Source organism: Perna viridis, chromosome 2 (genome assembly GCF_037379345.1).
Source record: "Perna viridis isolate PV_CMFRI_1.1 ecotype Kerala chromosome 2, ASM3737934v1, whole genome shotgun sequence".
NCBI classification, from domain to species: Eukaryota; Metazoa; Mollusca; class Bivalvia; order Mytilida; family Mytilidae; genus Perna; species Perna viridis.
The window spans coordinates 57,694,697-57,766,785 of NC_142446.1; the positions used below are offsets into that span (position 1 = coordinate 57,694,697).

General features: G+C 32.8%; 2 protein-coding genes across 4 annotated transcripts in view; both read left to right on the forward strand.

The window, feature by feature from the left end:
• The first annotated feature begins 5,096 nt into the window (after positions 1–5,096).
• On the forward strand, positions 5,097–36,168 carry LOC148626212 (uncharacterized). Of its 3 annotated transcripts, XM_088569985.1 has the most exons (21): positions 5,097–5,958; positions 11,029–11,230; positions 11,854–11,868; positions 17,813–17,916; positions 18,249–18,316; positions 18,755–20,217; positions 20,790–21,125; positions 21,606–21,962; positions 23,050–23,253; positions 23,618–23,668; positions 24,181–24,504; positions 25,296–25,649; positions 26,126–26,308; positions 26,903–26,953; positions 27,277–27,597; positions 28,888–29,241; positions 29,703–29,882; positions 32,125–32,178; positions 33,629–33,952; positions 34,467–34,820; positions 35,831–36,168. In XM_088569985.1, the coding sequence occupies exons 1-21, from the start codon at positions 5,209–5,211 to the stop codon at positions 35,995–35,997; spliced, it is 6,216 nt and encodes a 2,071-aa protein (XP_088426111.1). In that variant the 5' UTR covers positions 5,097–5,208; the 3' UTR covers positions 35,998–36,168. The 3 variants fall into 3 exon arrangements, with proteins under 3 accessions (XP_088426111.1, XP_088426112.1, XP_088426113.1); XM_088569986.1 differs by lacking the exons at positions 5,097–5,958; positions 11,029–11,230; positions 11,854–11,868 and adding an exon at positions 14,503–14,623; XM_088569987.1 differs by lacking the exons at positions 5,097–5,958; positions 11,029–11,230; positions 11,854–11,868; positions 17,813–17,916; positions 18,249–18,316 and adding an exon at positions 18,318–18,421.
• Positions 36,169–57,861: 21,693 nt separating this feature from the next.
• LOC148626213 (uncharacterized) overlaps positions 57,862–72,089 on the forward strand; it is a 15,579-nt gene continuing 1,351 nt past the window's right edge. The window contains exons 1-13 of the mRNA XM_088571089.1: positions 57,862–58,054; positions 59,819–60,022; positions 60,393–60,443; positions 61,481–61,804; positions 62,857–63,210; positions 63,688–63,870; positions 64,470–64,520; positions 64,843–65,163; positions 66,136–66,489; positions 66,951–67,130; positions 69,372–69,425; positions 70,873–71,196; positions 71,711–72,064. Of these exons, the coding sequence (XP_088427215.1) occupies positions 57,862–58,054; positions 59,819–60,022; positions 60,393–60,443; positions 61,481–61,804; positions 62,857–63,210; positions 63,688–63,870; positions 64,470–64,520; positions 64,843–65,163; positions 66,136–66,489; positions 66,951–67,130; positions 69,372–69,425; positions 70,873–71,196; positions 71,711–72,064 (2,947 nt within the window). The remainder of the gene's footprint in view (positions 58,055–59,818; positions 60,023–60,392; positions 60,444–61,480; positions 61,805–62,856; positions 63,211–63,687; positions 63,871–64,469; positions 64,521–64,842; positions 65,164–66,135; positions 66,490–66,950; positions 67,131–69,371; positions 69,426–70,872; positions 71,197–71,710; positions 72,065–72,089) is intronic.

Below are 72,089 nucleotides of genomic sequence, written 5' to 3' on the forward strand. Positions count from 1 at the left end.
TGATGGATCAATCGTCCTGTAAAAGAGAATACGTTTTATGAAGAATTACAATGTCAAGTGAAACCATAGGACTATGACCATTTTCCACGAGATTCTGACAAGAAGTGGGATCAATATAAACAAAAATAATAGTATAAAAATAATATAAAATATCCATAATTTTCATCAGAATTTGTTAAAAAAAACCTTTAATTTTCCCACAAATGTAAAATTGTGGAAAATCAAATAGAAAAAAATACAAAAAATATCAACAGAAATCGTTGAAATGCATTTTCGACATTTTTGCTATAAATTGAACGCTTTGAGTCGGGAACTTCATAAGAAGCACCGCCACATTGTATGCATTCTGTGATAGAAGGAAACGCATCTTTTAAAAGCGAAAGATGGTTGGTAATGATTTTTTTAAGTGAAAATGTAACTTTTTGTTTTAAAAATATATACAAATTACACGATTAACCTTTTCAAGACTATTTTGACTTGAAGTGTTTGTAGCCCGAATGATTTGACAGTCGCTTCCCGCATTCATTTTAAGTCAAATGTTTTTAGTTTGAATCTGGCCCTGGCATAGTTTTATCTTTTGTGCTAGGGTTAAAATGTTATTATTATAATGTCATTTTGTTGATTCAATATCTTTTCAAAGGACAGTCCGTAGTGTGTTAAATTTAAAGTTACAACACCGAGGATCCTGTTGTCTCCTATAATCAGCCAAATATAGTTTATTCGTGACGTATTTCGATTCCTACATGTACCTACAGCATTGACTCATGAGTATCTTCCAATGAAAACAAAATACAGGGAAAATTTTTTTTATTATATTATAGTGTTATTAAATGATATTTTTATATTAATCCTGTATAAAGTCCAAGTACACTTGTATAGGGTTGAGGTCGCCTGTATTGACCCGAGGCGCAGTCGAGGGCCAATACAAGTGATCGAAACCAAATACAAACTATGAACCTTTATTAACTAATAAGTTTATAAAATACTATATAGAGAAGCATCTTTCAACTGTTGTTTTTGCGAAAAAAAAGTACTGGTCGTTATACAGAATTTACTGGTCTTAATATGAATGGAAGTTGGTCTACCGGAAGTTGAAATCCTCTATAAAGACCAACTAAAATCCATATTAAGACCAGTAATTTCAGTGTAAAGATCACTCAAATTCATATTAAGACCAGTAAACTTTGTATAAAGATCTCTAAAATCCATATTAAGACCAGTAAATTCTGAATAAAGAACAGTATTTTTTTTCACATAACCCACAGTTGAAAGATGATTCTCTATATAAAAAACTTGTCAATTCTATTGTAATTTTCAAAACTCATTAGTTAATAAATTAATTTGAGAAAAACACTGTAATCTGATTGGTTAGAATAATTTTATTATATCTCAATGGATAGAAAAAATATTGACACGCCCCTTTTCAGTTAAATTCAGAGCTACTTTTTCATTGTTAAAGATAAAAATATGTTTTATTGAAACTACGCAGACTTTTTGTATCGCATTTGAACTCTAACAAATAGGTTTCTGGAACAGGGTTATGTTGCTACAAGATTGAAGTCATCACTACAGAAGTTTTATGGTCGTCATCATGAACTCGTGGATCGTTATTGTGTATCCATCTGCACCATGAAAACTGTTTATTCAACGGGTCATAGTATTCCTTTATTCGTTTGTCTACCCCGGACTTGACTTTTAATGAGCAACTCGGCTGGTGTTTCTAGAAAAGCAGAGAACGCTTACTCTACCGGTGCACCTGGTCCATGCTCCTAGATTTTAGTGGAGTCCGAGTTGCTCATTTGCTTTTGTTACTTTGTATGTATGATTTTAGTTACATTATGTTCTTTGTTGTGTATGTCTGTTTTCCATGTCTGGTCTTTGTCCCTGGATTACATTCTTTTGATTACCGCTATAACATTGGTTCCTTGATTACTCTTTAAAATTAATCTATAAGAATTGGCTATGATAAAAATGTTGTCTATTGATAAATAACATAAATTTTCCATGTGCATATTTCGTTTACTGCACTTCGCGCAATAAACAATATGCACATGGAAAATTTATGTTATTTTTCAATAGAATTTTTTTTTATTATAGCCAATTCTTAAATAAATTGATTATATTAAACTGAAATTAAAATGAAAAAAAAATGCTGAAATCATTTGAGCTCCTCATATATTACCCACAGAACATGTACATATGAAAATAGCATTTTTTGCATCTATCTGAAAAATTAGAACAAAGGAAAAAGAAAAAATCTCTGAAAGTCCGTTGCCTATAATTACCGACCGTTGGAAGCATTCGTCGGAAGTTGTAGCTTTCAAAGGCATAACTAATTTAATAAGGAAAGATGAATAAGAATTGAAAAAAAAATATAGTTTGAAAAAGTTGTATGAATTTCTACGGAGTACACGTGAATCTTTAATTATTCGAGCATAAAAGGAAAATCCCTACATAAAATATAAAATCGTAAATTTTCTCGAAATCAAGTTCTGTGACGTTCAATGTATTAATTTAAATAGTCATTTGAAATTTAACTTATGAGAAAAATTAGAAAAAAATATTGACAGAATATATTAAGTATGATCTATACCTTGGATTTTTTTATCTATACAGTTTGCGTACGAACAGGTAATTCATATCACTCTAGATATTAAATGGATCTGTTTGTAACATCTAGTTATTATGAATAGAAGTACATGTATGAAATTGAAGCCCCAAAAATGTAATTCATTTCCATTTATTACATAATTATTCTAGTTTTTTTTTAAATTGTGTTCATTCTGGAGCAAGAAAAAAGAAAAAAAAAAAACTCAACCACAAAGAAAAGAAAAATCTGATATCATAACAATATATGCACAGTACAAGTGTACCAAATACTGTGAATCGAAATTGGGTCGCATATACACGATTGTACATGCATTGCCAATTAATCCATATTTTTCGATTAACGCCTGTTGTATGAATACACCTTCATTCTGACAAAATATTTAGTATGTCGAAGCATATTTTCGGAACAAGAAGGTATATCCTTAAGCCTCTTAGCTTGATAAAAAAAAAATCCAAGATAATCCGGAGAAGCAATATTTGGTCACCTATATTGTAAAGTTCTATTGACATCGGAGTTAATGTACAAGTCTTTTTATTTGACTTGCCAAAAACTTCGCTAAAATTAGAGCTTTATTCGAACTGGGTTTCTATTAATTTAAACTCAGGGGTGGATCCAGAGATTTTGAATGGGAGGGAGGGGGATCATAGGGGTTCTGAAGAAATAGGGAGTTCCAGTGTATCATTTGATCATTTTTGACATACATGTGCATGCATACAAGTGTTGTACGTACAGACATGATATCACAAATAGGTATTGAAATCAAGTTTGGACCCTACATAAATTTACTGAAAGCTTTATCCGTGTTTCAATTATGTGTTAAAAAGACTCCGACGGGACTTCATTACACAGAATTTTTACTTTAAAATTATGCTAACTTATTTCAAGTGAGAGCAGTTTACCACCTCCTGGATTGTCTCGTTTTGTCTTCTTTCTAGTTGTCAGTTTTGCAAATCGCCAAATGACGAATTCGAAATGAAGATAATTTTATTGGATTAACTGAACCAAAATACATGCACTACCAAGAAGATGATGATTACTTCTTGTATCAGCAAAAAATCAGACATTTAAAAACACAAACAATTTCATGTATGTTTCGATCCACTGGCCTGCACATACCTTTTAAAAAAGATAATCAAATACTACATAATGAATTATGTAATTCAATGGCGTGCACGGAACTGAGGTCCCAAATTTGGCCGGGCATTATTTTGAAATAAAGCAACATCTTAACTGGTTAAACTTGCCATTTTTTAACTTTTGTCGAAATTTTACCATTTAACTACTCAATAATGATTGTTGTTCATTTTCGTATTTGTAATCCAATTTACTTTAATTACTTCAATAGAAACCCGTTGTGCTAGTTTACATTCGTACCACAGGCACTTGGAACCAGGATTTTTTTTTTAAATTTTCCTAAAAATATCATTAAATCATTTTGTTTCCATATTTGAGATATGATCCGTGTTCTCTGACATGTCCGCTTGCTATTTATTGCTGTTTATACCATGCCTAGTTTTCATCTATATGTTAGAGAAGTATATAGATATAATGATATTTTTTAGGAAAATAAAAAAAAAATCCTAGTCCCAAGTGCCTGTGATTCGTACACCCGCTACAGTAAGCGTACTGTTTATCCGTTTTTGGTCTGTGCGTCTGTTCGTTCACACTTTCGTCAGTTTTTAATTGTGTCTATAACTATTTGATAAATGTATAGTGACAAATATTGACATATGTATGCCATAACGTGGAGCGATTTTAGACCAGGGAATACACCAATACAAGTCCTTCACATAAGATACATGTATATGTTCCGTCAGAACTTTCCTGCAACTAAAAATATCAGCCGCTTAATATTTTCACCTTGTTACATTTGTACATTTAAAATATTTCATATATAATGTAGGTCATGTGGGATTCGATATAAAAACGTAGTCCCTGACTACAGCATTATTTGTCAGCAATGGCTATACAGAACAATTTGCTTGTATCGATATCTTAGTCGTATTTCACAACAAACAGAGAAGCAAGACCTATCGATAAAACAGTGTAGCCTCTATTAAGGTCAAATATTTAAACACTCCGTTTTTTAATTCTCAATCGAGGGCAAATATTTGATTATCAGAAGTCAATCAATGTTTGTAATCATCTCTGCAAATATTATTTCTTTGTTGATCATGTAGACATGAAACATAATCATTAACCTTGGAACATTTTCTGCGGTGTAAGGCTTGTAAGTATTGACAATGATTCCAAAGCCTTTATTTCTTTTTTTTTGTTAGAATAACTGCACCTTTGCAGTCTACGCCTATTTAAGCGAGATGATTGTGCCCATTCTATTACAAAACATAGGCATTTAAATTCTTAAGCATTAAAGTTATAATAGTAGAGTTGACTATAATTATACGAATTTTTAATGCTAATGAAAAAATGATTGAACTTTAAAATGAACCCGGTAGTACAAACCTGGTTATATATATATCAAATTATTTGGTATATACCCCATTGCACATTGAATGGTTTTAAGTGGAATTGATTAGTTTAATATTGTACATGTGTAATAGTCACGAATTTTCTAAAGTTTTTCATTTGAGGCGAAAATGTCGGAACGGCAGTCTTTCTTTGCTTCAGACCTTGGTGCTTCAGGTTTTTATGACGATACCGACGGGGTCGTCTTCAACCCAGTTCACGATGACAGCGTAAATAAAGATAGTGAAACAATACCCAAAGTAACGCCTACTGATCTAGCGGAAAGTGGGCATTACGCGAGTCAAATAGGGTCTTCTTACCAGGTGGACAATGATTTAAATGGATCACAACTATCGCCTAGAACCGAGCGTGAACCAGTTGAAGAAAACGGTAGAAATACACCGGAAAGTGGGATATATTCAAGAAATATAGAAAACGTAGAACCAGGTAAAAAACAACCGGACATTACAGTTCCAGGAGAAAATGTGTGTCTATTTAAAGGTTCCTGGTCACCTGAAAACCGAGGGAGTGGAATTTACAGTACAAGAGTAGGATCTTTCAAAGATTCTAGTGGTGAAGATATCGGTATTAGACAACCAGTAAACAGAGAAGAGAACTTCCGAATGAGCAGGAAGTCAAGGCCATCTGAGAAACTAGGGGCTACAACTCTGTCAACGATGACAGAAGAAGATGAACAACCACCAAGTGATAGAAACCAATCATATTTAGAATACTCTAGGACAGAAAATCACCATAGGATGAATGAACATGATAACGTTTCAAATTCTAGTAGGGATCAGAATGGACAACCTCCTCCATGGACAGATATGATATTCAATCGTGGATTTAATGAAGCATATCTTCAGAGAGCATGGCCTAGGGTAAGTATTTACATGTAGCAGACACCAAACAAAATTTGTTCAGGTCGACCATATACACAGGGGCGGATCCATACACCTTGAAAAGGAGGGTTGCCAGCCGGGGTTCCTCAGAGAAACCAAATGTGGTCATAGAACATTATTTGTCATTTTTCGTCAATTTTTCACATGAGAATGACAAATTTTCCAATAAAAGGAGGGATGCGAACTCCCTGCATCCCCTCAGGATACATGTATCACCTCTGATTAAAAAAAAAAGAAATAACATTTTTTAAAAATTAATTGCGGGTGTAATTTGTTTGGTCATTCAATGTATTTGCTTTATATGAACATGAGAGATTTGAATATAAAAGGATAAAGGACATTGTGTTATTTTTGAAACTTAAGCCATAGAAAACTTAGCACCAAAAGCTTCATATAGTGAGCTTGTCATACTCGTTAGCGATTCTCTTTTGTCTCAGATAACAAGCTGAGTTTTGGCGTTATCTTTATGCCAACAGGGAATCATATAGAAAAGATTTTGTTTTGATGTGATCTAAAGAACAATAATGTTTACTCTTGCCCCGAACTTGGGTATATTGTGATATGGCTGTCCATCAGTCCGTCCTTCCAATATGCTAAGTGGCGCCCATTACTCCTGCGGCACCACTAAAAGGAGTTTAATAACACTTTCATAGAATCTTTATTATTCCAATTGTGCATCTTCTGTTTTAAATTTTGATCCAAATCAATTTGAAGGTTTAAATTTCACATAGCAGAACATGGATTTTTTTATGAATATGGGGACGTGGGGGTTCCCATCTCTTATCCATTATGTCTTCTATACATGTACATCACTGAACGGAATTTAATGAAATTTTAACGGCATCTTTATTGTGCACCTTCTACTTTAAGATTTCAATCCAACTCAAACTGGAGGTCAAAAGGTAATATTGTCAAAATGAGGGGTTATACCAAGTCAATGAGCATTGCCTACAATTTTGTTGTATTTTATTCTGTCAAATAACTGCTCTGCTAAACAGACTTATTCTTTCGGATTTTTGCATCCTTACAATAATTTCTTGTCTTTGGTATATTTTTGTTTCAAAATCCACAGTGGATTATAAACTGCTTCTGTATGTAATGCACCTCTGTGATTACGACATGAGTAATATGATTACTTAATCAGTAAATATCGTTTTTCCACGTGATTGGATTGCAATGTAGTGTAACAGATGGAATTATCTGTCTCGATTTTGGCATTTGAACAGTCAACAATATAAATACTTAAAAAAAAAACAAAAAAAACTGAGATACATCAGAAAGCTTTTTTTCTACTACCCCTTTCTACACATTTAACTATTATCCATGTGTTTATATTCATAATTTATGAATATTTATTTATAATTAGAGATATGATTTATTCTAATAGAACCATTAAGTATAGAATGGTCATTACATGTATACAGAAAAACAGATAATTCGAACATGAAGATTTGTACAGAAGATTGGGATATTTTTGTAGTTATTCAAATGAATTGTTGAGATTTGATTATTTGGAAGCTCAAATGCGAGTATTAAATTCAAAGTTAATAGAGAAAATGTCGGGTATTTCCGAAATTTTTATAGCTATACAATTTTCAGATTACAGGTACATGTACACATTAAAACGACATATACAAAGTCGTGTATGTTTTAAAAGAATATCTTTTATAAGTTCTTTGAATTAAAACATACTATTTCTATTATACTTCTTATATTATGAAGATCGAATCATTGCCGTTTTGTAGCCCAATTCTGCTTTCAACGTTTAATGCCAACCACTTTGTAATTGTCATAAAAGGAGCGCTTGTTATTCAATTTCTATTTACAAATTTCGACAACTCTAAAAACACTTTAAAAGAAACTTCGTTCAATGGTCTTCCAAAAACTGTAAGAGACAGAATTAAATGAAAAAAAATAAATAAGCCTATTAATCGTTACTATTTATTACTAGAAGTTATTAATATATTTATTAGTGGTATAATTATTACATGTATATATTCTCAACTGTAAACGGATAATAAGAATGTGTATTGGTGCATAAACAGATGTGCACATTCGTAAATTTCAGTGGAAATTTACATGAGAAGAATATGTATGGACAAAAGGCTTGAAGAAGGACACATATTTCTTATAATATATTTCGAGCACTTTTCCGAGAAATGCTTTATTTGAAATACAAATATTATCCAACTAAAGATAATACATAATGTTTAAATTGTTAGTCAATTGTATGCTTAAGGTTACAGACCACCAATTCAACCAATGAGCATTTGGAACGTACGCAAAAACAGTCCTACGCAGAAATTACCCCTGTTCCTCATAGTGTTGTGAAAAAAGTTCTCATCTTATTTTAAAAATTTAAACAGTTTCTGAAAGGAAAAACATTTCTGTACATTTTATAGGTGCATTTTGCTTCTTGTGATGTGAAGCCTAATCTCCATAATGATTTTTAAATATACCCCTATCGTGTGAAAACACTGGGATTTCCCATGCTATTTATAGACCCTTCACTTCCGGTGACCAGTACTGCACTGCAAGTTTGCTAACCCCATATGCCATTCTGAGGATTGTGAGCTGACATATGTAGAATCATGCTGATATATAGTCATCTGCAGGTTAAAGTTAAGGTAAAGTCCAGAGAAGCCATTGAATATTGTGAAATTAGCATAGAAGCCTATGGGAAGTGGAATTAGTGGTTTTTAGCCTTAATACACGGAATTTCGTGAATGTCCGTTTGCTGTTTTGTATTTTGTATTTATGTTGTACTATTACCGCTATGGCATTTTCTCTCGAGAACAAAAAATATAAACAAAAAGACTCATCTGTTACATGTTAGTCGCGCTCATGTGGCACTCTTTTAGCACAGTTGGTACATATACATAGTGCAGCTTCAGGTGCTGGTGTTCAGGGTTCGATCTCCGGCTGCATGAGGAATGCATTGTGCATTAATGACAACTCACATTATAATAACATGTAACTCGTCATTAAAATACAGGAGTGTTCTATTTGACACCATACGTGTACATTGTATAGTAGACAGCCTAGTTGCAGTTTAAATTAAATTTCTGGTCTTCAACAATCCTTTTAATCTCGATCAATGTAGATTTTTAATATTTCTTCTTCCTAGCTATTGGTTCGATTGTTTTTGTTTTCCATTGAGATATATCAATCATGCGTGATTTGTGTTCAATAAACTCTTTAAATGTTTGTCAGTGTTCAATATTTGAATGGAATTTGTAGTTTTTAATTTTACTATACGGGTTTTTAAACATTTATGTATTATTGGTATTTTGTATTACAAGGTTCTCTTTTGTATCAATAATTTGGAAAGTTAATAGCATATTGCAGATTTAATGATTTTCTTAGGAGTGTTGGTTAAGTACATGTAAACATGTACGTGCACATATATATTGTATATGTGCGTAACCATTTTTTTTAAAGAAAGGGGTAGGGGTGTGTGTTTCTAATGACGATCTATGACTGTAACTTTTATTTGTTAATGTCACACAGTTAAGACACATCTTGTATATATTATATATCTTATGATTTCCTGAGCCATCCATTATTGTCGATATAAAAAAATCGCTGTTCTATTGGACACATATATATATTATGTTGTTAACATTACATTGAAAAGATGCCATGTTCCATCCATATCAAGGAACTCCCTGGTTTGTAAATTGTCAGTGTCTGAATTCTTTAGCCGAATCGATTTCACTGGCTTGTCACTAGGCGTTCTAGGGTTAAATCCTCGTTGGAGGAGGTATAATTTTGTGAGGCAACTCGTGCTCTCTCTATATAAATTAGACCTGCTATAAGCGTCCCTGTCTTTAAATTAAAGAATATATAAAGTAAGAACAAGTAATACATGTAAGAAAATGAAATTAAAACAATAGCCAAGATTTTCATAACTGTATCTCTTACACACATTACTGGTATGCATATTAACTCATATATTGGAACTTTATTTGATTATTGTGCATTTTACACGAATAGAAATGTAAATCTAATGACAGTAAACATGTTTTGGGGATTTGATACATCGCATCTAACCCAAAGAACTTGAGCTAAAGGATACTACAAACACTGTGAGGTCAGCCTCATATCTTGACCTACACTTAGAAATCGATGGTAAAGGAAAACTATTGACCAAACTTTACGACAAAGGTGATGACTTTTCATTTTCATTCAAAATTGTCAACTTTCCTTTCATCAGTGGCAACATCTCTTCAGCACCTGCGTATGGAGTGTTCATATCACAACTCATACGTTATGCAAGAGCTTGCCGAAACTATGCAGACCTTTTTGCATCGCGCTAGAACTCTCACAAATAGGCTTCTGGAACAGGGGTATGTTGCTACAAGATTGAAGTTATCACTACAGAAGTTCTATGGTCGTCATCATGAACTCGTGGATCGTTACAGTGTATCCATCTGCACCATGAAAACTGATTTATTCAACGAGTCATAGTTTTCCTTTCCTCGTTTGTCTACTCCGGACTTGACTTTTAATGAGTAACTCGGCAGGTGTTTCTAGAAAAGCAGAGGACGCTTACCCTGCCGGTACACCTGGTCCATGCTCCCAGTTTTTAGTGGAGTACGAGTTGCTCATTTGCTTTTGTTACTTTGTATGTACGATTTTAGTTACTATATGTTCTTTGTTGTGTATGTCTGTTTTCCATGTCAGGTCTTTGTCCCTGGATTAAATTCTTTTGATTACCGCTATAACCTTGGTTCCGTTGATTACTCTTGCTAACAAGTTGAGAATGTATGAGATAATATTTGCTTATTCCTAATTTAGGATTTGTTTTACATATTAAGTTCCTTAAAACAAGTTCATAAAAAGTTACTAAGAGATCACATATATAAATTTTAGTTTTTTAACATTTTTTTTTTATATTCCACAAACCTCAATCCCAAGATTTCAATGCAAAAAACAAAGAACTTTATACGTCAAATGAGCTCGTTACTGGATGTTACGATGGTCATGGCGATATTCTTCAGGTTTCGAAAATGATAAAGTTTGAATTTAGCTTTTTCTGTCTTTCAGATATCTCTACATCTACAAAGGGACTACCGTGCGCCAAGTGACCCTTTTGTTATAGTACCCGGTAAAAAGTTGGATACTAAACAACAACGGAATTACGGGCGTTATATTTTGTGCTCTCTGTGGTGGGGCTTTGTAGGGCTATCTATAATAGTCGCGTTATTGGTTGTGTTTCTTATTGGGAAAAAGGACGACGAACCTGCAGGTAAATACTGATACTATCTTCCACTCTTCATGGCAATTTGTCTAACAACGAATTCCCGAGTAGAGTATTAATTGCTGATGAACATATGAATATAACGGAGATATCTTTTGCTTTCTAGAGGGTTGGTCTAGAAAAAAGATCTGTGTAGCGTAATTTCTTACCTATCTTTTTTTAACTTTTATTTCAGTCTTTCCTGAATTTCTTCCATTTGTCTCCAATTGTTCATCCTGGACATTAAAAAAAACCAAAAAACAAAAAAAAAAACAAAAACAAAAATAAACAAAAAAAACAAAAAAAAAAACCATCATATTCCGGTCTTTTTTTATTTCGAGTATGATCCTAGACCATAAAAATCAAGTGGTTGCTCCGTAAGATTTATACGTTGGACTTAAAATTCAACATTTCTCATTCATTTTGTGAGTCACCGATCAAAGGTGTACATTGTATTACATGTACCCATTTATACAATACTTCACTTTAACTTCGGCAAACATTAGTTAAGTGGCACGCCCTACTTTTTCTGGGAAATTTCTTGCAATTTTGTTGTTCGGTACAAAGTCATGTACCTTAACTTTCATGCATATTTAGTTTTAAGTGTGTAATTGGAGTTCTTTTCTTTTCAGCACTTAAAGAATATGGTAAGTTTGTCTATACCCGAACGTGTCATTTCAAACAAACAAAAATGAAAATTATTACTTTTTTTTATGTATCTTGACATGCGTTACTATCATTAAATGCATGTACATGTACCACAATGACAAGACTTCATGTTTTGTCATAAATTTTTTTTTATTGCAAACGAAGTGAAAAATGTCGAATCATTTTCAAATACTTTTTTGTATTATCTCTTGACCTTCCCTATTCTTCTTTTGTATTGGTAAACAACTATATAATATTCCTTACGGGTTTCTTAACAAAAGAGACATTCAACCCTAATATTTAAATAATTCTATCTTTGAAGACATCAGAGAACGTTACGTTTCAAATATTAAGAATTCAGTATGCACAATGCATTTAAAATCAGGAAGTAACCGATCTATTCTATTTGCAAAAAGTAGAATAATAAACTGATTTGAAGATGAACCGAACCACCCCGATTTGGGAATTAATGATCCACGAAACTGTCTGAATTAAAACAGAATGTATTTTATTACATAACTGGAGTATGGAAAATGGCACATTTTACAAGTTTTCCTCTTTTTCAGTTTTCACATGTAATCTATTTTATTCGCATCGCTACATGTACGTTGTGTATGTAGATCGTCTTCGTTTTCCATTTTCACGTTCTGTTATTATGCATGAAAGTAACCTTTACAATGCAGACAGTCGAAATTCTTTTTTCAATTAGTTGATTTGTACCCCTTTTAAAATTGGTTAAATTGGGTTTTGTATTTAATGGAGATAAACGAATTAAATAAATGTACGATGTTTTCAGATTTCGCCATTTTGGCATTTTAGGGAGTTGGGCGTTATATTTATTTTCAAATTGGACTCCACGAGACAGAATTATACAGAATTTTCCATGAACGACATTATTTCATTTACAGATTCTAGGTATTGTGTTCATTGGACGTACTTCAGACAACATGCAGACATAATTTAAAAATAATAATCGACCTGGAGAATGTATTTAAAGCAATGGTGTATGAATTTTTTGCAGCTCAGAGAAAGTAAACTATATGCAGTACATGTATATTCTGATTTTTAAGCGGTAGTTTATTTTTCCCAAGTTGAACCTAGAATTTTTTCACTCCTGCTTTCCTTGATCGACGTAATATATATAATATATAAACTAGTTTCCTCTTCGGTAAAGATTGGTTTGCATTATTACTCCATTTGAGATAGTAAAGTTAAGAAATAAATCACAGAAATCCATTTTATCATTGTTTTATCACGGGATAGCCAACCAAGTACTGTTATTTCTTTAGAACCACATTGAGCTGTAATTTCATATATTGTCCGTAAACCTTTACTCAAGTTCTTGTGAGGAATAGAGACAAATGGTCGATCCATACACTTTCACTACGGTCAGGGGACGATTATTTGATTCTGATAGGGATCTGGCAATGTTTGGAAATAAATATTATAGGCCTTAGAAAGTTGAAAATAAATATTATTGCCTGAACCAGCTAGAAATCAAATTAAGAAATAAATCATGGTAACTCCATTTTACCATTGTTTTACTGTGGGCTGGCCATTGATATATGCACAGTCGCATTGTTTTACCTAGAGCAATAGCGAGGTCTTTAATAAAGACATAAATGGCCAATCTGTGGTAAAACAATGAAAAAATGGAGTTTCCGTGATTTATTTCGATTCTAATAGGACTTCTGAATAAACGCAACATATGTGTTGCACGAAATGTTGGTTATGTGTATATCACTTTTTTTTTACCATGGCTGTTGTCTAAAGAGCTTTGAAGCACGTCATAATAGAATTAAGTAGCAACCTTAAAACTTCATGAAAATCAGACAACTGGTGCATGTTAAATACTCACTGAATTCAGTTTTATTTCTTGAAGCAGTCACTGGTCACATAACTAATCTTAGTTTTTCATTTGGGTGTTGCGCTTTTGAGATAAATAATATAGATAGTACATGAAATTGGCACTTTGCAAGAGTTACCGTTCATGATTTTGTTTTGTTTGATTTGATCGATTTCAGTTGCAGATAAAGCTATAATTTTCTCAAAAATACAGATCTGGATACCGAAAGGATTGTTGCTTTGTAAATACAGCATATGTAGACCCCAAAATAATTGTTGTTTTGGTGTTTTTTTTACCTCGTTAATCACGTTACCATTGTCGGTGGCTGAATTTTATATGCACTGGTACTTAAAATTGTAGCGAGCATGTTAAAATCTCAATACATTAATTCCCAACTGTCATTTTGCTCCGAATGACCCAAGAATTGCCTCCTTTTCAATTTTGAAGAGCATTATTTCCGTCAATGGCGTTCACAAGTGTAAATACTTTTATTTTAAACAGCTTAGAAATAGTTTAAATCAAGAATGGGCTGAAGGAGAATCTGTTTCTCCCATGAAAAGCATGGAAATTTTGTATAATGTACAATGGCGGGAAATCTCTCGCAGAATTAAAAGACTGCCAGGTGGTAAAAAAAGTCAATTGATTTTTAATCAGCGACTAAGAATTGAAGAAACACCTTTAATTTTCTAAATGTATTTGTAACTCTGCACTTAGTAACACTTTCAGGTCTTCAATTAAAGTTGTGTAGTGAGACGTTTTATAATACACCTTGCTTCCGCTGAAAAATGATAAACGAAATGAAATGATGCTGAAGTTACTAAAACAGTCCAGTTTCAACTCGAATAACGAAGATACTGTGGTACCTCAATCTACCAGTATACAATTTCAGTTTAACTCGATAAATCAATGTAAGAAATGACAGTAATATGTAATGTTACACCCCTCTCGTTTAACATTTTGTCTGCTTTACGGTTAAGATGTTTTACACCCGAAACAGGACGTATATTATATCAATTTATCAGAAAAGCTTGTTCTTACACAATTGAAATAACTCTGCTTTGAAAGGCCAGAAAACTAAAAATGTCAAATTACTGAAATTATTTAAAAATTTAAATTTCATTGATATGACGCGACATTTGATAACATTGTACAATTATAGTGTATTGTTCTTTTGAAAACAATTACATGTATACTCCATCGAGTAACATGAATGTGTTAAATGCATAAGTAGTAAATTATATGAAAAAGTAAACATAAAAAGAATAAACAAAGTTTCAAATGTTGATCCCTCGCCCCAAACTACCTGCCACATCTACACATCGTTAAGATTTTGAATTGTGCTTATGAAATCAGACGATGCCAATGGTAGAGTTGATTCATGATGCATAAAAACCAAACAAACATACGATTCTTTTTAAATCTACATTTTACATACACCATATTTTATGTAACCATAGTCCTTTCTACATATGTAACTATAGTCGTTTCTACATATGTATTTTTGAGAAAACCTATGCATTCATCTCCCACTTAAATCAACCACATCAAGAGCAGTAACTCTTGTAGTGTACTTATTTTATATTCAAACTACATTGTATATTTTCTTAATCTCATAAGTGACGTTAGAGTAAAAAAAAAACGCTCTCGGACCGACGTGGGGCCTGGAGGTAGGCTAGAGCGTCAACACAGCAGCCCAGCCGCTAGTAGGACATACTCTGACCGAGTTCTTCTGACTTCGGTCAGGTATCCCGAAGGTTGGGCTCCACCACCAACACCAGTTGGTTCTACTAACCACCAACATCGACAGTTGAACATCGACGGCTGAATTATTATTCATGGTAGTTAAAACCCCAATCATGATCAACCTGCCTTTTTCACAAATTGTTAAATTGTCCACAAGCAATGAATAAGGTATAGAAAACAATTACTGAAAACAAGAAGTAAATAGTTGAAAGGACAAATGCAAAATGTAACACAGACATTTGTATATAGAACCTACAATTAGCAAAGAAACCATTCGTTAACACGCAACAAGTTCCTTCCATTTCGCTTTGTCATTTGCCACGTGTTGAGCTCATCCTAAGGTGTATCTCATTTCATGCAGTTCAGAGGAAACCGGTCGTTTTCCTTCTGGTGGTACAATGCCTCATCTAGCCCTCCCCAATGTTTTTCAACACAGAAGTATTTTAGGCAGTCTGCCATTTGCCATTCTTAACACATGGCCGAACCATCCAAAGCGTCTCTGTTTCAGTTCTGTTACAGTGGATTAAGTTTTGCATTTCCTTAGCCGTTCTTCATAGTTCTTCATTTCTTATGTAGTCAAAATATTTGTTTGGATTTTCAGAGGCAGCTATTTTTAAATACTCCCAATTTCTGTAGTTTACTCTAGATGATATAAAAACAACCTGACCCATACAGCAGTAACAGGTTTACATTACTGGTGTAGATGTGTATTTTTGTTCTTTTTGCTAAAAACTTTAGTCATCCAGGTGAACTGAAGTTTGCAAAAGCTGATTGAGCTTAGGATAATCATTTTTGGTGCCATCATCAGAGTTTATTATGCTTTCTTTGTATTTAATGATTTGGACTCCATCAAATGGGTTTTGTTTACTTTAATGTGATCTGATGTAGCGGTGTTTATAGCCACCAATTTGATCTTGATGTATCTGCTTACATATTTACATTGATGTCTTCTCTGCAAATGATGTTGTACGAGTGAACTTTTGCATGATCAAGTGCGAAATCCAGATGTGCAAACTCGCTAAACATTGTCAACTAAATTCCAATTATATCGGCTTTTTTTTGCCGATGTATCTAGTCAATGATCATTCGAAACAACAAAGGTAACAATATGCATCCTTGCCTTAAGGCAAATCTAATATTATGTCCCAAAGGAATAGGTGAATTATTGATGTAATTTATACTGATCCACAGATTATTGTTGTACGTTTTATAGGACAGTAAAAGTAGTGTGTATAGTCGCATATATATGTAATGGTATCATTCAGTCGTCGCTGTCATTGTCGTCGTCGTTGGCGTGCGTGGACTTTTGTTTATTAACGATACATTGAGTAACACTTATCCAATAATTTTGAAATGATAGTACATTGTTCTTAAGGATATACTTAGGGGATAGGGGGAGGCTTTAGTTTTAAAGGTATTTGTCATATCTCTTTTGAAAATAAGGGGCTAAAAGTTTGAACAAGGGCAAGGGTTGTTATCATTTGAATTAATAGGCAAGGTTTATTTTTGCATTATTGTGAAGGCGCGGTTATATACAATGTCAGCACCCCAACCTGCTGATCACAAGGTGTTTCGAACATCTATTTGGATCAACTGATTATCTAATGACTTATTTCAGTGATCCTGACAATGTATTCTTCATCTGGAGCCCAAGCCATATTGATGAATTGCTTGCATTGTTGATGTCGTAATCAAAATTGCTTTACTATAGCTATTGATCGTCGTTATATTTCTAGAGTGGACAGTTTAAAACGATCTTTTTTCACAATCGGGCCCGACACCTCATAATCCAACTTAAACTCTTTTTAAATTGTTCTCCATTTTGTTATGGTTGGAGTAAGTTCGTTTTTATTTTAGAGAAGCAGATGTAACCATCTGTTTTACATTTGCATGTCTCTTATAAGCAAATAAAGGCCTGTTGTTAAAGATCTATTTATCACCTTTGCATAATATATCCCAGTATTTCAGTATAATTCCTTTCACATTAAACATGCACTGGGAGAATGCGGCTGAAAAAAAAACCTAGTGGAGGCGGATAAAATTTCCCTTAATCAGTTTTAATAATTGTATCTTTTCTTCATAATCTTGACTTCTTTAATGATTTTCTCAACTTCTGTATCTTTGTATCCTCTTTTAATAAATCGTTTTGCAAGAAGATACTGCTGTTCTTCAAAACTATGTGTATCATTTATGCATCGTTGAATCGCAGTAATTCTCCTTTTGTCATGCCTCTGAAAGTAGATCTGGGATTGCCATCAGGATAAATGACCTGGACATAGTTCAACTTGCTGTGGTCGTAACATGCTGTGCTCCGCGCAAATCATACTTTTAAATTAGTCAATCTTAATTTTCAGTCCAGGTAGACATGAACATGACTGTCAATAGAAATTACACCGATGAATACAACGACCCAACTTCAGAGAAATACAAGTCATTTTCAGACGAATTTTGTTCCGAGGTGTGTATAGTAAGAGTTAATAGCTTTTAACAACAGACGAGTGGAAATGCACGTTTTAAACGGAATCCTTAGAGTCAAAATGTTACGTAAAATTCAATACTACGTCTTGGTCATCTTTTAAACAAAGATTATTAGTTACTTAATACACTTTTGTTATTGCTTTTCTTACTAAAATTTGGGGACATAAAGATTCTTATCAGTCATTTGTTTCAGGTTTTTATTAGTTCAAGTAAAATTTTCATTAAGGTAACTTGCATTATTTTACGTGGATGTATTCTTGCTCAGCTTTACAAATTGATATAATCTGTTTAACTTTATTATCATATTTACAGGTAGGAATTGCATACAAAAACGACGCAAACACACAATCTTATTATGGGTGTCGAGTTACGGATCTCAGGTAGATTAGAATACTAGAAACTAATTGAAATATTTCTTAAATTTGTTTTCAACATAGTCATTATTTGATGCCTTATTACAACAGCTGTATACACAATACACTTACGTAAGTATGCAAAGTTTTGATTTGCTTTCTATTCTGCTCAATTTAATGTTCATTGAAACACGATACATAACAACATTATACAAACATTGTACATGACATATGTCATATATTACACTTGATACCCCTTTTTTATAAAACAAATATCTTCACTTTAAAATGTGTATAAAAATGTAATTAAATATCATTTTTATTTCGTAGACGAGAGTGTACAACCTCCTTATTCATTATTACTGTAACAAAAGCATGTATCTCTGAATATATTTAACATAACAACATAATCCTTCCTAAACCTTATGTGATTGTTAAAATTTCACAGCATTCTTGATCTTTTAGTGCTGGAAGTATAGTAGTGGTGTTTACAATATATTACACTGACACATCAGAAAGCGTCGTTACCACCAACTTCGAGGCTGTAATTGTGACCCACATCCAATTAAATGCAAATAAACTGGGACAATTCAATATAGTAAATGGTTCAGTTAACGTTAAAGCAGTGATAACAGTGAAACTAAAAACTTCTCCACCAGTGCAAGGAACCACTGTACAGACCACAACAGTGGCTGGAACTACAACAACTGTTACTACAGAAAAAGCAACAACTAGTTCAGAAACAAGCACAGATGTACCTAGTACTAGACAAACGACGCATGATCAGTCCTCAACGGAATCTAATCCAACAACAGCTATAGCAAACATGATGACAAGCGATGAACCAACCAAAACTGTTAGCGATACGACTGTGGGCGTGTCTGCATCGTCCAAAACTGTAAGGGATGCTACATCTTATGACAAAGAACCAACGACGACTGCAAACAAAGCCACGGAAGTAACTGAATCATCAACATTATTTGTTACAGACCAGTCTTTAACTACAACTGAACACACAACATCAACTACGAAAGAAACATCAACAACATCGCCATCAGTTGTAACTGAAAATTCTTCGTCAACGACAGAACATAGCACTGGATCGTCCAAACAATACAGTTTTACCCCTGAGTCTAGGACAACTCACACACAGATGACAGTAATTGATACAGAACAAACTACTTCATCTATGCCCAAATCAACTACAGACGATCTTACCGTAACTGCAATTGACACTGAGTCAACCACAACCGTTGTAACTAAATATCTGACTGAGTCGACAACATCCGATAATATATCCGAAGCACAAACCACTGAAACCCAACCTCCAACATCATCAACATTTACAGCTATTCCAACAGCACTTTCGACTTTTTCGGCATCAACTAAAACTGAAATGACACAAACTGTAACTCGATCTACAACAACAATTTCTGAACCACCTACACAAGTTATGGATATGACAACTACTGTACCTGAACAAACAACCATATCCGAGACGACATCTAATAGTAATGGACTGATTTCGACAACAAGTGAGGATGCTCGAACTCCGACTGAACAAACAACTGACAATACAATCTTATCTACTAAACCTAAAATGACCGAGTCGACGCATCGAACCGAAAGTACGACGAAAGATGTGGAACGAACATCCACTCTGGCTGATTTGACTTCAACTTCAACAAAAATGACTTCAGTTACTGAATTGAGATCAGCTGCAACAGATTTGACTTCAACTGCTACTGAATTTAGTTCTACTGCAACAGATATTACTTCAGTAACTGAAATCACTTCTACGGCGTCCAAGCTGACATCCCCTTCATTTGATGTAACAACATTGACTTATGAGACAACTGGTGTCACTGAAATGTCATCAACATCTGGAATAGAATCCACAACAACCATAGAGAATACAACAGCATTCGGTAATTTCAAATACATACGTAGTGTGTATTTGTTGTTAAATGGATTAAGAATATCGAAGTAGTTTTGGCTATTATACACATTTAAGATGTCTTGCACATATCTATACATGTACAATGAAAACTTGCAATATTGATATTTTAGTTAAAATAGGTAATTAGGCAACATCTTCGATTTTTTTCTTCTGTTGAAAAAAGTTATATAAGTTATACAAAGTTATACATGTATAAGGAAAAAATAAGAACCCACCTGCCTCGCTACGAAAATATAATGTTTTACTTAAAGAAGAGTATGAGGAGATAAAGAGTGATATCACGATATTCAGAGAATATTAAACTGAACAGGAGAGAAAATAAAATAAAAAACAAAAATCAACACGAATTACTGTGAGCAAGTCTCACTTGGTGGTATGCCCCGCTATAGGATCATGTAGGAATCTAAAATAAAACAAAGGTTAATAATCTTCAAGTGTTTAAAACTGGAACAAGTTATTAACACAAACTACCTTACAAACTCGTATTTTGTACTAACCCAATTATTTTGCAATATTGAAATGCATTTCTGTGTATGATAGATTTCGTATGTGAAAGCCAAAAGACATGGCAGCTGTTTGAAGGTCCAGTGAACATATCATGTTCAATATCTAGTCCTCAGGTATACAACATCATCCATGTTTACCATGAAGGCGACCACACCAATCCGAACTCTGTATTTGATATCAGGTATTTCCAGAATGAAACCGTGTATGAAGAAAAACGACAACACGCTGATATAAGAACTGATATTTTTGACACCATGATAACCATAACGTTTGAAAATGTCTCATGCTTATTTCAAGGGAAATTCCATGTAGCTCTTCTAGATTATTCAACAGAGGTGGCTAGATCAGTTTCTATTGTAAACATCGAAGGTAATTGTAAACAAGATTAAATGAATATCATCTCAATACATTAATCGAAAATAAAAAAAAAATAGTCTTATTTAATTACTTGAAACAAGACCTGAAGCTAAAAAAGGTTAATTATATTTGTTGTCTGCAATTAAGGGGATAACGATTGAACTAAAACAAAAAAACCAAACAAATTATCACAGTAGAGTTTGACAATTACACTTTTAATATCAAAAGTCGTAATAAATTTTGAGCTATGTATAACAAAATATTAACATTGGCATTAACTCGGAAAATCGAATATAAAGAATCTCAACAAATACATGCAGGTAATTATTGTTGAGCTAACAATGTCGAAAATAATACCAAAATGAGTACTATTTTACAATGTATAACCTGAGTGCTCGGATCAAGCAACCAAATTTTAGATGCTATAAAGTTTATTTCATTGAGAAATATTTATAAAATACATGTATGTTTATATTATAACAATACTTGCAGAAGTATCTGAAAAGCCAGCTATCACGCTGAGCCCTGATCAAGTCACCGATCTTGTGTTTCCCGACGGAAATTTTTATAGGACCACAAGTTTGCATACTTGTGAAGGAAATACTGGGTTTTCACTTTCAAACTGGAAGATTGATATAACTTCTGACAATGGTACATCATTTGTAGACTTATCTACTGATCAACTGAAAATTGTATCACGTAGTAATGTGACTTCTCGTTGCATAAATTACCAAACTGTCAAATTTGCAATAAAATTTAGTGAAATAATGCACAAAGCACGAATTCGATGTCAAAATCCCGATGATTTAACAAGTGTCAGTCTTAGTGATGAACTCCTATTAGTTCCAAGTAAGTTTATGTTAACACGTGCTAGAACACATGTCAGAACCTTTCACGGAACTGACATATTAGCGTTAAGAACTTGATTTTGTTTAAATGATAAGATTAAATGTATTACAAACTTATGAAGATTTCTCTTATTAATGATATACAATACATACATTAGAACATTAAGGGCATGCATTTAAACGTTATAATATTGACGAAGACCGTTTTAAATTAGATTTAACAGGACAATAAAAGAACAATGAAAAGAGACAGCAGTGCAATGAAAAAAAAACATAGATATATATATATGTATAACTGAAGGGAAACATAATGTGTACGGGTGGATGCGCTGCTTCTGGGCGACACTGATTTTACATTAAAAATATTAAATCAGAAATCTTTCTTTTGAACATAAAGATATTATCAAAATGAGTATATATTTTTTTAATGGTAAGCATTGACGCATCAATTCCGAAAGGACTCTCGAATAGTGTAATAAGACTTTCTGTGATGATTTTTACATTCGAAAAATTGTGTACATTTTCAAAGGTCGCACTGCAACTACACACAGGATCAGCTCCATTGATTGTAGTTAAGGAAAGACACTGGACATCGTAGCAGGGTCAAACAAACGTTTAATTTCTGAAAACCGTAATTGAAATATCGAGTTCTGTCTACTTTATGCAGCGAGTCGTCGCTTCAGATTTCACATTTAAATTTTGATATCGAATTTAAATTTCGCCTGTAATCACATAACATCTTCAATTTGCTTATAGTAGATGGTATGAATGACTCACTAGTTAATGCTAATCTACAGATAAGATCTGACAAATTGTTCACATGCAAATAACTCTTAAAACAAAATAAAAATATATGTGAATTAAAGCATTTTGTTTTAATGAAATGAATGTAAAACAAATTTATAGTTTACTTTTAAAATTGAAAAAAAGTTTTCTTGTACATTAGACAGTTACGTTACAGTCTTTTAGATACAATCACACAATATCGACAGAAGTTAAAAACGCATTTGTTCATAACTAAACGGTTTCAAATCAATGCATACAGTATGATGTGTTTTTATAATGTTTTAATGTCTATCAATATTTAGGGAACATTTGTGACTGTGGTATAGATAAATCTACAAAGGGTCATCCATCCAACTGTAATTCACGAGTTATCTGCGTCAGAGACTCAACAGGAATTTATCCAGAAGGTGTTAGCTGTGATCCACCGTCATGGTGTCGTGATAGCATTAGTGGTGTTTGTTCTGCAAACTGCTCCGATTCAGTCTGCAACGAACCTGTCCCTGATAGTACGTTTCGTGGCAAAATATTAATAAAAATGCAATTATTACGGTACTGTGCAAACATTAACATTAGTGCATTATACTTTTACTAACCAAAACAGAATATAAGGGGAAGGTAAACAATTTTAATAACCATACTGAACAACAATAACTAGAAATACTGACAACCCATTAATGAAATAAAATATATTGCTGAAATGATTAGCGTTCGTTTAATATTAAGATTACGAACAAGAATTTAACATTACGGTAGACGCAGTTAAAATGTACAACTACATGTACTTTCGGAGATAAATTTTAATCTTATTCACGATGATCATATTAACGAAGTTTTATTGTAATTTTGAAATGTTTCTTTTCTTATACACAGACTTTTGTACAACACCAGCCCCACCAACTACGACTCCTGTCCCATCACCTTGTAAGTACTTTTGTAATATTTTGGAGAATAACATACATATTTGTATATTATATTTTTCATGATTTTTATTCTTTTTCTGAATTAAAATACATATTCACCATGTATTCTAACAAACGACCAATATTTTAGTGAACAACCTTTTTCACAAATGCAGATTTCACGCCCAGATTTGTATCATTTCTGTGTTTGACTTATAACGTACTTCTGCTTGCACATATATACCATTCGGGTCTCTTAAAAACGTGCAAAACGCAATCATTTCTTGATTTTGTTTTCAAATAATCCTAAGTTTATAAAAAATAAATTCAGTATCGTTCCAACATGTGGTTATGTTTCTATCAGAAATTGTGCTTTATGACCTTGATGTAGGAATCTTTATTAAAACACTTAAATGCCTTGAAAACGTTATGTAGTTCTCCACATTTACGCATCGTGTATTTGTTTATAGCTTCTTTGAGTTGTGTGTTAAAGCACAAAAAATATCATGATTGATTTGTGTACATATTTTGTAGACGTATCTTGCAATGATGTTACTGCTCAATTGGATTCGGGTACTGTAGAAATACAGTGTTCGTTAAATGGATCCTCATCTTTTTCCTCCATATCCATTGCATTTAGACGTTTGGGGGAATCGGCTGATACTCCCGTTGCAACTATTGATAGTGATAACACAAATACAATAACCTTACACAAAGACGATCTAGAAGTTAGTTTTTCAGACGATGTCATCACCATTTCAACTAATACATCGTGTGAAAATGAAGGAGCATTCTGGATTACAATGTTAATCAACGGTTCATCAGTACCGCCTGGATATAGCAAGTTTTCATTGAAAAGTTAGAATTTGTAATTTTCTTTATTGAATTTTTACAGGTTTACATTGTAAATTATTACCAAAGTGATAAGTACATGTATTTCATGAATGATTTAAAGCTTTGCTTATTTTAAACTGAAATGAGCTTGTTATTGTACAAACAAAAACAAAAAGAGATATATTTGAAAGTGTTATTTATGCAGCATGTATGGTGTTTTGTGACATATAAAGTACTTTTGATTTTAGTCACAACTCAAACTCTAACGAAAAGATACTTTTAAAAGTTGACGATGATAACGGATGATGGTAATGCCCTAAATGTGATGGCAACAGCCCACCAAGACATGTTACCTGTATGAGCTAAATGCAAAAAAAAAAAAAAAAAATGCACCGAAAATCCATCATAAACATTCTGAATTAAATGTCAGATTGAAAATGAAGACTAGATTGCATAATGTAAATGACAACAGTTAGTGGCTAGAAGCAATCAACACTACTTTGAGAACCATATTTTATTTAATTTTATCAATATGAAATTTGTGAAACGTTGAGTTTTTCATTTGCTTACGTTATGCAGTTTATATAAATCAAAAGGTCTATCTCATTTGCATCGTCTGCTTTTCTAGAAACACCCATCGAGGTGAAAGTCAAGTCCGAGGTAGACGAGAGAGGAAATGAAAACTCATGATGCAGATTTAACTCACCTGACGAAAATTTTACCTAAGCTTTACCTTTAACAATTGATTTCCCTATTATTCAGTTTAATCCATACAGTTGAAAGTAAATGAACTTATAAGTTTCCTTATATTACAGGCAAGCCAAAAGAAGCACCTGTTCTTAAATTGCATCCTGATCAGGTAGCAGGCTTAGAGGACTATCGAAGTTGGTTACTTCATTCCTGCACTGGTGATGTAGGTTTACCAGCCGGTGATCTTAGTATTGAAATTAAGAAAGAATCAGATATAGACTTTTCGCCTTTGACAGTTGATGTTGTAGAAACTAATGATGTCCAGTCGGATTTTTGTACCGATCGAAAGGAAATAAAGTTTGGTGTGAATTTTACGACAAATATGAACAATGCGCTCATTCGTTGTTTGGTTAAAAACGGGCATTTTGTAAATTACAGCATGCAGTATTCAAACACCGAAATGGTGTCTCTTATTCCTCGTAAGTAATAAGTAATTAATGGTATTTTTTATTACATGCATAAGTATTAGTATTCAATAAAATTTGAACGACAGAAAAAATATTACGAACGCAGGTGCACCGGGTTGCTTGGCAGTTCATCAACCGGTCAAGTCAACCGAAAGATGAACAAAAGAAACGACAGATTCGGAAACGCACCAAATAAGTCTAATAGATAATTGTCAATACCTCAGATTGACCTTACTATATTATGTAAGCCACGTTGACTAAATACAATTTAAAAACATGTCTAACACTTGTTCGACTTTCCAAGTTCTCATACCCATTTGCTCAACTTATAAAAATGTGCGATTTTGTATTTTAAAAAACTGCACTAAAACTGTTTGAATGTATTAAAATGATGCCCTTGCTTGAGTTTGTTTTTTTGTATAGTTTGATATTTTTTATTAACAATAGTAGCAATAATTTACTATACAGTCTATAATGTTTGATTGTAGAAGAAATATGTGAAAACAATACTAAAGACATTGTATATTTTCCACATCCCTCAAATTGTAAAAGCTTTGTACAGTGTGAAAAGTCAGAAACGTATGGATTACCATGCAAAAATCCTGGAGAATGCTTTGGAATTGAGTCTACTTCCTTTTGTAAACCTTGTAATACTGTTACATGTCCGGCAGGTATATATATATATATAATTACAAATAGCCTATGAAGAATCTTATGCGTTGTACAACATGGGTTAAACAATTGGCCCCATGTGAGTATGATGAAGTAATATTTAAAGAAGATAAGAGTAATGTGATACTGCTTTATATGATTATTGTGTTTTTAACAACTCACAAACAAAGATGTCCAAAGAAATTAAGAGATAAGGCTCCAAAACACAAGCGTAATTTTGGGGTGTTGTAGTGGACAACTGTCGAGAAGGCATTAATTGTGCAAAAGAATCACTGTAGCCAAGATTTAGATTAAATAAATTAATTAAAAAAGAACAGAAATTGAAATGGTAATTGATGAAAACACACATAATTATTAAATCAAAAATGTTACCCAAACACCATTCAGGGAAGCTCAAAGTGACATTGCTTTATCAGCGTGGATGAATGTACAACGCAAATACATGTTATTGTTTTCATTTCCATAGATACTTGCACGTTTTCAACATAACGTAGGAAAATTTAAACCATTTTTTTTTAATTTGCTTAATGCAAAATACTTTTTTATTTAATACTTTTGATGATAATTAGCATAATTATATTTCTGCTTTTCAGATGTAACTACAACTACTATGACACCAGAACCAACTGCCACTACATCAAGCGGTAATACTTGTGAATTAGCTTTGCATTTGTTATCGATGCAGTGTTCATGTGACAAACAAACAAAATTGTCCCTTGTTTTGAAAATAAAAAAAAAAACAATTCTATTAAATGAATTAACGTTTTTATATTAAAACATAGAACCATTTATGTTGTACTCAATAAAAGCAATTGCTTTGTTTTGGTTCAAGTACTATTCAGTACATTTGACAAACATCTGTCATTATATTCACGCTTAATAGTTGAATTGTAAATAATCGTCATGATGTCCGTCTCTGTCACCGTGTTTGCCCGTTCTTTATATTCTATTTTTATACACATTTTAGAGGTGTCATGTCAAGGCAGTACTATAGAAGTTAAAAGTGGACCAACTGCAATTAGTTGTAAACTGAATGATACTGTCTTTTCGTATCTGAATATAACATCCCGGTCGTCAGTTAGTAATATCACAGTTATTGCCCAAATTGACAATACTGGAGTTTCAACAGACTTGATACCTACTGATGATATAACGGCAACCTTGAACGATGAAATAGTAACTATATCTATTAGAAGTCCAACGTGTACTACGGGAGATTTTTATGGTGTGGACTTTATCGTAAGTGACATCATTGTCGGGTCATCGGAAGGAAAACTTGTTGTAAGAAGTATGTACAAAGTTATTTTATTTACATATCGTTCGTGATATAATATGGTTTAGGGCTATGCATGTAAGGGACAAAGTTAATGCTACTCCAATAATACTTGCCCCTCCTGATAATGGACCGCTATGTTGTTACATCGCTAATGTCTTGATGTGCGTTTGCGTTAAAAGTTCAGTCACTTCACAACTGTATTTGTCTTTTCCGAAATACGCCACGTCCGACAGAACAATTTCAGATGTTTCAGATCATCTACATATATAGGATGACGATTTCACTTAATCCCAGTAAAGTCATAATCTATTTTGGCATAATGCAGCCTTTTGGCTTATGAATATGGAAAATTTTTGTCGTGTCATTCGATATACGTTTTCTTTTGAAAAGCGTTGTGTTCTGAGTAGTTCAGTATTGGTCAAGTATTGGTTTCGCGAGAAAAAAAAAACATTCACAACACAAAATATTTTTTATGTATTCGGATTATAATTATTTTAAACTTATTCTTTAAATATCAAAATATAACGAATTAATGGAAGCAGCTCAATTGTTTTCGAAGTATATAATTTTTTCGTAATTTTTTGTGGCTAGTGTACGGGAATTCGAATTAAAAAAAAATCTGTTAATTTAAGCTTTCGAATAAATTAACATGTTATTATACTGGTATATAGTGATGACGATGTCCGTACGTCATTCCGTTCGTCCGTCATTAGAGGGAATGGTTAAATATTTGACATATGGCTTACGCATGATGACTTGTATCATGTCTCCTTTTTCCAGCTTTCTAGGTCATGTAATTTCTGTTTTTCTGGCGACTTAGAATTTTAACATGAGAGGAATTGGGAAATGTTCCGTCGCAGATTTCTCCTCACCGATTTTAAGGAATGATAAGATTTTTGGTATATGGCTTTATAAAACATTATTTAATTTATTTGACATTTTTGTTATTACTAAGAAACTATGAATCCACTGAGAACATTCTTTCATCCTCAAACACTTCAAGGGGTACTTGTACATATCGCTTTTGAATATAACAAGAATGGATTTTGATATGTCAACGAGACAATGTCCTAAATAGGATACCAATGCCAGAATTTTATTGACACTTGAAATTCCCAAAAATCTACTTTTGCGGTTCTCTATCTAGCCTACAATTACGATTTCTGTGTATATGGTCATTTTGGGGGAAAGCGAGGGGATATATTTAGTAAGCATTACTCAGTTTTTCTAGTTTAATTATTAAACTAGCGATGGTAGTGCTATCTTAAATTTCATAAAAAAAACATAAATATTATTTTTAAGAAACTCCAAATGGATATCCAAAGTTGTTTTTACATCCGGATCAAATTACTGGTTTAGAAAATGTGCGTAGTACAAGTCTTCATTCCTGCAGCGGTGATATTGGTTTTCCAGCAGGCGATATTGTCGTGGAAATTTTAAAGGAAGCAGATACAGATTTCACATTATTGACTATGGATTTCATGTTACGTAACACAAGTCTTGTTGACTCATGTACATACAGAAAGGAAATAAAGTTCTGGGTTAAATTTACATCAGATATGAAAAATGCTGTAATTCGATGTGGAGTGAAAAATGATTTTTTTGAAAATTTTACTTTGAAATATTCTAACAACGAATCTGTATTCATAATTCCACGTAAGTTGTTATACTGTTAGAATTTCATTTCAAAATCTTATAGACTTAAAATAAATTGTCATTTCACAAGATATACAGTTCTTGGAAATCCTTTAAGCGGTAGATATTCACAACTTCAATAACAATATTTGAATAGCTGAAATGTCTTTATAACATTGTCAAAAGAGAATTTAATTATCCATATTATACTTGGTTATTGCGTTAGAACATAAACAACTACATATAATAAAATTATTCGGCATCGTATCTATTTGTTATCCAATTTTGATCGGATATTAATGGTTATACGTATTTGATATTAGCCTCAAATGGACTCCTATTCTGTCGAATTTTTTGGATGCACATATATTTGTTTGATATACCTTTTTATGATAAATATATATGCATACATGTAGTATAATCAATAAAATATATAGTGCTTAAATGATTAAGCTTTGCGCTTTATTTACATTCTTTTGTAGAGGAAATATGTGAGAACAATACGGAAAATATAGCATATTTTACTCATCCCACAAATTGCAAAAGTTTCGTGCAGTGTGAACAAGAAAGGACGTACGGGATGCCTTGTGACGAGGGATACTGCTTCGGAATAGAATCTACTAATTATTGCAGTACATGTGGAAGCGTAACATGTCCTGCAGGTAAACAAAGTATTATACACATATTGAAAATATGACATCTTGAGACATTTATGCCAAACCACACAAGTAATGTTACCATTTTAACAAAGATAGCACTTGCCGCTCAGAGAAGCGTTTCATCCCTGTAAAACAAAGATATTGGGGTAAAGTTTCTACACTTTTTGATCATGTAATTTGTAATGTAGGGAATTTTTTGTTTCCTTCTGTAGGTTACAATATAAAAACTGTCTTAACTTGTATAATATTGTGTTAATCTTGAATTCATCTAAATATATGTATATTATTGAAAGGGCATCCACGCAAAATCCAGACAGTTGGTAGCACATGACAAATCTTGTTTTCAAGATCATATCATCTACATCATATCGCAAATGCATCCGTTCTCAATGTTGAATGTTGGTTTTTGATTAACTGCAATGATTATAGAGACATAAATTACATAGAAAGCGTTGAAATTTATTGAAAACCTTTTTTAAACTGTTTTCATCTGTGCAAAAGGTTCCTTTCTTAGGGAACTGTAAAATCATTTTCTGAGCCACTCATTATCGATTTAAAAAAACTAATTTTTGTTTGTACCGTTGGACATATAGATAATATATACATTACATTAAAACACAAAATTCCATTGGGATAAAATTGACGATGTTCCTTCAATATCATATGGACTGCCTTGTTTCTAAATGTACACTCTCTTAAACGTTGTGTTTTTTATTTAAATAAATGGATTTGTTTTGTGCTAAAATAATGTTATACCCCATCTGTACTATAGCTGAATCTACCATGCATCTTTCGAAACTATTAACTTCGAAAGATCTTCCGGAAACCCTCAATGCTAGATTATAATCGGAATATCATTAATTTTCAACAATTCGTACCACTTTTCCCAATACTCAGTTGCAATCCCGACTGAAAGCATTATTAATTGTTTTTACTCCACTAAAGAGCGAACACCTCGATACAAATACGTTGTGGTAAGTAGAGAATCTCCACACTTTGTAAAACAAGTACTAACTATAAAAAAAGATAGCCGACGCTGTAGAATTTGTTCTTTTTACCAATTTTTCAATCAATAATCTTTAAATTTTTATCAATAACCTCATTCAGGAAATAATACACGGCATGCAATTTCAATTTCCAATAGTTTTTTTTTTCGAACGCCACTAAGTTATCAGTATATGTCCAATCGGGAAACAGAAATTCGATCAAGTGACTTGCGTTTCCATGAAAGAGCTTCAAAAAGAGAAACTATACCGACTGCTTCGGAAAATAATATCCAAATAGTCTTCTTAATATACTGAAGACAATATTGTAGAAAAACTTGAATTTTATATCGACAACATATTGATCCATTATAGTGGACCTGTATTTTAGCAGACGGTCGGCATTTCAATGAGAAAAAAATGTGCTCCGCTACTAACTGACCTATTCTTTTTCTCCTATGGGGCTACAGCTAAATTGATCCAAAAGAAATGAACATCTTTTCGCCTGATCCTTTGACCCTGTTTTCGTTATATAGATGACGTGTTGTCTTTAAAGAGTTCCCGTTTCGGGGATTCTAAACATGGGATATACACCAAAGAACTTAGACGAAGCCACTCCAGACACTAGTTAGCCTCATATATTGACCTACGCTTGAAGATTGATGGAAAGGGATAAACGCATGACCGAACTATACGACAAACGCGATTACTTCACATACCGTATTGTCAACTTTCCTCACACCTGTTGCATCATCCCTTCAGCACATTCGCATGGATTTTCATATCTCAACTCATAAGTTAAACAAGGGCGTGTAGAAACTACTCAGACTATTTCTTCCGTGCTAGACTTCTTACAATTTGGGTTATTGAACAGAGTAATGTGGCTACAACATTTAAGTCATCACTACGGACGTTTTATTGCCTTCATCATGAATTCGTGGATATGTAAGATGACACCATCTGCACCCAGAAAACCTATTTATTCATCGTTTCATAGTTTTCCCTTTTCTCTTTCGTCAACCCTGTCGTGACAATCTATGACCAACTTGGCGCGTGTTTCTAGAAATAAAGTTCGCGCTTATCTTCCAGTGCACCCGGTCCATGCTCCCAGTTTTTGTGGAGTACTGGTTTCTCATGAATGTTAGCAATAAATGCAATGAATTTTAGAATGTCTAAGTGTATTAATCAATTATTCAATTTCGTTTCCAGTTTTAAAGGTATATATAGCTTATAAAAGGAACATATTTGTTTGTGCTTTGTAGATGTGGTGGTAACGACAACGCCAGTGCCAATAATAAAAGACCAAATATTTAGCGGTATAAAAGTTACATTAATTATTAGTTCATCTGGCCGAAGGCCATGTGAGCTATTGCCATCACTTGGTGTCCATCGTCGTTAACAATTTTTAAAAGCCCTTCTCCTCTGACACTGATGCACCAATTATAACCAAACTTAGTATGAATGTTCTTTGGGGTATACTGCATAGAATTGATGTGGGGATTTTGGATCCGTCGAAACACATGATCGCCGTTACCAAAATAAAACATAGTGGTCAGAAAGTAGTTTTTCCGCATATATTGCATAAACTGTTACGTTTAGCCAAATTCTAACATGGATAAAAGTGTTCATCATGATTTGATCTACCTGTGGTCAAATTTTCGTTTTAATCCCTTAAGCCGTATTGGAGTTTTTGCCTTTTTTGACGTTTGTTTTTGCTTTTTTTTATTGTTATTTCTTTCCAAAATCTTCTGTTTGACAATATTTGACCAATTGGAACCATACTTGGTATGAAAGTTTCTTGGGGTATCCTGTATAAAAATAGTATGGATATTTTCATCTGTCGAAAAACATGCCTGCCGAACATAGGGGTCAGACATTAGTTTTTCGCATATATCTCCAGAACCATTAGATTTAAGCTAAATTATCTCATGACTGAAATGATCCTTATTATTAGGACTACAAAAGTCTTCAGAGATAAAAGTTAATAGATGACTCCTTGTAAGAGTTATTATCCTTGAGAGGGGAAAAATGACGTTTTTTATTGCATTTTTCAGCCACTATCTAGAAAACTATGATGGAAAGAATCTTTCAATTTCTGAAATGGTCCTTATAAGTCCTGCAAAAGTCTTCTTGAGGCAAAATTGTTAGACAACTTCTTGTTAATTTATTGCCTGTCTTTGAAAGGCAAAATTCAACCAGGTGAGCAATTCAGGCTTCTGAGAGCCTTTTGTTTTATATCGTTTCTTTAATATCTGATTGATAAAAATCATTTTCATTTTATTTTGTACCTGGCATATTTTCTTTACAGCTGAATATAAAATTCTTACCGTAAATGGGGATATTTTGGCGTCGTTTTTTTTTGCCGGTTTTCTGTTAGAATGTGCATGATTTAATTTTGATGCATTCATGATAAGTGTCAACTGATATTATATTCGATTTCTTCCCTTTTCCGATGAGTAAGCCTAAACTGTTAGAAGTTCGGGGCGGGACATTATGCAAATACATTATATATGTTGAAGTTGATAGGAAATTTCGGGCAAAAGAAAATGCTTGCAAAGATTTAAAAAGAAACAAAACAACAGTGTAATTTCGTTTATTAATTATCCTATGTATATGTATATTCTTTATTCCAAGAAAGCTTATTTGTACAAACAAAATAAAGGCAATGAGATTTCATGATCAATTGTTTAATGAACAATATTCTTGGTTTATTTAAGTGAATGAAAAATTGCCAAAGTGTATTCATATGTTTGTTACATTACACAGGTATAGATTGTAACGACAATACGACGTTTATTTTCTCGGAATATGTAGAATTGTTCTGTTACCTGAACGAAACTAGTTTTGAATTCATAAATATAACATTTAACCCGTCTGAGGGCTCTACCACAATTAAAGTAGCTGAGATTTCTGGGGATAGATCAATAATGTATCCGGCCGATCAAGACTTAAACTTACATGTTCAATTTATTGACACATCATTGAAAATAGTATTGAAGAACGTTTCATGTTACTATAATGGGGTATTTGACGTTGTTGTGAGCATGACAAATTCGTCTGTGAAAGATTCTGCACGACTTAAGATACAAGGTATGTTAATTACTCATGTTTAAACACTTGATTGATCTCGTAATGCGTGTTAATTGTTTTCATATATGTATGAGCATATTTTTAGAAGGTTTTAACACATAATTAAGCAACTGCAAGTTGGCTGTGGACAGGTATGTTGTAGGCAGGTAGTTGTTGAGTTTTTTATTTATTAAAATAACTCTAAGCAGTTATGGAAGTAATAACATGCTAATCACACATTTCTAGAAGCTAGGAAAGATAGTATACATGTTTTCGTCGTCCACATGTGATATTGATTGACCGGAAATAAATCTTGCATAAACTTTTTCATGAAATACATAAACGAAACATTTACTCAAAGGTAGAAGACCTTGAAACTTTTTAATCGTTATTTAATTCGGTATTAGCTATTCAGAATATAAATTATAAACATTCAAAGAACTCAGATTGAAAAGTTATATTTTGCTTGAACATAGCTTTTCGGACAGATATTCTATTTGTTTTTGTGTCATTTTCTTTTAATTTTATATTTAAGCTGAACCTATTGGATTAGCCACTTTAATGCTTAATGCAGACCAAATCGCTGACTTTAGTGGTGAGCATACTACTAAAGTCCATAAGTGTGTTGCTGACGTTGGAAACCCTCCTGGAAACATTTTTGTAGAATTGCGCTTACAAGGAGGAGACAGCTTCAGTAATATTACAAATTTAAAAAATATGGGTGAAATCGATACATTTTCACAATGCACTTTCCAGAGAGAATATAAGTTTTTGGTCGGCTTTACATCAAACATGGACAACGCTACAGTAAGGTGTAAAGTAGCAAACAATTACTTTCCATCTTTTACACCTACTATTTCAAATCCGGAACAATTGGCACTTGTTTCGGGTAAGTTGGTTACTGAATTTGTATTACAGAGATAAATTTCATGCAGTTTGAAAAGATAAGTTTTTGTGTAATAAAATTAGAGTTTTCTTATAGTTTGTCATCATCCTTCTCTATTTAATGAAAAACATAGTTAGCTCCTGCCGATTTCGGATATTTTAGATGAATATGTTAATAATCTTCTTTGTTATTACAAAACATCAGTTGTTTGTTTTATTTAAGAAAACCGCCAAATTGCAAGTAGTTGAAAGCATAAGGTTGTCAATGTTAACAATTCTGTTTTTACGACGCTTAAACATTCGAACTTCATTAGATTTGTTCCCGGACGTATAAACAATAAAAGGGACAATTATGGCAAGCCAAAGTGAACAAAAAATGAGCGTTTTCTAATATTAAAAAATGAGTTTTAAATATCACGAATTCATTTTTTAATATTACAAATTTGATTTCTAACATTACAAAACCCTTTTTATTAGCAATTCAATTGGAAATTATTTTTTAGTATTAGAATTTTTTTTCTAATATTAGAAAATGAATTTATTGTATTCAATTGCAATTCTGTAATATTACAATAATATGACTGACTTTGTGATATTGAAACGTGACTTTTTTAATATTACAAACTCATATTCTTATGTCAATAATATCTGATTCTAATATCACAAAACCCTTTTTAATATTAAAAAAACAATTTTTAATATTAGAAATTGATTTTCTAATATTACAAATTTCAATTTTTTGTCCACTTTGGCTTGCCATAGACACTGGCATTTTTGGCAGGGAAGGCATACATATTCCCTTGTATGCACAACTCAGTTTTGTTTTTCACTATTCTAAGCAGCGTATTATTCAGTTTCATCGAAAATTATATCATTGTCAACTTTGTTCAAGCATGAAGATTACACATGAAGTCTAGTCGTGCATGTAATGTAGCTTAGATGTGATTTGTTGCAGTTCATGCCAACAAACGATAGCGACTTACGTTATTTAACCAACAATTAATTCAATTGTAGGTGATTTTTGTGAGGGAAAAAATGGCACGATATTCAGTCATCCAACGCATTGTAAACGATATGTGCAGTGTGCTCATAGTATGCCAAGCGTGACAGAATGTCAGACAAACTGTTATAAACAGAGCATTCAAGGTTGTACTAATGATTGCGGCGACTATTGTGTATGATATTTGTTATGACGTTATTATTGAGCCAACCAGATTATTCGCAAACCATTGATTTTAACACGACTCAATTTGGAATAAAATGAAAAAAACTACAAATATTAGTTTAAATAATTTTTCAATGTAAATGCATTCCAATATACTACAGATGTCAAATTAACATTTTTGATGTTTTGTTTGCGTTTTTTTTTATCATCAATTGCATATTACATGTAAAAAATATTTCGTAATTCATGCAGATTGCGTTAAGATGTTAGAATGTGGACTTCAACGGCGTTTGTTTTGATATTCTTTTTATGGTTTATAATAACGCATTGTTGGGAATAACTTGGCTTGAGCTTGCTTCAATTTATTAAGACCTGGAAATTAAATTGGAAACAGTGTAAAAGTAAATTATAATGTACAACGTCGAGATTGGATAGCCCGAAAATCTTGGAGGTAATAAATCTTAGGAAATAATCGTCAATAACTCAAATTTCTTAAACAATTTTCAACTTGGCTGTAAAACAACACTGAAGCCCTATCAATAGTTTGACTGTCATTCAAGGTAGTTGCGGGCGGGTAATATTCATATCAAGAATAACGACGTCTTGAATTCTTGAATCATCATGGTACTGATTGTACTCAAGAAATGCTAGAGGTTGTTCTGGCAAGCTATTTTCTGACTTGGTGCCATCCTAACCTCTAGCATCTGACACACGTTGAAAGCCACCGCAAATGTGAATAAGCTTAACATATGTTTTAAAACAAGTTTAACCTACAGGAAATCGAGCGATAAAAATCCTAAAAATGTGTTAAATACCTAGAAAACATTTGTAATGAAGTCAGTTGTCAAAATGACCAGCAATTTTGAATTAGGTCACTAATTTTAGGGAATACAATATATATTTGACAAAACGAACTTAAAGTTGGTAAAGGTAATTCGTTAGTTAATTTGATATGTTCTTTTTGCAAATGTTAAAATTCGTAATTTTATCAACCGGAATTACGCACTCAAAAAGCTTCAAACTAAATATGAAGTTCATTTTGACTGCATTTACAAAGGATTTCCAGGATTGCTGGATTTTCTCATCATGTATGTCATTCATTTTTATTCAGTTTAGTCACCTTCTACCGAATTATGGTTGAGAAACTGTATAAAACGTTTTAAACGGTAAATAGTTTACTTTAATTCTGCCGATTTCAAAGGACGGCGGAACGAGCGTTATGCAATATGGGGCTCTGAAGTAAGAGATTGGGGCATGGAGGATTGGAATTCCAACCTCTTACGTTGTAGAAGTAGTACTGATTGATGCTCCATAGTCGTCAAATTGAAAACAAAAATAGAAATGAGGGACCTTCAGGTCATATTCTGCCTACTGTAATAAAAAAAATGTTCCATTAATGCGGAATGAAATCTCAATAATGATGTAATTCATATTGTTAATTTTCAGTATCATGCATTAAGTTTGTAATTCACATGGTAAAGATTTAGAAGGCTATTCGTTCTGCATTTTTTACTCTTGCAACCTTTTTCATAGTGAGATCCAGCTTTAACCCGAAAACTATTGAAAGTAAAAGTACGCATTATATAAATCTTTCTACAGGAAGAAGGGTTCTTTTGGTAAAGAATGGAATACTATGTGCATCAATAAAAACACTTTAAAAATCATGTTTACAATCCCTTAAAAAAGACTAAGTCCAACTTAACATGTACGTATATCATGTGACCCATCTAACTATTGCATGACTAAACACCTGGCCACCCCTGTAATATACCCCCGAATCCCTAATTACACCGTACATGCACCATATTTAATATATATGTTAACTAAAGAGCTGTTATCTCTACTTTGTTCCAATAAATGATTTTTTTTACCAAAGGATGTTTAGAATGATTTTTTTTATCAGATGTCGATTTTGATAAGGCGACTGCTATGAATATGCATGCATGTATGTAATGCACTAACTTTGAACCGCATCACTGTCCTTTACCTGGATTTTTTTAAAATGGATTTTGCATTTGAATCTAATTGTTTTCAAAGTTTTTTTCGTTTTAATATCCGTATTCATATCCTCGAAGATTAACGTTATGATTTATTTTTGTTTTGACTGTTAAAAGGAAACTTTAAATAAGCTTGTAAAGGCATTAGTGTATAGAAACAGGTGGAACGCTGTCTTAAGGTAATTTTGTTTATAATAATGTCGCAACGCATTATATTTCCTTGTGCGATCCGGCGAATATAACACTGTTATAATATAAAGCGCGAATAAAGTTTTTACTCGCTCCTGTTTTTATTTTGAATGTTCGAAAATCGAAAGGAAGTTTGTATTCTATGTCTTTTCGTAAATTTTGTTATTAGCCTCATGATAATCTTGAAAAATAAAAGCAGGCGCATCCCGGTGATGGAGTAGATAGAGTACGACATTGCCTAATGGATTACCAAGTTATATAAGCACAGCCTAACTGCGGACTATTGAAGGTTAACTGGCAAGACTGTCTACGTGACATTTGATAAAATTGGTTTTTGAACCTGAATTTACGATATATGTGTTTAAATGTTTTAATTACTCCTGGTTACCAGAAACCACAGGGAACATAGTCAACAATATAATATTTAGATGTTCTTACTATTATAGGGGTATGTATTGTAATTCAGAAATGTAACTTGAACTTCGAAGGAGCAGAAAGTTCTGGCCGTATGGGAAACTAGGACATATACTTTCAAATGTGACATATATACCTAAGATATTCGACGATTTCAAAGAATGAATTAATATGATAACACTACAAATTCTAGTATAGAAAAAAGATGGAGAATCCGTAGCATGGATTGTTTTAATACTGAACCCATGTGAAACATATTTTAGAGGGCATGGTCAAGGGTAAGTTAATGAAATACAATATTAATTTAATTGGTCAATGGAATGAAACATCCACAAGTTTTACTGTATTTTCCCTCCTGAAATGTCATTTCTTTTGAATTATCAATTTGAACTGTCGGGTTTGTAAATTGTGGGGCTCATAAATATAAGATTTTGCTTTTGACTGATTATTTTAACTACTCTTAACAATTGACTTGTGAGTGGTCCGAAATTATCAAATTGAAACATTATGAGGATGGACTATATAAAGGTCTAAAATTAAACGTAGAAAACTGGGTCAGTAGTCGCCTTATTTTCTAGTTCTGCTGGATAAATAAACAGAACCAAATTAAGGGTTATTAATAGATAGAACATCGTTAACATATCGATATGTGAAATTGAATGGTCTAGCCTCTTTTTGTCTTTCATACGAGTTTGAAGGAACACAAGAATAAAGAAACAGATCGAATATAGAGTTCATTGAGTGTCCATTGGCATGCCGATACTTTTTTAAAAAAATACCCCCCCCCCCTCAAATAAAAAAAAAAAAAAAAAAAAAAACAAAAAAAGCAAAACAAAACAAAAATACAAAACAAAACAAAAACAAAAAACAAAACGGAAAGTAAAGATTTATTGTCAAGAAGAAACTCCAGTATACTGATTACTTCCTGCTGAGTGTAACAATGGTAAAAGGCTACAATATGTAAAATGGTAGCCTAAAAGAATCTATTTGTGCAAATAACCATTCTTTCAGTTTATTGCTTTGGTCATGATTGGTAATGATTTCTTTTAGACGGTTTTCAATTGAACGTGTGGTATGGTTAAATATAATGTTAAAAAGATTTGGTAGAGATGACTTCGGATTGAGATTTAGGATAACTAAGAGTTTTTGTTAAGTATTCAGATATGATTAATAGCAAGCAAACATATTCACGGTATTTTTTCCTTCCTTCGCCGCCGGCAAACCTTTGGTCAGCCGTACAGACACCTCGTTTGTTGAACAAGTAGCAGACTTCTTGTTTCGCACTTCTTACAAGTGGGCTTCTGGAAAATAGTTACTTCAAGATTGAAGTCGTCAATACAGAGGTTTTATTATCATCACCATGAACTTATGAATTGCAACGGTGTATCCATCTGCAAAATAAAAACTGATTTAGTCATTGTGTCAATGTTTTCCTTTCCATTTTGTCTACCCTGAGGAACGGATGTTTCTAGAAAAACAGAGGACGCTTACTCTAACGATGCACCTGGTCCATGCTTCCAGATATTCCAAATGCATGTACCAATTCAGGACTACTTTCCTTTTGACTACTACCTAGATTTTATCAGATCAGTAATGTTGTTATTACCCTTCATTCAAGATGAATCGCAACATCCGATTGACAAAAAAACCATGAATCTGAGTCTGAAACATCAAAACAAATTTAAATTTCTTACAATTCGCATGCTTGAAAACTTGTACTTCTTTACATTATTATACACTTCACCTCATTGGTTGATGTACATGTATTTCGTTGTTTGGGTACTGATAAATACCCTTCCTTCTCCAAAAGAAGATCCTATTTCTTGTTTTAACTTTCCCTTTTTTGTCATCACGGAAGACAAAGTGTGCTCCCAGTTTTTGGTGGAGTCCGAGTTGCTCATTTGCTTTTGTTACTTTTCATGTATGATATTAGATACTTTATGTTCTTTGTTGCGTGTGTCTGTTTTCCATGTTGGTTTTTGTCCCTGGATTGCATTCTTTTGATTACCGCTATAACCTTGGTTCCTTTGATTACTCTTTCTCGCTCTTAATTTTCAAAATGACGAATTGCGAATAATTGACTCTAACACGGTTACATTGTTCATCTTTAGTGTTTTGTTCAAATACAGTGTACAAGGAAAGATGACCATTCAGGCCAGTATGCGTCATATAGGAACTATTCTATATTGAATTGAAACAGTGCTATAAATGTACCTCAAAGTAGATAATATCTATTACAAGGAGCATTCTTTTCTGTCATCTTGCAAAATCATACAGAGACATGTATTTTCTATTATCTTATATTGTTTCAAATGATAATTTATTTAGCTTATTTCAAATGATGTTCTTAAATGGTAAAATTTAAAACATTATATTTTTAAAAGTCTCTCTCTCTCTGTTATAACTTCTAACATAACTCACATCCAAGTTGACATATTTTGGAACAGCGAAATTTCAATTTGACACTCAGAAATGTATTGCATCAGTCGGGAAATGTAAAAAAAAATTCATTGCATTAAAAGGCAGATTTTCAAATAAAAATATTTATTTCGCTTGCTGCTTAAATGTTACAAAAAATGAATCAAAAATTTTCATCCAGACCCTTTTATAATGTCCTTTATTATTTTTACGAGTCTCGCACAGATAGTACGCGTATGGTAAAGACCACGATGCTTGTTGATTTAAGCAATGTTTACTCCGTATTAGAATCCATCAAGAACCTAATGAATTAAAGTTAAGATCATTTTGTGAATGAAAACGTATACATTTGTGATTTGAGGCCTTGAAATTTCATACCCTATATTGAACCTTCTCAATTATTAGATTTAGAGCACTTTTACTCTTACATTGGCGATTCTTCGCATTGATATTATCGAAACTTTGTATTCTGGCGTTTTAAGTTTAAAAAAAAACAGATATTATTTTAACAAATTCATGTATGTATATTGTTATGGAAGAGCCTCTCCGAACTATCCACTTTTAGTTCCGTTTCTTTTGATCAAACACAGTGTTCACTAGGTGCTGGCATACCTTTTGATTCGCCAACTTTATCAACTACATTGACGCAATGAATTAATGCACGCAATAAATAGGCAAAAGTTTGTGTGTGTGACAGGTAGTGTAGAGGTAGGTTAAGTCCGTCATAGGTCATTAATCCGCATTTGGAAACACAAGTTCGTGTGTATCTCTACTGATATTTAACCGTGATTTTGCGAAACTTGAAATACTGATGTAAGGAGGGATCTCTTTGAAGGATTTACTTTATTCAAAGAGATTTTTTTATAAACCATTGGAAGCAATGATATTGATTTTATTGCATCTGTAAATTCAGTTCGTTGACAGCAGCAAGAATCACCAAAACAAAAGTTATTACGATTGCTGTTGGTAAAGATAACTTTGATATACAATTTGTTGGTACAAAACTGACTATAACAGTGAAAAATGTTTCTTGTGAAAATGATGGACATTTTATTGCCAATGTAAATTATCTGACCTTGTGGTGTCAGAATCTGCACGACTTACTGTTTAGTATGTATGATTTTCTCACATTCAATGCATTGTTTTGCATTTTTGCAGAGGGTATAATGGGTTCCAAATTTTTTTTGATTCATTTGGAATGTACAAAAAACATAACTTTTTTTTCAAACTAACAAGTTTGACTGCTTTGTTGATCAAGAAGTACCTTTATGGTCGAAGACCGTATACATTTGATGATAAAAAGTCGAGATAAACCGAACTATTAACCAAATCATACGCACAACGTAAGGTAGCCATTTACAGATGCATTGCTTTGCACTATTTCGTACGCGAAACTGACCTGGTGAAAGTTACAAGGTACCGATAGTTTACAACCGTAAGGGGATGAGCTTCCCACGTGTTTGGTTCAATAAATGCTGATGATTAGAGGTTACTTCGTGCATAAAGAAATTTGCAATGTTTTTATGCCGGTTGGTATTTTATGTTTATTGATAAAGATCTATGAAGAGAGTTGTTTATAGGTGTTCTTATCAAGTTACGAAAAACTAAGAATAGTAAACAAAGGACAATTACTGATAGATAAAAATATCTCGAGCAACCAAATACATTTTTTTGTTTACAAATGCTCCAAAACTCCAAATACTGTAGTACCTATCCAGGTAAAACTGCAATGCAAAGAAAGTTGCTAAAATAAATTATATATTAAAATTTTTGAACGTTAAATAAGCATTGACAGTTTTATGCTTGCGGTTTTTACAAAAGCACATTTTGGAAATTATGTTTGTTTACTTGGTTTTAAATTCAACTCTTTGAGAAATTGTGTTATATATCGAAAAAAAGTTCTTCATGGCTCTGATTCGTAGATGTCGATGTAAAATGTTTGAGAGATGCTTATGTTCTTTTTCTCTTATGAGAGCCTACATGCGTGTTAATCCAATATATTCTAGAACTCACAAATGATATTTTCATCAAATTTCAATGTGCATATCGCAATGTTTTTGTTTGTTCTACCTCTTTTTAGGTATTCTATTTTACGATTTTTTTCACGTTCATATTAATAGAAATCAATTTCGAACCCATGGCTTTTATTTATGTCAATGTAAAAGAATAATCAAGGGAACCAAGGTTATAGCGGTAATCAAAAGAATGTAATCCAGGGACAAAAACCAGACATGGAAAACAGACATACACAGGAAAGAACATAAAGTAACTAAACTCATACATACAAAGTAACCAAAGTAAATGAGCAACTCGGACTCCACTAAAAACTTGGAGCATGGACCAGGTGCACCGGTAGGGTAAGCGTTCTCTGCTTTTCTAGAAACACCCGCCGAGTATTCACATTCAAATTTTTAAATGATCATTTCATGAGATATGTTAATTCTTGTTTCATGAGATTATGAGGAAATCTATTGTGTAAAATATTGACTTAGTTATTTGTGAATATTGGGACATTTCATTCCATTTCTTATCCGTTACTTTTAACGTATCACAGAACAGAATTGAATGAAACTTTCACAAAATATTAATTACATGTGCTAATTGTGCACTATCTTTTTTTCTTTATCTCCTCTGGACGTAGTCCATGTGAGCTATTGCCATCACTTGGCGTCGTCATCGTCGTCGTTAACAATTTCTTCAAACATCTTCTCAGGAACTACTAAATAGATTTACATAAAACTTATAATGATTGTTTCTTAGAGTATCCTGCACAAAATGAAATTTTGATCGGTTAAAACATGGTCGTCGTTACTAAAACTAGTGCATAGGAGTCAGACAGCAGATTCTTGCATATATCTCCAAAACCGTTAGGTTGAGCCAAATTCTGACGTGGGTCAAATTATTCAGCATGATGAGATCTATCTGTGATCAAATGTTTTTTTTGAAAATCTGTTGACCCATGTTGGAGTTCTTGTCCTTTTTAGGCGTTTTTATTTTTGCTTGTTTTTATGTTAATACATTAAATATCTTCTCAGAAACTACTGTACAGAATTCAATGAAAGTTGGTGTTCTTGTTTTGTATTATATCCTAAACAAAATGATTTTTACGAGTTTTGATCGTTTAAAACACATGAACGTCGTTACTAAAAATAGAACATTATGGTCAGACAGTAGTTTTTTGCATATATCTCTTTGCATATATCTCCAAAACCGATAGGTTTAACTTATTCCTGACAAATAAAAAGTATCCAGCACGATGTGATCTATCTGTGGGCAAATAAAGGTGAAAATATGTTGACCCATGTCTAAGTTATTGCCCTTTTTGGACGTTTTTTTGGCTGTTTTTGATGTTATTACATCAAAAATCTTCTCAGAAAGTACTATACAGAATTTAATGAAAGTTAGTATATTTGTTTTTAGGGTATCTTGCACAAAATGATTGTTTGGATTTTTGATTGGTTAAAAAACATGACCATCTCCCAAACTTTTAGCGTTAGCTAATATCTCTCAATTGCTTCAATGATCCTTATTATAACGTCTAGAAAAGTCTCCGAGGGTTCAAAGTTGTCAAACGACTCCATGTTAGAGATATTGCCATTGAGAGGAGAAAAATGACATATTTTTTTCCAGTTTTCAGCTAACACCTTGAAAACCTTGATAGACAGAATGAGACTTTCAATTGCTGAAGTCTCCAAGGATCAAAGTTGTCGTAAGACTCCATGTAAGAGTTATTGCAATTGAAAGGCAAAATAGTGTGTTTTTAGCAGTTTTCGGCCTATATCTTGAAAATTATGATAGATATAATGAAACGTTTATTTGATGAAATGATCCTTATGATAACTTTTACCAAAGTCTTCATGGAATCAGAATTTTCAGACAACTCCTTTGTTAGAGTTATTGCCCTTGAAAAGCAAAAATATTAACGAGGTGAGCAGTTCATGCTCCTGGGAGCCTCTTGTCTCTTAATTAATTTTGTGGTCACACATTATTTGTGACTTTATGGACTGGGGGGGGGGGGGGGGCTTAACTCCTCCTTAAGCACTAAATGGAAGTAAATGCATTATATTTGTCATTTAAACATTTATTATCTAATTTCATGGTCCCCTTTTGGACCTCTTATTTTCTATTTTGATAAAAAAAAACAATATAGAGGTCAAAAGGTGCAAGCTTTCAAAATGGGGGATAGAGAAATCAAGTTAGAAAGCATTTCTCGTAGTCTTTCTAGTTACCAAAGTTATATTCATGAACTGCACTGACCATAGGGAGTGAGTAATACTAGTTCAGTTTTGAATTTCGTTTCAGGTGACTTTTGTTTGGATAGAAATGATTCATCTTACCGTCATCCAACTTCAAACGATTGTTATCTTTATGTTCAGTGTTTTGACCTTAAACCAAGTGGGATGAAGTGTAGGACAGCGACTGAGTGTTTTGATACAGACATAGCACGATGCAATCATTGCATCCTTGTACACAACTGTCCGTGATTGATTGAGCATTTATAAAGAATTTTTAGTCATGTTGAGGATCATTAATATCCACACTGATACATTGTATTGTGTAACAAAGTCATACGTTATAATTTTTTCAGATTGTAACAACAAAAGTATATATTCTTTCTATTGAATAATAGTGTCCAGTTTGGTAATATATGTTTACGTATATCTAGTTTGTATTGTGTTACTTGTTCTTAGCATGATGTCAATCGGTTTAAGTTCGTCCACAAAGTACAGGAAATGTCAACGCATTTCTCTACTGATGAACAGAGCAAAAAGGGGTTAACAGGTTGGTTAATAGCCCAAATATAATGGAGGTAATTTGCTTTGAAAATTAAATATCAAGAATATTTTTGCTATCATTATTTTTTTTCAAAATATAAATTAAATATTTATAGTATTTATCAGACACATCAAGAATAACTTATCGGCTTTGTATCCCATGTACATTGCCAAATAGTGTCCCCCTTAATTATATTGGACTTTTAAGACGAGAAATTGTGTCATTCGGCCTATTGCGGCGGGCTGGCCTGGTGCCGACTATTGTTGAATTTGATTCGTCTGGAAAGTCACGAAATTGTGATTTTGGAATGGCATTTTTGCTTGACTGAGGATGTCGGGTCTGTAACAATGCGCATCCTTTGTAAAAATTGTTGAAATTGTACCATCTTGGATTTTGCAATTGATGTCAAGGAACGAAAGACTCTCTTGGGTTATGTTTAAGGTGTATTTGATGGCTGGACGGTAAGAAGAAACAAAGTAGTATTTAATATTTATTCTATGAATAAAAGAGTCAATTTAAGAGCCAATAAAACATAATTCAAAGATTTAGGTAAAGATTCTGTTACAATTTTCGAGCTTTATTTATTACATAACTATAAAAACGAAGTGAAATCCAATTTGTGCTTAAGTAACGGCATGTAAAACAAACGCAAGCATATTTTTAACAGTAATAGTAATAGAGGAATTTAGTAAATCTGTTTACTAATTATTGGTAACGAAAACCTCTCTCAACAATTAACCGATAATACAGAGATTTTTAAAAAAAACCTCGCTACAAACACAGGCATATCAAACTAGTGGAGATTGTTTTATACATGAAGGAACCAAAGGCACGCCTCTGTCAAGAAAGGGAAAATTAACATTTTGAAACGACAAATCGCCTCTCTTGTCGTAATGCTTTGTTTTGAGTTTAACTTGTGAATTGGAAGCTTCCAAACCCAGAAAGGGCTATCAAACTGCCCTTACTAGCTTTATTAAAAGTCAATGTCGTAGGGTAAATTTGTGGCAGTGTATTTGAAAAGAAATCTAGGTAGCGATAAGTGTTATAACATTGTCTATTAAATCACATTCGGAAGATTTTTCATGACGTTTGGCCATCATAATTCAGCAATAGATCTGCTATTTAAGGAGCAAAATTTTTGACCCCCAAACGGATATAAAAGTTGTCGAGAAAAAATGACTATATTAATAGTGTTTTCACAGATCCGTTAGGTATAATTTTATCTATCTCGATTTTCTGATAAAATGACGTTTCTATCTACAAATTGATAAGAGTGGTTCGTGTACATTAGTATTTTTTTATGTCAACAACATTTCATCTCAATTTTAGAATCGATATGAATGACTGAATTATAACGAGAATTGGTGCGGTGTATATGTCAAAGAGACAACAACCCCAACGGAATGACAAAGTCAGCCAAACGACACGCATTTGTCTTCAATAAACGTCGAGGAAACCCCTATGCCACAAGGCAGGCTGCAGCTAGACCCAACACATCATTATAGACAGGAACAGCGAAAAAGGTGCCCTATATACTACAGTAACATAAAAATAAACTTATGGTGAAAACGAGACAAAACATACAGAGTCCGGAAATTCCTGACTTGGGACAGGTGAAAAAATGCGGCGGGGTTAAAGTACTGGCGTGATCACATTCTCCTTTTGAGAAAGGCATAGTCTCTTTATTTCTTTTTTTAATGAAGTTATGTACACCAGTATACCAATAAAGAGTAGATTCTGCGAAGGACTCTGTTAATATTTTACATCCAGTATTATACACTTACTGCCTGCAGTTGACGGTAGTATAATAGATACCACAAGCAGAAAGGATTACACCGAGACGAAGTCTAAGTGTGATGATCTAGTATGCCACTCTCAACTGCATACAATATGTGTTATCATATACTAAGTGTAATTAAGTTCGTGTTTGGATAACCCGACCGACAACAAAAAGAAAAAAAAACTGCATTTAGCATGACGACGAAGTCCTACTTTGCTGTACAATTCATTGTTGCCGTCTTTATTTTTTTTGTTTGCTTGTTTGTTTTTGTTTTTGTTCTTTTATTTGTTTGTTTGTTTGTTTTTGTTTGTTTTTGTTTTCTTATTTATGTAACTTCCTTAAACAACCCTTTTTGATAAACCGTTTTACGGAAAAATAAAGTTACACACTTCACGGTGTTTATACCCAACGATCAAGGAGTGGACCCATGATATCAGGTTATTAGGGTGTATTATTTTAAAAGAGGAGATAGAATTTGTGAAAAGTACAGATTTCATGCCTAAAAATCCCCAATTTAGGGGAGTCTGTGGTCTGCATGCATGTGTATATTCAGATATAAAACATCATTACTTTATCCTACACTGAAGTATCCAAATGGAAATTAGCGTGATATTTCTTACATACATTTATAGGATAACAGCTTTTGTATATCAAAAGAATATAGTCCAGGGACAAAGACCAGACTTGGAAAACAGACAAACATAATAAAGAAAATAAAGCTACCAAAATAATATATACAAAGTAACAAAAGTAACTCAGCAACTAAACATGGAGAGCAAGCACCAGGTGCAGTGGTATGGTAAACGTTCTCTGCTTTTGTAGAAACACCCGCCTAGTTGCTCATAAAAAGTCAAGTCCTGGATAGAAGAAAGAGGAAAGGAAAACTATGACACGTTGAACAAATCAGTTTTCATTATGCAGATGGATACATCGAAATGATCCAAAAGTTAATGATGACGACCATAAAACTTTTGTATTGATGACATCAATCTTCTAAAAACGTAACCCTGGCCTAGAAGCCTAAGTATAAGAAGTCTAGCGCGATACAAGTCTGCGTAGTTCCGGCAAGCTCTGGCATAACGTATGAGTTGTGATATGAAAACTCCATAGGCAGGTGCTGAAGGGATATTGCTGCAGATGAAAGGAAATTTGAGAATTCTGAATGAAAAAATCATGTTACCATCGATCCCTGAGTGTAGATCAAGATATGAGGATGACTTCACAGTGTCTGTAGTATGAAATGCAATTTATTTGTATGGCATTAAATATACATAATGTTTCCTGCGAAAATTATGGATTTTTAGTGTCAACGTATATATATATGATTGTTGTATCTTTTTTTAAACTTACGTATGAAAATATTTTTGATGAAAGTCGAGAGTTATAAAATATATGCCGACGTAGATGTTTTACTTCCAATAACAGTTGGTCTAACGTATAATGTGCTTGATTGTATTTAATCTTTAAGTACCTGCCCATCTAAGAATCATTCAAAAGGTGCTACAATGATAAAAATGGTTTTATACTTATAATTTATTTCATTTTCGTCCAAAACATTGCAAAATGTGAAAAAGAACGTGTTAGTCATGTTGTTGCTATGGTAACAAACCTTCATAGCAACCCCCGCCATATGAGTCTGTAAAACTTCATTTTCTCTGTTTTTTTTTAGTAAATTAACAGAAAAAACACCATTTTTTTGTTAAATCTTATATCATATGGGGAAAGTAGTAGAATTAATATATAAAATGAAATATTAGACAATCAATATCTTTTGTGCAACGGCAGTTGCCATGACAACTAAAATCGGTCTTTTTGACTGTTATAAAAACATGAAAAAATCAAGGTTTTTTGTGATCTAATATCTCCTATGAACACGGGGATATCAAAATTTCCTCTGAATATATTTGTTTGTTCATTTTTATCCTTCAACATATCAAAAAAAAAATTAGTAGCCTCTTTCAGATTTTTCCGATACAATAAGATCATTATAATTGAACCAATTTAAATGTTCAATTTTTTTTCATAAATAAGCATATCAACGGTAGTACAAATGTTACACCAAATAACAGGTTTGCAGCAGGTTGCACTTATGTCTCACGAAAAGTGTCCTTACCACTTAATAGATTACATATAAAATAGTAAGAATTGAAATAAATCTGTTCAGTTGCAGTCTAGACTTTGAAAAATTTTCTATCATGCAAAATAGTGAATAAATGGCAAAATTCCTACAAACTTGAAATTTCTACCAGAAAACAACCATAATCACATACATGTACATGTGTTTCCCATTTATATAAAGTGACATGCCGACTTTTACATCCTTCATTCCATTCAGAGCAGATATTTTTTTATGAATACACTTTCTATATCATTCCATATATATCAAAGTCCAATAAACAAGAAAATTGACAACAAACAATAACTACAACCACGTGTAACATATTCTTTATCTATATAAAGCCATGTCCTAAATCCTTCAATTGAGAGACAAGATAAGGCAAAGAAATTCCAATGAATGGATGGACAGACAAGATTTTTCTTATATTGCTTCCACTAGTCAAGTGGTGGTATGAATCAAATTAAGTAAATCAAAAGTAACATTTATGAAAATTGTTAATCAGAGTTTGCATTGCTTCCATGACATCTATCATTTGAATAGCAGATTCTAGGTCATCTTCCTCTGTTGGTCATGGATGACGAAACTGAAATGAGAGTCTTGAAAAAAAAAATGACGCAATTTGACTGGGCAACAGGTACTGACAGGAAGAAAACATTTTTTGTCCTGATTCATCCCTACACACTCTCATATTTCTAGCAACCTCAGCTGAATTGGCTTTTCTTCCAATACCTTCCCCTCCTGACAAAATTCTTCTCAGGTAGTCTTTTGTCCTTTCATCAAAGCGTGTGCTTTTCCTTTCTTTTTTAAGTGCCCAATCCATTTCTGGTGATAAAGTGCCATGGTCCAATTGTATATTCTTGGATAAAACAGAATGTTCAACTATGTTTAAACAATAATCTTTCCATTTATTTTTAACATTCTCAAAAGAAGATTGCCTGTGTTTTTTCTATTCTGTGGTTGTCAACAAGTAAGTGAGATTCTAAATTCAGGAAAGGTTGAAAAACTCTCGAACATCCAGGTTCTATGCAAGAAAATATCCTGTTAACACTTGTTGTTTCTTGCTTAGATGTTGTCTCGGGATTTTGTATTTCACCAATCTGTCCATTTAAGTCAACTCTATCATTTATTGAAATCATACCATCTTTTTTTTATGGCAAAGTGAATGTTCTATGAACGATAAGTCTAAAAGATGATGGAGGTGATGGACAGACTTTCTTTAATTCTTCTTCACTGTGGGTTTTTCCTTTTCCAATCTCAAAAGATGTCCATGATATAATTTGGTTATCCCTAAAAACCATAAAAGATATTTAGGTTACTTTACAAATTTTAAGTACAAGTAACATTGAAACTGAAGACAATAATTTGTGCATTCTAGTAAGCTCATTCGGTTGACAATCATGAATTAAAAATTGAAAACGTCATAACATGGGGCACATTACATCAATGTCAGTGCACCAATATTGGTTTTAAAACAAATCAATTAACACTCACACCCCGTGCAGGTCCGGGTGTTAAAAGAATAGGCCTGCAGCAGCGCTAAGCTTGTCGTGAAAGGCGACTAAATAGTGCTCAGAAATCTAGCCGGGGGCTAGGCGCTCTGCCCACAGAGCAACTGGGATGTGTTCCCCAGGTGGTGGAATAGGGTACTCCTGGCGTGTTACATGCTGGGGTTGTCAGGCTATAATACGGGAAACCTGACCGCAAACCATAGTGGTGCACGGTGTAGGGAAAGATGTCACGTTCCTCGCACGTTAAAGAACCCTGCTGTGGTATTCAATAGGAGTAGGAACCTTTGCGCTCCGCCAGAGGAGGCTAAATTGCCCGACCTTACCCATTCCCCCTTTTTCTAGTGGCAATCAAAATTTGTCGATCCTATTATCCTTGTGTCCCATCCTTTTTTTTCATTTCATGTTCATTTAATCATCCATTTCATGTTCATCGTCTGAATATAGCTGAAATACTGCTGCTCGGACGTTAAACCCCAACAAACAAACAAACAAATTAACACTCACTATGCTGACTTGTTTGAACAAATGTCTAGATTTCTATATTTTGCAAACTTATGCAAATTATATGCAAATTAGTTGCATCATGGTGCTGATGCTTATTGTTTTATATAAGTTAAACGTAGGTGATCACAGGGTGGGTGTATGGGGTGATGAAGTGATGAGAGGGTGTATGGGCATGCATGGGAAAATGGGTCTGTTGCCTGAAAATGGTCATAAGAAATAGAAATTATAAATACATATCAGTGTTATGTATTTTTTACATATACCTAGTGGTCATAAAAACAAATGATTCTCATGAACCATTAGAATATACAGGCTTTTGTCCTGCATACTTCTTAATCAGCTTTACTTTATTCAGTAATGCATCTGTTCGAGAGAGCCTATATGCATTCTTTAGGCAGAACCTTTTTATTTTTTTTAGAGTGTAGCATCTTCAAAGAGGAATAACATTTCCAGGTCCAGGAAATACATGTAAGGTCTATCAAATTTTATACATAAATACTATAAGTCACATTATACTCTGACATTTCTGACATCATGACTCTCTCGAAAACGGTAACTATGAACTTGGTCAGTTTCTTCCACAAGTACAGGTACTGATAACTCTGTAATAGATATAATTGAATGGAAAACAAGAGAGGACACAAATCGAAATGTCAAAACTGACCATGAAACATTATTTTGATAGATAATTTGTATGTCCTTAAATTATTGTAAAAAAAAAATAAAACGTAATGAAATTTGAGTGAAGCTTTTGTAATTTTCGTCTAGTATTTATATATACCTATTCAAGACTAAGGATATTATTCTAAGAAAACTGTAATAAACAGCAAAAAGTTTTTTTTATATTTCCCCACCAAGTTGCATGTATTATTGGTAGATACATGCAGGTGACTGGTTAACATAATAAATATGCACCTTTGAAACAGACACAGAAATAAAAAAATGACATTTAGTGTCACAGAGGTGGTAATATTTCTATGTACATATACAAAACAGTACATCTTTATGATGACCTTGTTCAGATATCACAATATTTATGGTACATTTGTACCATAAATATACATATGACAGGTTATCCTCGTGGTTGTTTAATAACCATATACAGTTTTCCTGACAGTGGTTAGGATTACAGGAGAGGGCATGTGCCATTTATCACATTCCATCTGAAAATATCCCATTCAAATTTTCAACGATAGGTATTACAGAATGGCACATTGAAATTCTGAAGTTCATTTAAATTGGTCTATTTTCAAAGTTTTTATTATCAATCAATGCAATGGGATATTGTACATTTATCAAGTCTTTACATAGCCTTTTACCTTGTGTTCTGTCTTCAAAGTCATTGTTTTCTTGTTTAGGGAACTTCAGGTAGCATTGGTCGCAAATTCCTATGAAAAATAGAAGTACATTAGTTCTTCTGTGTAAATGTAAATTACCAGTAATGCTATTAAAATCCTTGGTACTTTTAATGCGAATAATATGCTGACACAATTGTAATTGTATTTGACAAACTCTTCCATACAAATTTCTTGAACTTTTGATACATGTAGCTATTCATGTCTATTTGTCAAAGACATTCTATGTGTAGCCCATCGAATTGTCTTACTTCTTCAAGAGAAATGTGATTTTTTTCAAGGAAAACGACTGACATTATTTGGTACATAATTTCACAAGCATTTTTATATAACTTTGCAATGTCCTGAACAGCACAACTAGATGCATAAACAGTAACAAGCACCAATGCATCAATCAACATTATCAAGTTCATGAAAATATTTATTTTTTTCATAGTTTGTAGAAAATATAATTGTAATTAAATTACCACTTCCAACAGGAAAAAAAATTCCATGTTCTTGCAACAGCCATTGACTGTGATTAACTGATACTTTTATTGCAATCATAAATCCTGATAAGACATTTTTCAGTAGGGTACCGAGAATACAAACTACATAATTCGGAATTGTAGGAAAAACTGCTACGCTGAATTTGATCACAATTATTCATCTTTGTAACCGATCTACTCAAATACCGAAAATGTGCCAATTACTCCAGGTTATAAGGACGAGGAAATGTCACTGCAATATAGTGCATCTGGAAAAAGTAAACTTAAGTTATATACGTAAGGTAGTGCGGGACAAGATATATATTTTTTTTTCAAATCAGAAAACATAAAGATATTTATCTATCGTTAAATATCTATAGCGGAAATAGCAAGTGTTAAACAACTGATATACTTTTACTAGGAAAAAAGTGATATCGATATTTTTGTTAATACCATTTAACTATTAACATTTAGTCAGATAATTTGCTAGCCTACCTTGTGTCCTGTTTATCATTCATGTGTTCAGTTATTTCAATTCAAAATTGGTTAACTTCCCTTTACTTCTGAAAAAAAAAATACAAAACGGTATTCGTCAATTCAAGTTACATGTTATTAGTTGGTTGAAGTCGAATGAACGTAGGTTCCGAATATAAAATCTTTCTTTTTACAATTTACACATTCGTGTTGATTGAAGGTACCGTTGTTAATGCAAGGCTTTTTCACCTCTTTTATTGGCAACAAAATAAGTGTGAAGAACGACACGTTCGTCGCGATCTGACTTATTATATATTTTAACATATTGTATCTATTGTCGTTTTCTGTATGGTTTGAAAAAAAATCCAGTTTTTCCAAACAAATTTGTTTATTTCAAAGTTGATCATATGAATGATGTTATTACTTTCATAAATCTTCTCTTCTGAAACTGCTTTACAGAATTCAATAAAAGTTATTCTTAACAGAAAGACCGCTTGGATTGATGAACGGTTAAAAAATATGGCCGCCGATACTAAAAACAAAACAGGGGTCAGACAGCTGTTTTTGCATATATCTCCAAAACCCTTTGGTTTAACCAAATTCTGATGTGAAAAAAAGTATTTGGCATGATGAGATCTATCTGTGGTAAATGTTTGGTGAAAATGTGTTGACCCATGTCGGAGTTATTGCTCTTTTTGTTTGTTTGTTTGTTTGTTTGTTGTTTTTGTTTTGATTTTTGATGTTATTACTTTCAAAAATCTTCTCCTCAGAAACTAATTTACAGAATTCAATGAAAGTTGATACTTTTGTTTTTTAGGGTATTCTAATCAAAATGATTGTTTCGATTTTTGATCGGTTAATTAACAAAAAAAAAGTAGAACATAGGCATCAGACAGCAGTTTTTTGCATACATATTCCCAAAACGTTAGGTTTATCCAATGTCTTTCAATTGCTGAAATGATTCTTATTATTAGGTCTACAAAGTCTTCATGAGATCAAACTTGTCAGACGACTCCATGTAAAAGTTATTTTGTCCTCTATAGGCAAAAAAATACGTTTTAGCAGTTTTCAGTTAATATCTTGAAAACTAGAATAGATGGAATGAAACTTTCAATTAATGAAATGATCCTTACGATAAGTCCTACCAAAGTTTTCATGGAGTCAAAAGTGTCGGACAACGCCTTGTCAGAGTTATTACCCTTTAAAGGCAAAACATTAACCAGGTAAGCAATTCAGACTCCTGGAAGTCTCTTGTTATGACTTTATTTTTGATCGATATATGCACTTTCTCAGCAGTTCTATATTTCTGATCTTCTTTGACCTACTTCGATTTTGCTAAGGCAGTAGTTTTAATTACTGTATATCTGTTAATTACAAATATCTGTAGTTAACTCTGGATGATGCTCATGAGAGCCTTCCTTTTGCCCAATACAACAGTACTGGTTTCACAATTTTGAATGATCAAGTCTTAATTTTCAGTCAAGATAGACATGAATTTTACTGTCGATAGACCATACATTGGTGCTTAAAATGACTCAACGTCAAAGGAATACAGGTCATTTGCACACAAGTTATGTTCAGATGTATGTATAGTTAAAGTTATTTTAGATTTTAACAAGAGATAGATGAATTGTGTTTTATGAAACCCCTTGACCAGTGATAGGCCTAGGTGAGGGCGCAACGGGCATACCTCTTTTCAAAAAAAAAAAAAAAAAAAATATATCATATTGATTCATTAAAAATGTCATAATCTGATGATTTCTTACTGATTCTCGCAATTACACCTCACGCCATTTTTTCCAGGTCTATAGCAGTTTGAGTAATAAATCATTTAGATTTCTTGCAATACGTTGAACTATTTTTGTTTAACTTTTTATTGAAATCTTCTGTTCAAATTTATTTTCATATTTACAGGTAGGGGTAGCATACAAAAACAACACAAACACACTTCCTATTATGTGTGTCGAATTACGGATCTCAGGTAGAAAGAATTATCATATATTGAAACATTTTGCTATTTATTTTTAACATATACATGACTTTGTGTCTTATTTTATCAGTTGTATACTTAAGACAAAATTAATTACGCAAAGTTTTGAACAGCTTTCTATCCTGTACAATTGAAAGTTCTTTTAAACACAATATCTACCAACAATATGCAAACATTGTATGAAGACAATAAAACTGCATTGACTTCAAATAAAAACAACATATTGATGAGGTTTTGAATCCAGGTAAACCGCGAGGCTTTGCCGATTTCGTATATCGTTTTTTATCTCTAGTTAACATACTGCTATTGTCTTTATACTGCAGTCTAATCATTTCTTACTTCAAGTTTGAATTTTAATACAACGTGCTTTTTGCGGTTTTCCCCCTCAGTAGTGTCTTTACGATAAACAGATAGCTCATGCAACGGTAGGAAATTAGGCAGATCCAAAGATTTATATACCGTCAGTATATCATCAATAAAAATGGTGTTGATCCATTTTTGTTGCTCAAATAGAATAATTGCAGTATAGCTTAGATAAACTATACATAATATATATATAAGTAAATATCGAAATCAAAATGTGTATGAACAACTTAATTGAATAACACTTTATTTTGTAGACAAGAGGCTATCAATCTCTGTTTACTCATTCTGGCTGTAACAAAGTGGTGTATCTCTGAATTAATGTAACTATTCACTTCCTTTACCTTATGTGAGCGTTGATATTTCACAACAACAATTTAGCAATATTTATTTTGTAGGGCTGGACATATAATAGTGTTGTTTTCAATATATTTCACTTACACATCAGAAAGCGCCCTTGATACAAACTTTCAGGCTGCAATAGTGACTTACATAAAATCAAATGCAAATAAACTGGGACAATTAGATATAGTAAATGGTTCAGATAACGTTCAAACAGTGATATTATTGAAACTAAAAACTTCTCCACCAGTGCATGGAACCATTGTACAGACCACAACACTGGCTAAAACTACAACAACTGTTACTACAACAAATACGACAAATAGTTTAGAAACAACCACAAATTTACCTAGTACTAGACAATTGACACATGATCATTCCGCAAGGGAGTCCAATCTAACTAATAGTACTAGAAAAACGACATATGACTATTCCACAACGGAGTCAAATGTAACTAATAGAACTATACAAAGGACATATGGCCATTCCACAACTTAATCTAACCTAACTAATAGAACTAGACAAACGACATATGACTATTCCACAACGGAGTCCAATGTAACTAATAGAACTATACAAACGACATATTTCCATTCCACAACGGAGTCTAATCCAACTGATAAGGGTAATTAATTTTTATCTAAGTAATTGACAAAATATTTTTAAATGAAATCATATGTTAAAAAAATTGCCTTACGAAGTAGAAAGAGTATGTAAACTGAAAGACAAATAAAATATTTTAAAACAAAACCAGAGACTATATTACTAAAAAAAAAGAAAGAAACTAAAAAATTAATTAAATGACAAATGATGGGTGCAGATGTGTGCGTGTATGTGAGGTAGTGTGAGCGTGTTCACTAAGGTTTTTTTTATTCAAATAAGTATATTGTTGTTATTTGTCGTACTTTCATGTTTTTAAGAAACGACCAGTGTTTAATCGGCAAAGAAAAATGATAAACACAAATTAATATGCCAATTCATATTTTGTACTACATGTAACCAATTTATTACAAGCTTGAAATGTATTTCTCTGTACAATAGGTTTAATATGTGAATGTCAAAAAACATTTCAGCTGTTTGAAGGTCCAGTGAACCTATCATGCTCAAGATCTAGTCCTCAGGTATACAACATCATCCATATTTACCATGAAGGCGGGCACACAGATCCGAATTCTGTCTTTGATATGAAGTATTACCAGGACGGAACCGTCTACGAAGACAAAAGACAAAACTCCGATATAAGCACTGAAAGTCCGGACACCATGATAACCATAACGTTTACAAATGTAACATTCTTATTTGAAGGGACATTCAATGTAGTTCTTCAAGATTACTCAAGAGAGGTAGCTAGATCAGTTTCTAATGTTAACATCAAAGGTAACTGTAAACAAGACTAAATGAATATTATCTCTATATATAAATTAATCGAAAAATAAAAAGTACCGATATCATTTTATCAAATTGTATTATATAATTACTTGAAACAAGTTCTTAAGATAAAGAAGGTTAATTATATGTGATGTCTGCAATTAAGAGGATACCGATTGAACTTGTTAAAAAAAACAAAAACAAAAAACCACAACAATTACCACAGCAATATGAAAATTACAAATTAATTTCAAAAATAAATTCTGAACAGACTCACCAAAATTCTGATTTTTAAATAAATTAAAATAGTTTCATTGCATGGTTGAAGCCAGCGAAATGATACACTATAAGCTTATACAAAAACCAAAAACCCAGCAGTCCGACTTGTCTGACCCCGAATAATATCATATTTTATCTACCGTATTTTTGAAATCTTGCAGTATTCCAAATTTAAAAATACGTAAACCACCGAGGCTTCATTCCTTGCATTGCATATGGTAGAACCTCTCGGTGATGGATGTAGCTTCCTCTTTCGATAGTTTTGGTTATGAGTACTTATTGTATACAACTAATATTTTGATTATGATCTTCTTACATATTTGTTTTTTAATGCTGCTGATGAGAGGTTACTCTTTGAAACACGTGTACAGCATATCGAAATTTACAATCTATAAAACTGGTATTTCTGTATTCAATGATTCAAGATATTAACATTGGCATTAGCTAGGGAAATCGAATATAAAGAGTCTCAACAAATACATGCAGGTAATTATTATTGAGCCAACAATGTCGAAAATAATACCTAAAACATGTATAACCTTAGTGCTCGGATCAAGCAACCATATTTTAGATGTTATAAAGTTTATTTCATTGAGAAATATTCATAAAATATATGTATGTATATATCATAACAATACTAGCAGACATATATGAAAAACCAACTATCACGCTGAGCCCTGATCAAGTCACCGATCTTGTGTTTCCCGACGGAAATTTTTATAGGACCACATGTTTGCATACTTGTGAAGGAAATACTGGGTTTTCACTTTCAAACTTGAAAATTGATATAACTTATGAAAATGGTACATCATTTGTAGACTTATCTACTGATCAACTGAAGATTGCATCAAGTAGGAATTGGACTTCTAGTTGCATGCATTACCAAACTGTTAAATTTGCAATACAATTTAGTAAAATAATGCTCAAAGCACGAATTCGATGTCAAAATCCCTATGATTTAACAATTGTCAGCCTTAGTGATGAGCTCCCATTAGTTCAAAGTAAGTGAATGTTAACACATGATAGAACACATGTCAGGCAACTGACATATTAGCGTTAAGAACTGGATTGAACTTATGAAATTTTAAATTTTCTGTTATAAATGATGTACAATACATAAATAAAGGGCATGCATTTAATCGTTATAAATATTGACAAGACAGATTTAAGTTAGATTAACAGGACAATGAAAAGAACAAACAAAATAAAAAGGAAAAAGAAAAAAGAAACGAAATAGCATTGTAATGAGAGCAGTTTTTTTTAAATCATAGATATATATGTATAACTGAAGGGAAACATAATGTGTACAGATGGATGCGCTACGTCTGAGCGACAATGATTTTACATTCAAAATATTAAATCGGAAATCTTTCTTTTAAATATGAAGATATTATCAAAAATAAGTATAGTGTTAATGGTAATGACTGACGCATCAATTCTGAAAGGACTCTCGAATAGTTTTTTTTTAATGTTTTAATGTCTATCCATATTTAGGGAACATTTGTGACTGTGGTATAGATAAATCTACAAAGGGTCATCCATCCAGCTGTAATTCACGAGTTATCTGCATCAGAGACTTAACAGGAATTTATCCAGAAGGTGTTAGCTGTGATCCACCGTCATGGTGTCGTGATAGCATTAGTGGTGTTTGTTCCGCAAACTGCTCTAACTCTGTCTGCAACGAACCTGTCCCTGATAGTACGTTTCGTGGCAAAATATTAATAAAAATGCAATTATTATGGTACTGTGCAAACATTAACATTAGTGCATTATACTTTTACTTACCAAAACAGAATATAAGGGTGAAGGTAAACAATTTTAATAACCATACTGAACAACAATAACTAGAAATACTGACAATCCATTAATAAAATAAAATTTCTTGCTGAAATGATTAGTGTTCGTTTAATTTTAAGATTACGAACAAGAATTTAACATCACAGTATACGCAATTAGAATCTACAACTACATGTACTTTCGGGGATATATTTTATATATTTCATATTCACGATGATCATATTAACGAAGTTTTATTGTAATTTTGAAATGTTTCTTTTCTTATATACAGACTTTTGTACAACACCAGCCCCACCAACTACGACTCCTGTCCCATCACCTTGTAAGTACTTTTCTAATATTTTGGAGAATTAAATACATATTTGTATATTATATTTGTCAGCCCCGTGCAGGTCCGGGTGTTAAGAGAATAGGCATGCAGCAGCGCTAAGCTTGTCGTAAAAGGCGACTAAATAGTGCTCAGAACCCTAGCCGGGGGCTAGGGCGCTCTGGCCACAGAGTAACTGGGATGTGTGCCCCAGGTGGTGGAATGGGGTACCCCTGGCGTGTTACATGCTGGGGTTGTCAGTCTATAATACGGAAAACCTGACTGCAAACCATAGTGGTGCACCGTGTTGGGAAAGATGCCACGTTCCTTGCACGTTAAAGAACCCTACTGTGTTATTCTCTCGGAGTAGGAACCATAGGGCTCCGCCACAGGAGGCCAAATTGCCCGACCCTAGCCACCTCACCCTATTTCCAGTGGCAATCAAAATTTGTCGACCCCATTGTCCTTGTGTCCCATCCCTTTTTCATTTCATTATATATCATCCATTTCATGTTCATCGTCTGAATATAGCTGAAATATTGCTTCTCGGACGTTAAACCCCAACAAACAAACAAAAAAATATATTTTTTCATGATATTTAATTTTTTTCTGAATTAAAATACATATTCACCATGTATTCTAACAAACGACCAATATTTCAGTAAACAACCTTTTTCACAATTGCAGATTTCACGCCCAGATTTGTATCATTTCAGTGTTTGACTTATAATGTACTTCTGCTTGCACATATATACAATTCGGGTCTCTTAAAATCGTATAAAACGCAATCATTTCTTGATTTTGTTTTCAAATATCCTAAGTTTATAAAAATTAAATTCAGTATCGTTCGAACATTTTATCGCTGTGGTTATGTTTCTATCAGAAATTGTGCTTTATGACCTTGATGTAGGAATCTTTATTAAAACACTTAAATGCCTTGACTACGTTATGTAGTTCTCCACATTTACGCATCGTGTATTTGTTTATAGCATTTTTGAGTTGTGTGTTAAAGCACAAAAATATCATGATTGATTTGTGTACATATTTTGTAGACGTATCTTGCAATGATGTTACTGCTCAATTGGATTCGTGTACTGTAGAAATACAGTGTTCGTTAAATGAATCCTCATCTTTTTCCTCCATATCCATTGCATGTAGACGTTTGGGGGAATCGGCTGATACTCCCGTTGCAACTATTGATAGTGATAACACAAATACAATAACCTTACACAAAGACGATCTAGAAGTTAGTTTTTCAGACGATGTCATCACCATTTCAACTAATACATCGTGTGAAAATGAAGGAGCATTCTGGATTACAATGTTAATCAACGGTTCATCAGTACCGCCTGGATATAGCAAGTTTTCATTGAAAAGTTAGAATTTGTAATTTTCTTTATTGAATTTTTACAGGTTTACATTGTTAATTATTACCAAAGTGATAAGTACATGTATTTCATGAATGATTTAAAGCTTTGCTTATTTTAAACTGAAATGAGCTTGTTATTGTACAAACGAAAACAAAAAGAGATATATTTGAAAGTGTTATTTGTGCAGCATGTATGGTGTTTTGTGACATATAAAGGACTTTTGATTTTAGTCACAACTCAAACTCTAACGAAAAAATACTTTTAAAAGTTGACGATGATAACGGATGATGGTAATGCCCTAAATGTGATGGCAACAGCCCACCAAGACATGTTATCTGTATGAGCTAAATGCAAAAAAAAAAAAAAAAAAAAAAAATGCACCGAAACTCCATCATAAACATTCTGAATTAAATGTCAGATTGAAAATGAAGACTAGATTGCATAATATAAATGACAACAGTTAGTGGCTAGAAGCAATCAACACTACTTTGAGAACCATATTTTATTTAATTTTATCAATATAAAATTTGTGAAACGTTGAGTTTTTCATTTGCTTACGTTATGCAGTTTTTATAAATCAAAAGGTCTATCTCATTTGCAATATGTTCAACAAAAAACACGAAGGTTACTTTAAAAAAAAATTAGCACACAAATATTCCGGTTACTTAATTGAAAGATAAGTCAAGAGAACGAGAATCAAAAGAATATAATTCAAAAACAAAGACCGGACAGGGAAACAGACACAAAGAACATGAAATAACAAAAATAATATGTACAAAGCAACAAAAGTAAAAAGGCAACTCGGACTCCACTGAAAACTGAAATCATAGACAAGGTGCATCGGCAGGTTAAGCATTGTCTGCTTTTCTAGAAACACCCATCGAGGTGAAAGTCAAGTCTGAGGTAGACGAGAGAGGAAATGAAAACTCATGATGCAGATTTAACTCACCTGACGAAAATTTTACCTAAGCTTTACCTTTAACAATTGATTTCCCTATTATTCAGTTTAATCCATACAGTTGAAAGTAAATGAACTTATAAGTTTCCTTATATTACAGGCAAGCCAAAAGAAGCACCTGTTCTTAAATTGCATCCTGATCAGGTAGCAGGCTTAGAGGACTATCAAAGTTGGTTACTTCATTCCTGCACTGATGATGTAGGTTTACCAGCCGGTGATCTTAGTATTGAAATTAAGAAAGAATCAGATATAGACTTTTCGCCTTTGACAGTTGATGTTGTAGAAACTAATGATGTCCAGTCGGATTTTTGTACCGATCGAAAGGAGATAAAGTTTGGTGTAAATTTTACGACAAATATGAACAATGCGCTCATTCGTTGTTTGGTTAAAAACGGGCATTTTGTAAATTACAGCATGCAGTATTCAAACACCGAAATGGTGTCTCTTATTCCTCGTAAGTAATAAGTAATTAATGGTATTTTTTATTACATGCATAAGTATTAGTATTCAATAAAATTTGAACGACAGAAAAAATATTACGAACGCAGGTGCACCGGGTTGCTTGGCAGTTCATCAACCGGTCAAGTCAACCGAAAGATGAACAAAAGAAACGACAGATTCGGAAACGCACCAAATAAGTCTAATAGATAATTGTCAATACCTCAGATTGACCTTACTATATTATGTAAGCCACGTTGACTAAATACAATTTAAAAACATGTCTAACACTTGTGCGACTTTCCAAGTTCTCATACCCATTTGCTCAACTTATAAAAATGTGCGATTTTGTATTTTAAAAACTGCACTAAAACTGTTTGAATGTATCAAAATGATGCCCTTGCTTGAGTTTGTTTTTTTTTGTATAGTTTGATATTTTTTATTAACAATAGTAGCAATAATTTACTATACAGTCTATAATGTTTGATTGTAGAAGAAATATGTGAAAACAATACTAAAGACATTGTATATTTTCCACATCCCTCAAATTGTAAAAGCTTTGTACAGTGTGAAAAGTCAGAAACGTATGGATTACCATGCAAAAATCCTGGAGAATGCTTTGGAATTGAGTCTACTTCCTTTTGTAAACCTTGTAATACTGTTACATGTCCGGCAGGTATATATATATATATATAATTACAAATAGCCTATGAAGAATCTTATGCGTTGTACAACATGGGTTAAACAATTGGCCCCATGTGAGTATGATGAAGTAATATTTAAAGAAGATAATAGTAATGTGATACTGCTTTATATGATTATTGTGTTTTTAACAACACACAAACAAAGATGTCCAAAGAAATTAAGAGATAAGGCTCCAAAACACACGCGTAATTTTGGGGTGTTGTAGTGGACAACTGTCGAGAAGGCATTAATTGTGCAAAAGAATCACTGTAGCCAAGATTTAGATTAAATAAATTAATTAAAAGAGAACAGAAATTGAAATGGTAATTGATGAAAACACACGTAATTATTAAATCAAAAATGTTACCCGAACACCATTCAGGGAAGCTCAAAGTGATATTGCTTTATCAGCGTGGATGAATGTACAACGCAAATACATGTTATTGTTTTCATTTCCATAGATACTTGCACGTTTTCAACATAACGTAGGAAAATTTAAACCATTTTTTTTTTTAAATTTGCTTAATGTAAAATACTTTTGTATTTAATACTTTTGATGATAATTAGCATAATTATATATCTGCTTTTCAGATGTAACTACAACTACTATAACACCAGAACCAACTGCCACTACATCAAGCGGTAATACTTGTGAATTAGCTTTGCATTTGTTATCGATGCAGTGTTCATGTGACAAACAAACAAAATTGTCCCTTGTTTTGAAAATAAAAAAAAAACAATTCTATTAAATGAATTAACGTTTTTATATTAAAACATAGAACCATTTATGTTGTACTCAATAAAAGCAATTGCTTTGTTTTGGTTCAAGTACTATTCAGTACATTTGACAAACATCTGTCATTATATTCACGCTTAATAGTTGAATTGTAAATAATCGTCATGATGTCCGTCTCTGTCACCGTGTTTGCCCGTTCTTTATATTCTATTTTTATACACATTTTAGAGGTGTCATGTCAAGGCAGTACTATAGAAGTTAAAAGTGGACCAACTGCAATTAGTTGTAAACTGAATGATACTGTCTTTTCGTATCTGAATATAACATCCCGGTCGTCAGTTAGTAATATCACAGTTATTGCCCAAATTGACAATACTGGAGTTTCAACAGACTTGATACCTACTGATGATATAACGGCAACCTTGAACGATGAAGTAGTAACTATATCTATTATAAGTCCAACGTGTACTACGGGAGATTTTTATGGTGTGGACTTTATCGTCAGTGACATCATTGTCGGGTCATCGGAAGGAAAACTTGTTGTAAGAAGTATGTACAAAGTTATTTTATTTACATATCGTTCGTGATATAATATGGTTTAGGGCTATGCATGTAAGGGACAAAGTTAATGCTACTCTTGTGTTCTGAGTAGTGTAGTATTGGTCAAGTATTGGTTTCGGGAGAAAAAAAAAACATTCACAACACAAAATATTTTTTATGTATTCGGATTATAATTATTTTAAGCTTATTCTTTAAATATCAAAATATAAGGAATTAATGGAAGCAGCTCCATTGTTTTCGAAGTATATAATTTTTTCGTAATTTTTTGAGGCTAGTGTACGGGAACTCGAATTAAAAAAAAATCTGTTAATTTAAGCTTTCGAATAAATTAACATGTTGTTATACTGGTATATAGTGATGACGATGTCCGTACGTCATTCCGTTCGTCCGTCATTAGAGGGAATGGTTAAATATTTGATATATGGCTTACGCATGATGACTTGTATCATGTCTCCTTTTTCCAGCTTTCTAGGTCATGTAATTTCTGTTTTTCTGGCGACTTAGAATTTTTACATGAGAGGAATTGGGAAATTTTCCGTCGCAGATTTCTCCTCACCGATTTTAAGGAATGAAAAGATTTTTGGTATATGGCTTTATAAAACATTATTTAATTTATTTGACATTTTTGTTATTACTAAGAAACTATGAATCCACTGAGAACATTCTTTGATCCTCAAACACTTCAAGGGGTACTTGTACATATCGCTTTTGAATATAACAAGAATAGATTTTGATATGTCAACGAGACAATGTCCTAAATAGGAAACCAATTCCCAAAAATCGACTTTTGCGGTTCTCTATCTAGCCTACAATTAAGATTTCTGTGTATATGGTCATTTTGGGGGAAAGCGAGGGGATATATTTAGTAAGCATTACTCAGTTTTTCTAGTTTAATTATTAAACTAGCGATGGTAGTGCTATCTTAAATTTCATAAAAAAAACATAAATATTATTTTTAAGAAACTCCAAATGGATCTCCAAAGTTGTTTTTACATCCGGATCAAATTACTGGTTTAGAAAATGTGCGTAGTACAAGTCTTCATTCCTGCAGCGGTGATATTGGTTTTCCAGCAGGCGATATTGTCGTGGAAATTTTAAAGGAAGCAGATACAGATTTTACATTATTGACTATGGATTTCATGTTACGTAACACAAGTCTTGTTGACTCATGTACATACAGAAAGGAAATAAAGTTCTGGGTTAAATTTACATCAGATATGAAAAATGCTGTAATTCGATGTGGAGTGAAAAATGATTTTTTTGAAAATTTTACTTTGAAATATTCTAACAACGAATCTGTATTCATAATTCCACGTAAGTTGTTATACTGTTAGAATTTCATTTCAAAATCTTATAGACTTAAAATAAATTGTCATTTCACAAGATATACAGTTCTTGGAAATCCTTTAAGCGGTAGATATTCACAACTTCAATAACAATATTTGAATAGCTGAAATGTCTTTATAACATTGTCAAAAGAGAATTTAATTATCCATATTATACTTGGTTATTGCGTTAGAACATAAACAACTACATATAATGAAATTATTCGGCATCGTATCTATTTGTTATCCAATTTTGATCGGATATTAATGGTTATACGTATTTGATATTAGCCTCAAATGGACTCCTATTCTGTCGAAGTTTTTGGATGCACATATATTTGTTTGATATACTTTTTTATGATAAATATATATGCATACATGTAGTATAATCAATAAAATATATAGTGCTTAAATGATTAAGCTTTGCGTTTTATTTACATTCTTTTGTAGAGGAAATATGTGAGAACAATACCGAAAATATAGCATATATTACTCATCCCACAAATTGCAAAAGTTTCGTGCAGTGTGAACAAGAAAGGACGTACGGGGTGCCTTGTAACGAGGGATTATGCTTCGGAATAGAATCTACTAATTATTGCAGTACATGTGGAAGCGTAACATGTCCTGCAGGTAAACAAAGTATTATACACATATTGAAAATATGACATCTTGAGACATTTATGCCAAACCACACAAGTAATGTTACCATTTTAACAAAGATAGCACTTGCCGCTCAGAGAAGCGTTTCATCCCTGTAAAACAAAGATATTGGGGTAAAGTTTCTACACTTTTTGATCATGTAATTTGTAATGTAGGGAATTTTTTGTTTCCTTCTGTAGGTCACAATATAAACACTGTCTAAACTTGTATAATATTGTGTTAATCTTGAATTCATCTAAATATATGTATATTATTGAAAGGGCATCCACGCAAAATCCAGACAGTTGGTAGCACATGACAAATCTTGTTTTCAAGATCATATCATCTACATCATATCGCAAATGCATCCGTTCTCAATGTTGAATGTTGGTTTTTGATTAACTGCAATGATTATAGAGACATAAATTACATAGAAAGCGTTGAAATTTATTGAAAACCTTTTTTAAACTGTTTTCATCTGTGCAAAAGGTTCCTTTCTTAGGGAACTGTAAAATCATTTTCTGAGCCACTCATTATCGATTTAAAAAACTAATTTTTGTTTGTACCGTTGGACATATAGATAATATATACATTACATTAAAACACAAAATTCCATTGGGATAAAATTGACGATGTTCCTTCAATATCATATAGACTGCCTTGTTTCTAAATGAACAGTCTCTTAAACGTTGTGTTTTTTATTTAAATAAATGGATTTGTTTTGTGCTAAAATAATGTTATACCCCATCTGTACTATAGCTGAATCTACCATGCATCTTTCGAAACTATTAACTTCGAAAGATCTTCCGGAAACCCTCAATGCTAGATTATAATCGGAATATCATTGATTTTTCAACAATTCGTACCAGTTTTCCCAATACTCAGTTGCAATCCCGACTGAAAGCATTATTAATTGTTTTTACTCCACTAAAGAGCGAACACCTCGATACAAATACGTTGTGCTAAGTAGAGAATCTCCACACTTTGTAAAACAAGTACTAACTATAAAAAAAGATAGCCGACGATGTAGAATTTGTTCTTTTTACCAATTTTTCAATCAATAATCTTTAAATTTTTATCAATAACCTCATTCAGGAAATAATACACGGCATGCAATTTCAATTTCCAATAGTTCTTTTTTTCGAACGCCACTAAGTTATCAGTATATGTCCATTCGGAAACAGAAATTCGATCAAGTGACTTGCGTTTCCATGAAAGAGCTTCAAAAAGAGAAACTATACCGACTGCTTCGGAAAATAATATCCAAATAGTCTTCTTAATATACTGAAGACAATATTGTAGAAAAACTTGAATTTTATATCGACAACATATTTATCCATTATAGTGGACCTGTATTTTAGCAGACGGTCGGCATTTCAATGAGAAAAAAATGTGCTCCGCTACTAACTGACCTATTCTTTTTCTCCTATGGGGCTACAGCTAAATTGATCCAAAAGAAATGAACATCTTTTCGCCTGATCCTTTGACCCTGTTTTCGTTATATAGATGACGTGTTGTCTTTAAAGAGTTCCAGTTTCGGGGATTCTAAACATGGGATATACACCAAAGAACTTAGACGAAGCCACTCCAGACACTAGTTAGCCTCATATATTGACCTACGCTTGAAGATTGATGGAAAGGGATAAACGCATGACCGAACTATACGACAAACGCGATTACTTCACATACCGTATTGTCAACTTTCCTCACACCTGTTGCATCATCCCTTCAGCACATTCGCATGGATTTTCATATCTCAACTCATAAGTTAAACAAGGGCGTGTAGAAACTACTCAGACTATTTCTTCCGTGCTAGACTTCTTACAATTTGGGTTATTGAACAGAGTAATGTGGCTACAACATTTAAGTCATCACTACGGACGTTTTATTGCCTTCATCATGAATTCGTGGATATGTAAGATGACACCATCTGCACCCAGAAAACCTATTTATTCATCGTTTCATAGTTTTCCCTTTTCTCTTTCGTCAACCCTGTCGTGACAATCTATGACCAACTTGGCGCGTGTTTCTAGAAATAAAGTTCGCGCTTATCTTCCAGTGCACCCGGTCCATGCTCCCAGTTTTTGTGGAGTACTGGTTTCTCATGAATGTTAGCAATAAATGCAATGAATTTTAGAATGTCTAAGTGTATTAATCAATTATTCAATTTCGTTTCCAGTTTTAAAGGTATATATAGCTTATAAAAGGAACATATTTGTTTGTGCTTTGTAGATGTGGTGGTAACGACAACGCCAGTGCCAATAATAAAAGACCAAATATTTAGCGGTATAAAAGTTACATTAATTATTAGTTCATCTGGCCGAAGGCCATGTGAGCTATTGCCATCACTTGGTGTCCATCGTCGTTAACAATTTTTAAAAGCCCTTCTCCTCTGACACTGATGCACCAATTATAACCAAACTTAGTATGAATGTTCTTTGGGGTATACTGCATAGAATTGATGTGGGGATTTTGGATCCGTCGAAACACATGATCGCCGTTACCAAAATAAAACATAGTGGTCAGAAAGTAGTTTTTCTGCATATATTGCATAAACTGTTACGTTTAGCCAAATTCTAACATGGATAAACGTGTTCAACATGATTTGATCTACCTGTGGTCAAATTTTCGTTTTAATCCCTTAAGCCGTATTGGAGTTTTTGCCTTTTTTGACGTTTGTTTTTGCTTTTTTTATTGTTATTTCTTTCCAAAATCTTCTGTTTGACAATATTTGACCAATTGGAACTATACTTAGTATGAAAGTTTCTTGGGGTATCCTGTATAAAAATAGTATGGATATTTTCATCTGTCGAAAAACTTGCCTGCCGAACATAGGGGTCAGACATTAGTTTTTCGCATATATCTCCAGAACCATTAGATTTAAGCTAAATTATCTCATGACTGAAATGATCCTTATTATTAGGACTACAAAAGTCTTCAGAGATAAAAGTTAATAGATGACTCCTTGTAAGAGTTATTATCCTTGAGAGGGGAAAAATGACGTTTTTTATTGCATTTTTCAGCCACTATCTAGAAAACTATGATGGAAAGAATCTTTCAATTTCTGAAATGGTCCTTATAAGTCCTGCAAAAGTCTTCTTGAGGCAAAATTGTTAGACAACTTCTTGTTAATTTATTGCCTGTCTTTGAAAGGCAAAATTCAACCAGGTGAGCAATTCAGGCTTCTGAGAGCCTTTTGTTTTATATCGTTTCTTTAATATCTGATTGATAAAAATCATTTTCATTTTATTTTGTACCTGGCATATTTTCTTTACAGCTGAATATAAAATTGTTACCGTAAATGGGGATATTTTGGCGTCGTTTTTTTGCCGGTTTTCTGTTAAAATGTGCATGATTTAATTTTGATGCATTCATGATAAGTGTCAACTGATATCATATTCGATTTCTTCCCTTTTCCGATGAGTAAGCCTAAACTGTTAGAAGTTCGGGGCGGGACATTATGCAAATACATTATATATGTTGAAGTTGATAGGAAATTTCGGGCAAAAGAAAATGCTTGCAAAGATTTAAAAAGAAACAAAACAACAGTGTAATTTTGTTTATTAATTATCCTATGTATATGTATATTCTTTATTCCAAGAAAGCTTATTTGTACAAACAAAATAAAGGCAATGAGATTTCATGATCAATTGTTTAATGAACAATATTCTTGGTTTATTTAAGTGAATGAAAAATTGCCAAAGTGTATTCATATGTTTGTTACATTACACAGGTATAGATTGTAACGACAATACGACGTTTATTTTCTCGGAATATGTAGAATTGTTCTGTTACCTGAACGAAACTAGTTTTGAATTCATAAATATAACATTTAACCCGTCTGAGGGCTCTACCACAATTAAAGTAGCTGAGATTTCTGGGGATAGATCAATAATGTATCCGGCCGATCAAGACTTAAACTTACATGTTCAATTTATTGACACATCATTGAAAATAGTATTGAAGAACGTTTCATGTTACTATAATGGGGTATTTGACGTTGTTGTGAGCATGACGAATTCGTCTGTGAAAGATTCTGCACGACTTAAGATACAAGGTATGTTAATTACTCATGTTTAAACACTTGATTGATCTCGTAATGCGTGTTAATTGTTTTCATATATGTATGAGCATATTTTTAGAAGGCTTTAACACATAATTAAGCAACTGCAAGTTGGCTGTGGACAGGTATGTTGTAGGCAGGTAGTTGTTGAGTTTTTTATTTATTAAAATAACTCTAAGCAGTTATGGAAGTAATAACATGCTAATCACACATTTCTAGAAGCTAGGAAAGATAGTATACATGTTTTCGTCGTCCACATGTGATATTGATTGACCGGAAATAAATCTTGCATAAACTTTTTCATGAAATACATAAATGAAACATTTACTCAAAGGTAGAAGACCTTGAAACTTTTTAATCGTTATTTAATTCGGTATTAGCTATTCAGAATATAAATTATAAACATTCAAAGAACTCAGATTGAAAAGTTATATTTTGCTTGAACATAGCTTTTCGGACAGATATTCTATTTGTTTTTGTGTCATTTTCTTTTAATTTTATATTTAAGCTGAACCTATTGGATTAGCCACTTTAATGCTTAATGCAGACCAAATCGCTGACTTTAGTGGTGAGCATACTACTAAAGTCCATAAGTGTGTTGCTGACGTTGGAAACCCTCCTGGAAACATTTTTGTAGAATTGCGCTTACAAGGAGGAGACAGCTTCAGTAATATTACAAATTTAAAAAATATGGGTGAAATCGATACATTTTCACAATGCACTTTCCAGAGAGAATATAAGTTTTTGGTCGGCTTTACATCAATCATGGACAACGCTACAGTAAGGTGTAAAGTAGCAAACAATTACTTTCCATCTTTTACACCTACTATTTCAAATCCGGAACAATTGGCACTTGTTTCGGGTAAGTTGGTTACTGAATTTGTATT

What these genes read in the sequence shown, in the direction of transcription:
- LOC148626212 (XM_088569985.1), top strand. Translation starts at nt 5,209, where the DNA reads ATGTCGGAACGGCAGTCTTTCTTTGCTTCAGACCTTGGTGCTTCAGGT. An exon ending in TGTCGAGTTACGGATCTCAG is followed by an intron (nt 18,317 to 18,754) that starts GTAGATTAGAAT and finishes TTGATCTTTTAG; the next exon opens with TGCTGGAAGTATAGTAGTGG. An exon ending in TGCACGACTTAAGATACAAG is followed by an intron (nt 33,953 to 34,466) that starts GTATGTTAATTA and finishes TTTATATTTAAG; the next exon opens with CTGAACCTATTGGATTAGCC.